Raw genomic sequence first — 71,333 nt, 5'->3', positions numbered from 1 at the left:
CTTCTGAGCCTTTCTGATGAGCTCTATGACCACGTCTTTCATCCCACAGGCTCTGCTGTCAGACTGGAAATAAATTTTGAACTGACCGGGGCCTCGACTAGTCTTTGCCGCACCTGACAAGAGCACAAGCATGAACAGGAATTAAAATGAGGAACTTTAAATTTATTTTTTCCCCCAGATAGTGTCAAAGTCTGCAGGATTTCAGCATGCCAAAAAATAAGGGATCAAAACAGATCAGATTAAAAATGGAGATACGGTTTAGACTTCATTCTATGTACTTTTCAACAGAACTTTTGTTATATCAGCCTTTACTTGCACTGGTTTTTATCCTTTTCCTAAAGCTTTTTCCCCAGAATATTTTAAATAAATGAATGAAAAATAATAATGAAAAAGAGCTCAAACACTGACAAACTGAAGTACAAGTCTTTCCCTCCTCCTGTGTTACCTTTTTGCTTGCTGGGGTACATGTCTGCCACAGTCAGATCACTGTTTGTGGACACTGTAGGGCACTGTGAGCTGGACTTGCTGCCAGATGAATCCTCAGACTCTCTGTCTGCAGATGCATCAAGATCAGCTGCGTACAGCATGAAATTATAAAAAACATAAAAATTACACAACGAGCAATCATTTATTTTTTCTTTAAATGTGCTGTCGAAGATGTCGGTGAAGTATCTACAACCTGTGTTGCTCTCCAGCCCATGCTTCAGGATGTATTTCTTCTCTTGCACTGACAGAAAGTCCACCTCTCCCTCTGCGCTCAGCACCTCCTTGTAGCCCTCCAAACCTCGGCTGAGCAGGGAGTCCATGGCCAGCCGAGCCGCCTCGTTGTGGCTCAGGTCCACCCTGACGGAGCTGGCTGCAGAGACCTTGTGGCGAAGGTCCTGCACCCTGCGCCTCACCTTCCCTAAAGGCTTTGACTTCTTGTACAGCAGCACCGATACGCTGCCGCCATCCGTGGGGGAGAGATCCATGACTTGCTCGGTCCTTACTTTGCGGGAGACTGATACCTGAATGTCTCCAGCTGTACAATAAAAGTACAATTTGTTCGAACAGAGAGCGAAAAAAAAAAAACTTAAGACCCGCCCCCCGCTGGAGGCAAGGTGGATTAACAGGTGATGATGGGTGGCATGCGAGCTCTGAGAACAAAAGCAAACTTGTGTGTGTAGTGCCCCTCCATAAACCAACGCTGGGTACAGACTGAAATCACACGGTGTACAATATTTAGACAGACACTGAATGATGTGCAGCTGCCTGCTCTGTGAGAGCGGCTTTACTGAAGCTTCAGTACTCCTTTAGGCTACTTCTGTTCTGTGAGGGATCATAAGAGTCTGTCTGGCTTTTAGTTAAATAAATAAATAAATAAATAAATAAATAAAGGAAAAGTTTTGATGTTTTTTTCAGAGGGTAATTCTGAGCAGGTAAACTCACCCACTGAAAGACAACAGTGGGTGGAGGGAAAGAGGCGAATGAGTGAGAGGAATGAGAATGACTGTCATTTTGGCTCATGTCAACTACAGAAGCAAACACAAAGAGAAGGAAAGAGAAAGAGATATCAAGACACACCCAGCCTGAGCATAGAGGGGCACGCACATGTTCACGTGTTGTGCAGCTTTACAGCTTTTTTTGATATGATGAAATCAAGTCTAACCCGTCTTTCCTCGTTATTCTCCCAACAGAAGCGAGTGAAGAGACCACAGATCAACAAAACAACAAAACAACATGATCTCTCTTCTCTGGATCATATTCATGGGTTGGTTATTATTGCTGTAATGGAAACCCTGAGAAAATGTTTCTTTTTGTACCGCAGTACCAATTCAATGACTTATGCATACAGGAAACAGCTGTCAAAGCTCATCTCCAGCATAGGAATATGTAAATCCTAGTTTTTCCATCTATTTATTCTTCAAGTTTATTAAAATGAGAATTAAAAGAGTTGGAAGAGCTGCTTTAAAACTAAAAGATGTAGTGCAAGTCAACCGCCAATGAAAGAAAACGACTGAATCAGGGTTTCAATGAACTGTTCATTCAAAAACAGTACTTAAAAAATTCATCAGATAAATTCAGATACATTCATTAAAACTACAAAAATCAGACTAGAGCTCATATTGAAAAAAAGACAAAAAATAAATAGTGCACAATTGAACATGAACTAAAAAGGGATTTGATGACTCAATCAGAAGTGTAACAGGACATCACGGTACATGGACTAAGACAAGCTAACAGATGTTTCTTTTCTTTTATCACACACACAGCAGTTGGACACAGGACCTACTTTAATATCTGAGTGTTTGCAGCCACGGGTGGAGCTGGCTCAATTAAATAAAACTGTTGTAGTGACTTGGAGAATCCTTTGATTGTAAACCCCCAAAACAAGCAGGACAGTCATGTGCTCATCACAGTAAAGACACAGCTAAGACCATAAGGATGAATCTGAGTGCACCAATCAGAGTCGCAGAACCTTTTTTTACAAAACCAGATAATTTGTCTTTGGTTGCATAAATAATCTGTCTTTACTGATGGAGGAACGGACGTATTTCAGCATTCAGGATCAGTCTGATTCAATGTTTTTGTTGTCGTAGCTCGCTTGAGATGAGAAGATGTTCGCATGACTCTGAGGGGACACAGATCAGTGTGTGGTCACTGGGAGATGGAGGACAGAGTCTGGACAGACTGTGAGGAGGCAGAGCTGCTCTCTCTGGCTCTGGCTGCAAGTTTCTGTCTCAGCTCTCTGATTTCTTTCAGCAGTTGCCTCTCGCTGCTGTCCAGCTGGGCCCGGCTGCGGTCCAGAGAAACTGACAGAAGAAAAAAAATGAACAGTTTATACTTAGCAAAACAAAAATGAAGAAAATAAAGGTGTTATCAAGATGGAGCAAGTGGAAACAGATTGTTAAGTATGTTTTTGTTTTAATTTAGTCATGTCATTAATATTTTTAATTTATTATTACTGTTGTCGATTTTTATTCATTTATTTATTTATTTGGTCATTATTTTCTCCCTGTCTCTATATATTTATTACTGTCTTATTTTACTATTTTGTTATATAGTACAGTAATACATTATTGCTATTGCTGGCGTCTATGTTATTTGTATGTTTTTTCCATTACATGTTAAAATTTAATAAAGTGTTGTTGTTGTTGTTGTTTTTTTTAAATGCAAGAAGTGAAATGGTTGACAGATTTTGCTTTAAGGTGATCACTCACAGACAGTGGATGTGCTCTCTGAAGGTGACTGGCTGTTTAGACACATCATGTTAGTTCCTGCCTGCTTCGGGGAGGTGAAGTTCAGTGTGACTGCTGGACCTGTAGCGTTGGTTCCTGCACACACAGCAGCACTGGGTTTCTGAGGCCCTGCTGGTCTCTGTCCATCTGATTTAGAGCAAAGTAGTGAAGCATTATATATGAACCGATAATGAATGTGTGGTTAGGATAGTGTCTAAGAGTACCTGTGTGTGCTGAAGTCAGGGGCTGTTGCTGCTCCTGCAGCTGGGCTCTGGTTCTCATCACATCCTCCCACTAAAAAGCAAACACTTGGTTTTTAAATTAACTACAAATTTTCTCAAATCTCACCATTTGTCTTCAGCAACATTTCATTTTTAAGATAGACAGTGAGATTTAAATGAAAGAAAACAGAAACCCACTTACTTTCTCCTGTTTTAAAACCTTTATGAGCACATATCTCGTGAATCAACTCAGTTATGTAAACAAATGTGTTTACAAAAACACTCATTGCTCTCACCTTCCTTCCTGCCACATCTCTCATGGTGTCAGCCAGTCTCTCCTCCTCTGCCAGAGTTTGTCTGTGAAGCTCTGCCAGTCTCTCCCTCTTCCTCTCCTGATCATCCTCCACCTGCTGCAGCCGCTCTGCCACCTCCCTCTGCCAGTCCGAGTCCAAGCCCAGCTGGCACGCCTCTGCCAGGGACTCCTCCAGGGCCTGTTTGTGTGTCAGAGAGAGGGTTCATAAATACTGGAAGGGAGCGTTTCTGTGCCCAAACCAGAGCCTGGATGACTGCGTGACTGATCGGTTCTGGTTACGTTCATGCATGAGTGAGTCAAGATCCATCACAGCATATGTCAGTGTTTAATAACTTCCACAAACAGTTCATCCTGACCTGTATGTTTGTCTGTGTGTTATGTAGCAGCTCCGTGTAGCTCTCCTCCTTTCTTTCTGACCTCCTCATCCTCATTTCCACCTCCTCCTCAACCCTCCGTCCTATACGCTCCTGCTCCTTCAACAGGTGCTCAAGGGGGCCAGAAAAACAAAGGCATAAATGTCCCAGCAATCAGGAAGTTAATAGTAATGTCAAAGCATCGTAGAAGTTCAAATTCTGTGTTGACTAGTGTTTTTATCTGACTGTAATAAGCATAGATTATAACTTTGCTCTTAAAGAAGGTTCAGGCAGAGCTGGTTGAGTGTTTGTCACCTGTTCAAGTCGTCTCCTCTGAGCCTCGAGTTCCATCTGTCTGACCTCGAGGTCCTGAACTGCTGTAGCTGTTTCTCGCTCCCGTTGATCCATCTGAAGTACAACAAACAGGTCACTCTGGTGAGTGCTCAGAGTCGATGATATTAAGTCTTGTGGTGGAAAAATGTAAATAACCTGCTGGGACTACTCTAAAAAGTCAAAATAGTACAACTGCGAATGAATTAAGAGAATGGAAAAACATTATAATTCTAAAGTCCAGGAGTGTAAAGTGATGAAACCACTGAAAAACGTAAGTATTAGGGCTCATTAGATTAATCAACTGCACTGCTAATTAATGCGTTATAAAAATTAACGCAAGATTAACTCGTTTGTTGCCAGCCATTTTCAGAGCATCTTGAGTGATCTTTTAAGTCCCAAATAATATTGTTTTCTATGACCGTGTAAACATCAAAACTGCCTAAAAGGAGTGGAAACTTTTCTACTGTGTCTCTCTTCCTGTTTTTGATCCAAAAAACAGGCAGAATGTCCTTTTTTTGATCGCGTTCAACTTCAACTCCATCCTTTGAACCTTTCCATGATCTCCATCGTCTTTTCTCAAGATCGCGCTGCTCTTTCTCTCTGAACTACCCCAACACATCCTCAGTTGGAGCGTGAGCTGCCTGAACTTTTCTGACTTGCAGCATCTTGCCATGCCTCTGTCACCTCTCACACAACCTCATATCCATGCTGATCTCTCATCCAAAGAGCACACCGCTCTCACCCACAGTAGTTTATGAGCATGATTTTGATTGACAAGCACCACCAGATGCCGCCTATCCTCCACTGAAAAACACAATTAACTTCTATAGACACAGTAAATGGGGTTGCAATCAAATTGAGGTCTATAGACTTCAATGGCAGCAAACACAGACATTTTAATGTTGGCCAGTTGAAAAAATGTGGATCTACAAATCTTCTCTTCTTCGTATACTCATTTGATTAGTCATGTTCTCCAATGGGACCTTAAGCAGATATGAGATAAAAATGTGATTAATTAGATTTATTAATTATAAATCCTATAATTAATTGGATTATTTTTTTTATTTGCCCGACAGCACTACTTTGTAATAGAAAACTTCAGAGACATGGTCCACTGGCTGATGTGGATCTAACATCTAACTTAGTTTTACCTTTCTGCTGATCTCCTGCTCTAAACTCTGGACCTGTGAGGCTCTCAGGTCCTGCTGGTGTTTGAGGAAGCGTCTTCTGGTGGCATCAAGCAGCTGCAACTCCTTCACCTTCAGTTCTCTCTTCATGGCTGCCAACCTGCAGTAGATAGAAGAGAGTCAGCTCACAGTGCAGTAAGGTAAGGTTTTATTTCTCTGACAGGTTTAAAGTGTTGTGATATTACTTTGCCCTCTGCTGTGTAATTTTTTCTTCCTCTTGGGCAAGAAGAGCTCTGCGCTGTTCCTCTGCTTTCTGCAGCAGTTCCTGAGACCAAATGCATTTTTAGCACTTCAATATGTAAAGATAATCAATAAATGTAAGACAAAGCTTTGCGTTTTAAACACCTGTTGTGCATAATAGGCTTCTTCTTCCGCTTGTCGACGCACAAAATCTGCACGTAGAGCTGACACCTCCTGCCTGGTCAGATAAGAACACAGCATTCATCCGTTCAGACTCTGAAACATTTACTAAACATCTTTTTGTCTAAATGAATAATTAGCAACTGTCTCAATTCACCTCTCTTGTAGATATTCTAGCTCCTGCAGTCGAATCTTTTCCCTTTCCCGGCTTTGGTATTCTACTATGAATTCTGGGTAGTGGTTGAACACAGGGTACTGTCCTTTGGTCAGGAGGGTAAAGTCAGAGAGCAAAGTCTTGGGATGGATGTCAGCTGGGGTGCTGCCCATGAGTCGGTATGCCTCCTTTATCATGGCTCCCACATCCAGGTTGTTACGATGGTGAAAAAAATACTAATGCAGAAGAGATTAGACAGGATTTTATAAAATGCTGACTTTTATTTTGAGAGCAGAGCAGAAGCTATTTACCTCGAAGTCCTGTTTCTGTGAGCAGAGCAGCAGAGGCTCACGACAGCAGATGATGTAAGCCACGCAGGCCATGAGCAGGAATGACGGGTGGTTGGAGAAGACGTTGTCAAAGAGCTTGAGCCACTCTTCCCGAGTTAGAACCTCTGAAAACAATGTTTCCAGCAGCGGCCACACATACAGCTGTGACAGATACAGAAATGCACAACCAGATGTTTTAGCAGGACACAGATGTTGTAAAGAAGTGTGAGCCTTCTCCTCCTGCTATGTTCATCTGAATGTTTCTGTTACCTGTGAGGTGACGCCACAGTCCACCAAGTGCTGCAGCAGCTCTTTGTCATGATGAGCCAGGACATTCTCCATCATGCTCAGGATGTTCAGAGGAGGGTTGGGGAAGTATTCAAACCAGTGCTGACACCAATTTACTGCAATAAACAAAATGAAAAAGACACACGCACAAGTGATATTTAGGCATAAAAGTGTCTTCAAAACTCTGCAGCTCTGTGTGGTTCCCTCAGCTTTTGCATTTATTGCTTCTGAGGTGAGCTGTTGGCATTTTTATGCTCTTCTCCATATGGCTGCTGCTGTGTACTCTCATATTGATTTCTCTAAATGATGTCCACAGATATGATAGGCTGCATGAGGGAATACTTCTTTCCAGTTTATTGTTGAGCTGATTTATAAAAGATGTGATCCACATTCATTGGAGTGACTTAAAAAAGAGCAGCAACTTCAGATGGGGAACAACACACAACAACAACATGAGGCCAAAGTGGCACCTGTCATAAGATAAATAACACCAGGCTGTTTAGTCCTCATAAAATAATAAGGCATATAACCTGAACTATGAGAGCAGAAGGAATTTACTGTTTTAATTTCTCCTCCATCCCAAATCATGAATGAGAAAACTCTAACAAAACAATGGACAGCAGCTTTCCTGTTTAACAATGACTGTTTTTAACACTGATTGTTGGTCACTGCAGCTCCGCCCCGGTCCCCTCATGTAGCCAGTTCTGTGTTGGTGGAAAATCAAAGAACCAGAGTTTAGCCAGGCACTGGCCTGGCACCAGCCCCAGCACCAGTTATGTGGAAAAGGGGTAACTGCTGTGTGTGATGGTTTGTCCATCAGATGCGGGGGTTGAGTACCTATGACAGTGGCCACCACCTCAAAGCAGAGCATCGGGTTGTTCTGGAAGAGCTTCACAAAGGGGAAGGCCACCAGGGGAAGATACTCCACCTCCCCAAAGATGGCCGCCCAATGAGCCAGGGCAGACAAAACCCTGTGAAGAAAAGAGAACAACATAACAAAATGTCTCCAAATATCTGCAAAATCCTCCAAGTTTAAATCTCTAAAACTTAAATGTTTGTGCGTGTTTGAAATAAAGGAGCTACCTCTGCAGCCCTCTCTGGAGCTTGTGACTCTTGATGGGGTATTTATCCTGCAGAGTGAGGTAGGATGAATGCAGACCTTTATCAGTCAGACTGCTGTACGCTGCATGGTTCTCCGGGAGACACAGCAAAGACCGCCACACGAACATCCTGCAACAGAGGCACAGGAATAAATCTGGTGAACTATTTCAGACTGATAAATGGTGAAAGTTGAAGTCTCTGTGAATGAATCTGCTTCTTTAGAGTGCTACCTGTATTTGGCAGGATACTCTCCAAATGCCTTGAGCATAGCAACAAGTCTCTTTTTATTCAAACCAGCAGGCAGTTCATTCTATTGGTGGATTAAAAAAAACATAAAAAATCTTTCAAACTTTAGTTTTTAAAGAAAATACAGAGAGAATAAAACACATAGTCCTCCATTAGTCTGTGTGGTTCTCACCTCTTTGTCCTCAGCTGCAGACCCAGCAGGAGGTCTGAGTATTTTCACTTGTGTTCGTCTTCCAGAGGTCTTTGCTGGTCTCTGAACAGCGTCTGGCTTGATGTTGACCTTTAGGTTTGAATATTCCTGATTGGCTTCACCTGAGACAACGGTCACCTGAGAGGTTGGAGGCTGTAGGATGGAGACACAGAAACAAGCACACTTTAGATACAAAACACTGTTCGATCACGCTCATTGTTGTTTATTATCTCAGTTCACAGTTACCTGGTTTAGTTCTTGAGTGAGACTCTGAACACTGAACACACTGATGCTGCCATTATCCATGATGGCTACAATGTGGCGGCCGTTAGGACCGACTGCTACTGAGGTGATGGCGTCATCATGGGAGCCAATTTGGAAAAGCAGCTTGCAGGTGTGAATGTTGATGAAACGCATTACGCCATCCTGACTCAGTACACCAAGTGTCTATAGAGATTAAAAAAAAAAAAATTTTAGCCACACAAAAGGGGGCATTTACAGACAGAGTTGTGTAAAGGTCTTTGCATACTGGGTCCATTTTTTTCGGATGCGATTTTTGGATCCGTAATCTAAAAAAAACAAAACAAAAAAAAAAACCTCACACAGACACCTTGCACACTAAATCCAATGCATAAACAAGTACGACTGTACGCAGTACGAGAAAAATGGAATCATCAAGCAGTGATAAAGCAATTGATCCTGAGCAGCGGCTGTCAGTGTGATTGAGGTATGCACGTGGGGGCACACACACAAACACACTGTCAACACACACACACACACACACACACACACACACAAACACACACACACACACACACACACACACACACACACACACACACACACACACACACACACACACACACACACACACACACACACACACACACACAACATATACACACAAGTCTTCATTTTTCATCTAAACATCGCCCAAAATGTGTAGAGAAAATATGTCAGAAAATGTGAAAATGTGATGTTGCAAGTAGTCTACAGTGTCTCTGAATGGTCAAACTACCCAAAAATTGAGCTGGGCCAATGCGAAAAAACGCAAAAAAATCTAACCTTTTCCAAAAAAAAAATAATGACAGACGAAAGTTTTGGAGCAAGTGCAAACACAACTAACATAACATGGGGTCGAATATGTTTTTCAACGTGTGGCACAGAAAAAAAAAAACTCAGTGTGCAAAGTCCTTAACAGAGATACTAATGCCCCTTTCTCACATGAACTCCTAACATTTGATGAATGCTGTGACGTTGAGGCCTTGATGTTTTAAGGAACTGCCCCTCAAGTACCTACCTCACAGTAAGATATTTCCTCCTGCTCTCACAAATTCAATGACACTTTTTCATTATTGGGCTGGCAGTGAACAGCAGTTACACATAACCCCATCTGGACAATGTCAGAGACTTATCATGGACACATTGCATGTGTAAAAAGGTTTTTTAAGGCAAAAGACAAAAGATATATTTTCAGTGCAGGTTTCCTGTTTACCTGGCTAGCACCTCCATCGAAGCTGTCAGGCAGGAATTCCAGTTGTCGGACTGTTCGTACTTGCGTGGGCATCTGAATCACTTTGACCAGCTGCTGGCTGTCCAAACACCACAGGTGCAGCAAGTTGGAGCGTCCACCAGCAGCAAGGCTCTTACCGTCACTGTCCACATGAGTCAGGGGCATCAGGTTTGATGAAGCCGCTCGACAGACACATCAGAGTTTTCACATATCAAGTGTTGCAATGAAAAGCATGGTGACAGAGACCTACCGAGTGATTGAGAAGGCTTTATAAGAGATTTTGGGTCCACTGTCAGGTACAGGGAGCTGATATTTACAGAAGAGCGTGTCGCTCTCCCATGCAAAGATTGAGTCGTCACTAAAACAGCTGAGGATTGTGTTGCTGAGAGGCAGGAAAAACACCTGTAACAAACATATCCATGGCTATGACAACAGGGAAAACAAAGAGCTCTTTGTACGACAAACTTCATGAAGTGATCCATGTGCTTTTTAGTCATGGTTTCTATGGAGGTGTTTGTGTGTTTACCCTCTGAATGCCAACAGACTGTCTGATGTTAAGCTTCCTCTTCCTCTGAAAAGTGTCTAGGTCCCAGAGTTGAGCCGTGTCGGAGGATGTGCTGATGGCGTAGCGACCTGAGCTGTGAACAGAGATAGACGAGATTGCTCCCTCGTGGCCACGCATCCAACTGACCAGCTGCTTTGTGTCTGCGAAGAGCAACAGAATATAAAATGAGGATATGTTGGTTTACGCCTGATTTTAAATCAGCTTCAGTAACAAAAGATAAGCAAACACAAACAAGCTAAACCAATAAAACCTGCATGTGATTGAGCCATGAGAACTCAAAGCAATCCTGTAATTGTGACCAGGGCAATGAAGACATGTTTCCATCCTACCTTTGTCAAAGCATTTGATGGTGTAGTCAGCCAAGGCCACAAGGAACTCTGTGGTACGGCGAAGGCTGAAAGCCAGAGCAGTGCAGGCCTGTCCCGTCTTCTGCACCAAACGAAACCTGCACAGAGAAAAATGAAACATGATCAGAGTAATGTGAGAGAATGATGAGTTTGAGGGCAACAGCTGGTCACCTCTTAGGCAACAGAAGAAGACTGTTTTATAGTAAAAACAGTTGAATCTTTATAGCTTAATATTTACAACAATTATATTTATGAGGATCTATTAATTCTAAATCATTTAACCCATATGCATCCATGAAACAAGTTAAAAACAACAGTTTGTATCACCTGTTTCTACTGATATCAAACACATAGATGTTGCCATGGTGATCTCCAGCCAGGAAGGAGTCTCCTGTGGTGTCAAATGCCAGTTGGAGGAAACGCACGGTCTTTGCCTGCTGAGCCGTGCGGACGATTGTCACCAACACACTGAGGAGGACAAACAACACATTCCCACTCAGAAAGTTTTTCAGGTGAACAGAAACACATTAAATTGAAACTTGGCTGCTCTCTAGTGGTCATGATACACCCTGAAAATATGGAGTATTTCCTGCAGCAGTTTCTCCTGTGAATCAAATACATTCTCAGATTTGCGGCTTCAGAGGAAGGGTTTAATGAAATATTTCAAGTTAGTTATACTAAAAGTTACCCCTTGACTAATCAGAATTTTAATGCTCCAAAACTGACTGATAAACAAATAACTAAAACCTGTCCAAGCTCTTTATTACCTGTCTGATTGTTTTCTCTACATGCTATTCTTCCTGTTGTCTCTTCCTTCTCTTCTTTGATGGGACAGAACATGCAGCCTAACCTAGACAAGATGAGTTTTAGACCACAAATGCTTCTTTTCATGCTTCTTACAGACATTTTTAGGGATGATCTGCCAATGGATATGATGGACAGTGGAAGCTGGCATGTAGGGGGGTTGCTTTTGGACACCAAGGCTAACTGTTGAGCCTGTTTGAAGTGTTGTAGGCTTAACTTGATGAAGGAGGTGCCCACTTGATCACCCCAATGATATTCTGGCCCTTGCTGCTCATTTGTCTCAGGCCTTGGGTTTTTGAAGAGCTATGTAGTAGGCTACTAAATTTATAAGTGCGAACAAGCTTATTGCATAGTTGGTCATGCAGGGTATTCATTATGAGTCTAAGTGAGCCTTTTGTTTATGCTTTGTATTTCTGTGTGTTATTTACTGTCATACAGCACTTAGTGACTCCAGCCTGTGAAAATGTAATTTCATTTCATTGCTCCCTGTTTCAACTTACTTTTCTTTTGCTCTGCTTTAATAAAATATTACGAACCATCAGATCATTACATATTACTGAAGACTGACGGTTGAACTAAAGTGCAAACAAGTTTTATAGGACATCCATACGTCCATGTATAAATATGGTATAAAAACATCTTCATAGGCTGATTAAAAAAATGGGAATAAGACTTTTTTTTTTTTTGTACAAATCCAATAATAGTAACATCTTTCCTATCACTTCTTTAGAAAAAGTGTATGTTGTAGTTTCTTATAAGTGTACAGTATTCCATAATAAATCAGTGTGATTGCTATTTACGTATTTACATGAGGTTGCATGATGAGTGCAACAAGTGTCTCTGAACCTCTGACCGTGCAATGCATGCTGCTATACCCTTGGCAACATTGGGTAGGCTCCAACAAAGAAAGTTTAACATATACATTTTACATCATCAACCAAATAAAGAGATCTTCAGCATCAGCAATGAGTCCAAAATATCAACACACATGAAGCTCATGAACACACCTTTTGCCTGCCGCTGGCTTTCGATGCCAGACTTTCCCCTCTTCTTTGTTTCCAATGTCTGTCACCTCCATTTTAAAGACGCTATCAACATAAGTGTGAACAAACAGAAGAAGCCTTCTTATTTTACTAAACTCAACCGACTCAGTGCCATGGCTTGTTATACTGCTAGCAGGCTAATCCGTTTAGAGGCGGAGCAAACAGCGCGAAATTTAAAAGAGTTCCGTTCAGCGTAATTTTCTTAAAGTTATATATTCAGAAGCCGTGAAACTATGTGAAGTTAACCCCTCATAAGAGTCTGAGATTAATCTTGACAAGAAAATCTAGTCCTTGACCCAATTACACTTCAGTTTCGGATTTTTTTTTAAATATTTATTAGACGGTTATTTTGTCGCGAACTGTTGACGTACAGGTAAATAGAGGGGTGCATTATGGGGGTTGCAGTTCTGAAAGATTCAGAGCCTCGCTGAGAAGTTTATTCATAGATGGCCATATTTTCTCAAAATGTAAAATTCCGACATTGTATCTTTTTCTGGGAGAAGCTGAATGATGAAGAGGTAACAAAAAAACAACCTAAATTTACAAAAAAAAAAAAAAAAAAAAAAAAAAAAAGCGATCTAACAAAATAAATAAGCAGATCAACGCTCAAAATCAAAACCTAGATACAGCCCATAAAACTGTTAAGTATCTGTGAAGTTTTCTCTCTCTTGGGCTAACATCAAGATTTAAGCTTAATGAAGAAGATCATTGACGTGATGGTGACGAAGACAAATATTATTTTCGTTTTAGTTGTTGTGACCAAACAATTGTAATTTCTTATTATCCGATGCCAAGAGCTCATAAAGTAAGTTGAAAACAGTAGGTTACCCACATCCAATCATTTTTTTTTATTTTTTATTTTTGTATTTTGAGAGGGCAGCTGACAACAGAACACTGGTTTGCCATTGAAAAATGTTAAACCTTTCCCAAGTTTACAAAGCTGAAATGTGTTTAAGTGATCATAAAAACACTTATCACTGATATGTTGTGTGTAATATTGTTTGCACTCACATCACTGTATTTACTGAAACTCTTTTGAGTTGCGTTCTTGCCTTTTCTTGGAATTACTAAATAAGTTTAGTATTATTGTGAATGTCTTTATTTCCTAATATGTGCTCTCACATTCGTAATTGTAAAATGTGGTGTATCGTGTAAAATTAAGTTTCTTTTTCAAAATTTTGGTAATTTGCATTCTCAACATCTTCAGTTTCAGCCAACAGTTCCCCAGTGGCATGTGCAGAAGTGCAATCACTGCTCCAGCTTGCATTTGAACTTTCACGCCGTATCCTCGGGTGGCTACTGTAGGAAAGGTAGATTGATGTTTGACACACCTCTTCATGCAGCTGGCTGTCTCTGAATGGTTAAGTGAGTGCTTTGTCAAACAACACAGGAAGTAAAAGAATGATGCAAATGATAAAAAATAAAAAATAAATACATTTGCGTGGGACAGTAAAAGTATATCCTGTTTTAGCATTTCCTTCAAAGTAAGAGCATGATGAAAACATGTTGGCAGATGACACACTAAAATGAAAAAGAAATAAAAGGATAAATTAGACAGATGACCTCAGGAACAAGCAAACGACATCAAAAAGAATACAAAGACAATGTATCTGTATTTCTTTTTTTTCTTCATCAAAACTATTTTATGTTAATAAATCTTTTTTTTTTTTTTTTTTTTTTTTTTTTTTTTTAGAAAAAAAAAGGAAAACAATAAAACAATGCTTTTAGGCAGATGTTTGCCCACTTATTTATTCAAAATATCCATTACAAAACCCCTGGTTTTCCATTGTTCAATATTTCTAACGTGTACGCCAGCTAACCCCATCTTTAACAAACAAAGTAAAAAGCACAAAACACCCATATCAATATCAATGTCTGGAAATAGCAGCATAGCATGTCTAGATCTGGCCTATCGGTGACCATTCTGTCAATTCATTTCAGAGGATTTTGCTCAAACTTTAAGCTTTTCTATTTTCTTTTCATGGCACTTTGATTGCATATTTCTCAGTATAGACACTTTAACAAGCCAACAAGACAAGACAAAATGCATATTAAAGTATCCCTGGCTTTTCAATAAACAAATCTTTTAAAGCTACAAACTTCGAAAGTGTAAGTGTAAAAAAAGGTCATTTACTATCTTGAGTTAGGTATTATTATTATTATGAAATTTAAAAAGGAAAAAAAAAGAAAAAAAAACAGAAAACAAAAAATGCTTCTTCTTAAGGTGAAATAAAATGGTCAAGATCCAGTGAAACAACAAGAATGTACGTATCATCATGGGGGACCGATGAGGTTGATGAGATCAATGAGATCGAATAGATAAATTATATATCATATTCAAGTTTTTTTTTATTTTATTTTATTTTTTTAATGTGGCCTATTGGAGTGGCGTTCATTTGGTTTTACTTTTAAAAGTCAAACCGGATGTGTGGGTGGATTTGGGTAACTTGGACAGCTAGCGCTCTCTGATTAGCCACGTCATGTAAACTTAGCAGAGCAGCAGTTGTGACAGAAACGTAGCCAGGAATCTTAACTGTGTACTGGTAGTTGTTCCTTTTTTAAAGAAGAGTCTTTGTTTCGGGATTAATACTTGGCAGATATCGCATGGAAAAATGTCAGATATCGGGGACTGGTTCAGAAGCATCCCGTTCATTACCCGGAGCTGGTTCGCCGCCTCCATTGCAGTCCCTTTTATTGGAAAACTGGGATTGATAGAGATCAGGAACCTCATTCTGATACCAGAGCTGGTCTTAAGCAGATTTCATGTAAGTTTGACTCTCATTGTTCGCCCCTGTTTGTCTGAGGATTTTATACAGGCAGTTATTGTTGGCTTTGGTGCTTGTACAGTTAGTTAGCTGGTGGCTAGCAGGCCGGAGCTGCCCAACAGCCAATCAGAGACTGAAACGTAGAACACGACAACTTCCGGGAGCTGTCAAAAGTGACTTAACTGAAATTATACATTTCATATTTACATACATTTACAAAACACATGGCATTTATACATGCTGCAAGATCTAAGATGAAAAAATAACAACCTGTAATGATGTCAAGAAACTAAGTTCATGTAGTACTTAAAGATATTTTTATTGACACGAGGTGCGGATTGATAGGAGTTGCAAGGACCCCCTTCAGATTGTCCACGCTAGGTGTAAACCCCGAATATCCTGAACCACGATTAGCAAATACTTTGACAACAAATAGGCTTCTTTTGGCTGTTCACGTTTTTTGCATCTTAATAGAGCACATTTTCTTTTGTCAACACTTGAAATTTGTTTTTACTCTTTATGTACAACATGTGGTGTATTTTGTGACACGTAGCAGAGCATACTTTTAATATTAATTTTTTGTTAATTATAATGAAACTTTATGTCTACTAAGGGGGTGATCTTCCTCGGAGGCGGTCATCTTGCACAACATTGTTTCTACGGGGAAAAAGAGAGTCTGAACTTTTTGTGCACTGAAAGCAGCGATTGAAAGATTATGCATAGGAATATAGTGGTTGTTGTGCACAGAATAATTTTGCAATGAAAGATTTTTCTGGTGGTTAAAAAAAAAAAAAATCAAGAAATAGGGTGTTTTTGTTGTTAATATGCATCAGGAGATTCTTGTCGTGGAAGGCCACCATCACGTTACTGACATGAGGGGTGAGAAAGGTGGTGTTTCAGTCCATAATCCGTAGGATTTGTCAAATACTCCCAGCTACCCCCTACTCTGTAATTTGACAGAATCAAACTTAGAATATTTTATTTTATTTATTTATTTTTTGTTGATGAAAAAAGTGATTGAAACAGTAAATAGAAGCTGTTTGTGAATTCATTTCCAGTCAGAAGAGTCTAAATTTGTAAAGTTGCTTAGCAACCAAAGTAGAAATTAAAGTGTAACCTTGTGACTGAATATTGGCCTTTAGGGGCTTTATGGATGAACTCCGTGATGAATTTAATTATCTTTTCATGGCAGAGCAGTTCCTACAGCATTATGAGTTACAAAATAATTTATGTAGTCTCTTTTCCTGTTTGACTTTTATTATTCTGTGAAACCTATTTTCACTAAACTGATTAGTTTCTAGGTATAGATGGAATTAAATGAAAAATTTTACAAAGCGTTGTAAGATTTCTAGTCATAACCTAGATGCCTGCAGAAGTTCTTTCACTTCAGTGCGTTTGACAATTTTACTTTGTCATTTCCCTCCTGGATGAAGAGTAATTTCATACAGGAAACAGAAACTCAGCCTGAGCTCAACTCTTAGATATTGTACTGATCTGGTAAGATAAGAAACTCCTTGATCTGTCCCTCAATGGGGACATTTACAGAGATACAGTAGCAAACAAGAAAGTGTATTTTGAAAAACATTTCATTATATGTTATTCATTCGTTCCTTCCTTAGTTCGTTCTTTTCTTCCACCCTTCCTTTGTTTGTTGGTTTGTTTGTTAGTCTGTTCGTTTTCCAAACCACTTATCCTGTGCAGGGTCGCGGGTTGTACCATAACCCACGAATAACCCAAAAAATAGTATTGGTTATATTAACTACAATAATGCAGTAATTGTAGCCTCAAAATATGTACAGATTAAGCGTAACATCAAGGTTAAAAAAAAATCTCTTGAAGTGGATGACGTTTCTAGTTATCTGATTTGGATGTCCTCTAAAAACAACAACAACAAAAACAACCTGATCTGATTGTTCATGATGTGCTTGAGTTTAATTCACTGTCCACATAAGATCTCCTGTGTGTTGCGAGCAGAGCTTTAACATCCACATCCTCACACAAACTTAACTCTGCTGATGTCTGCACACATTTTTAGATTTTTGATGTTTGTTGTTTGTTTATTGCAGCTCTGGAGACCAGTCACATCCACCCTGTATTTTCCCATAACACCAAACACTGGCTTTCTGTTTATGATCAACCTGTATTTCCTCTACCACTACTCCACACGGCTAGAGACAGGTGAGAGTGACCCACACACAGCTCATATTTATATGCAGACATGAAACTTTTTGTGTTGCTATCCTTGCTTTTGTTTGTCCCTCAGGAGCGTTTGATGGCAAACCTGCAGACTATATTTTCATGCTTCTCTTCAACTGGATCTGCATTGTTGTATCCTTTTACCAGTGCACAAAAAAACAGAAACACCTCTAAAGGTGTCCTACCCCACCTTCAGTTGTAGCTCCAAGCTGCTGTGTTCACCCTTCTGCATTACTCTTTCTTTTCTCCCCCTCTCCCTCTCACTGCAGCAGCACTGTGCCATGTCAGGGTGGCTCTGTGCCAGTGGCCCAGTGTCAGTCTACCCCTGCAGAGCAGAGAAACCTAATCTAGGTCACAAACAGCACCAGCAGTGCAGCCTGGGCCACATCTCCACACCCTTCTGTCAGGAGTTCAGCTCTGACTTTCTCTCCACACTTTCAGACTTCTGTGAGATTATTAGACAAGTTTGGGCAGATTTTTATCTTCAGCCTGTGTCCGTTATCACCGACAAATTTTGGGAATGGGTATGAGGGGTTTGACGCCTGAGTGGAGGAGAGTAAAGTGGTGGATTACAGTCGGTCTGTGTGGGGATTTGATCTGGCAACCTCCCAGTAGCCCACAGTGTTAATCTTGAGTTTCCAGCTGTGATTGTATTGAGCCGTGAGGTTGCTGTCCTTGACTCTAGCTGCAGATAGTCGGGATGATGATGAACATGCAGGTGAGGCCCTTCTACCTCTCTCCATCTCTGTCTTATCCCTTTTCCACCTGGCCAGTTTTCTCTCTCTCATGGCAAGTGTGTGTGCCAAGCTTCGATAAGACCAGTTATTGACAATCATCCCATGAGATATTTGTTGGAGGGTTTCCCTGCAGACACTGTAAAACAGGAATACCAACAGTCAGGTTTGACATTTTGGTCTCAAACTGCATTTATTTTGATTTTGATTTTGTTTATTTTGAACACTGGCAAATGAGAAAGAGAGAAAAAAAAGTAAACAATATGTTGCCGAATCAGCAACGATGATAAAGTAATCTGACTCTTATAACAATAAAAGCAACAACCAAAAAATAAACCATCTAATTTTGAGAGGGGACAGGAGGAAGCCAAAAGTTTATATGAACCTGCCCCTACGTATTAAATCACATCTAGGTATATTTCAGCGTTATATATTGCATAATGTTAAATAATTACACGTCCTCTAAAAAATTTGAGAAAAAAAGAACAAAAACACATTTACCTATTCACATTGATACTGCTCTTAAAGCTTGTACTGCTCAATAAAAATCTGTTTATAACAGGACTTGAAGTGTTTTATGGTGCTGCACATTTTAAGCTTGATATCAAGACTGTTCCAAAGTGAAACCCCACAAACTGAGATGCACATGCTTTTCAGAGCAGTTTGAACTGCAATTTTTTTTTAAAATTCAATTTGCCCTTTAATTTATACTCACCTCACCTGTTAAATCATACAAATGTCGAAGCAACCACCAGCATCCCTACACCTCACTGATTTACACACTGTTCTACATTTTTTAGAGAGCTGTTTCCTGGGTACTCTACAAAACCTCCTTTTCCCGGTCACGTACTTGTCCCATTTTTGATTAGTCTGTAGAACTTATACAGGAAGTGCTATCGTCTGAGCTCATTGGTGGAGCCTGTTAATTTGGTTAGCTCTATGTAAAACTAATGCAGCTCCTATTAGTATTACATCTGTCTATTCTGAACATGTGTGGTATAAATATTGGGACTCAGTGATAAATATTAGTCTAAAAATAAAATAAATTAGTCTAAAGAAAAAAAAACAACTTAAGTCTGTACGTCTGGTGTAACATTCTCAGATCAGTTGTTCTTTTGTTCTTTACAGTCAGAAGACAGCTCACTACATGTGTGAGACTTGAATTAACCCAAATTTCAAATATCTTCTCTGGAAAAATTTCACCACATCTTTTGTTTCAATTGTACACGTTGTCTGACTGCACTGAAACTGTTTGTACTGTTGTTTTCAGCTGCTGATGATCCCTCTGATCATGTCGGTGCTCTACGTGTGGGCGCAGTTCAACAAAGACACCATCGTGTCCTTCTGGTTTGGAACGAGATTCAAGGTATTCAGTCAAAAAAACAGAAGCATGGGCTGCTGGGAAGTGAAATTTGTGGATGAAATTGCCTCTCTGATGCCTTTCAGAGTGTTGAATCAGGTTTCAGACTACCTTAAAAGATCTGTGGCTCTCAGAGGGTCTTTAAATTGAAGCTTTAATTTTTCATGGTCACAGATTTATAATTAATGAAAGTGGATGAGTACAAGCCCTAAAAAATAAAAAACTTTATATCCAAAGGCCTTCTGAGGGCTTCAAGTCAGGTGAAAGGTCTTTTGAACAAGATTCAGTGCACCTTTAAATTTAATTTCCTTCCTTGTTATATCACATCTAACAGAATCTGATCAGTAAAGGTGTTTTATACTTTAGAGTCCCGTCAAAAGGCCTGTTCTCCTTAAAACACTGACTGTCACTGTGTGATCTCAAGAGCAGATGAACTCTTCTTACCACCCAACATGGGAATAAGTCAAACAGTCAAATTAATGACTCCCTTCATTCTTTGCTCTGTCTCAGGCACACTATCTGCCTTGGGTCATCCTGGCCTTCAACTTCATCATCGGAGGCTCGTAAGTAATCAGCGTTTGTTCTACTTGGAGAAACAGTTTTGTAGCTAAGTTGTATTTTAGATTTAAAATCACTATTTTGGTCATAGCTGTATTAACTGTCTCGTCCGATGCTTTGAAACAAACATGATTGTAAATGTACAGGGATATTATTTCTCAGGTGTTGACTTAAATCTGTTTTCTGTGATGTTTTACAGGTTTGTAAATGAGCTGACGGGGAACCTGGTGGGTCATCTCTACTTCTTTCTCATGTTCAAATATCCCATGGACCTGGGTGGACGCTCTTTTCTCTCCACACCAGAGTTCTTGTAAGTTTTTTTTCCAACATGTGCTTTTCTTTTACAACTAACTACTACTAAGTGTTACATCCAGATTAAAGAAGAAAAAAATATCGTGATCTTCGTAGTATTAATGTTGAAGATCTGTGATGTTGATGGTAAGCAGAATGCTGCAGCAGTCAAATTAATAACTCATACTACATGGCATGTAATGTTTCTTTTGACCTTTAACCCTCTGTTAACCAAAGACAGGAAATGTTTTGCTGATGCGTTCTCAGACTTTCAAGTCAGTGATGAGTTTGCTCACCTCTCCCCTCTGATCCTCTCCTCCTCTCTGCAGGTATCGGTTCTTCCCCAACAGGAGGGGTGGGGTGTCAGGCTTTGGAGTCCCGCCCAGCAGACCAGCAGCTTATCAGGGAGGAGGAGGAGGAGGTGGTGGAAGACACAACTGGGGCCAAGGCAACCGCCTGGGGGATTGAATGAGAGGAGACAAAAGGAGAGAGCTACACCCTCTAACTTCACCACAAAGTGGCTGTGCAGGGATTGTTTCAAGTTAAAAGTTTTGCTTTTCACATTATAATTTAAAAATATGTCTTACACTTTTTGTTTTGAAGATACAATAGTTTGTTATTTAGAGGAAGCAGACATTTTAAATGAGACAGCTCTGCACAGCAGGACTCTTGACTGTGGCTTCAGCTTCACTTACTGAGTAAAGCCAGCTTCACTTTAACAAACACTGCACCGTTCATGTGAAGCAGGTTGAAACAAATAAATAAACTGACCTTTTTTATGCAGTTACACTCTCTCCTTCCCTTTTCTTCCCTCCCTGTCCTCTTCTGTTCGCCCCGCCTGCTGTGTCTCCTCCCTCTCCCTTCAGACTGTCACAACCAGAGATGGCTGCAGCTGCACCAGCACGCTGTACATTTAGTTTTTTTTGTTCCTGTCTTCTCTCTGTGATGCCATATCAGATAACTTTGTAATTACAAAGGCACCTGCAGTGGGCCCTCAACAGTTCCTGCACACAACACGGCAGAGCTGTGTTAGAGCAGCTTCCAAGTCTGAACAAACACGGGTGTAAGTTGTTTTTTAAGCCACTGTGGCACAGACCAGATCCACCTCTGTCTTAAGATTTCATCTCAACCAAAATCAGGTCATGCCGGGACTCTGCTCTTTTTTTGTAAATACAATTGTTTATTGAAAGACTGAGTCTGACTGTGTCCTTACTGTCTGCCGTTTCTCGTAAATGCGCCAATCATTTTTCAGTACAGGCTTAATTTAGAGCAGGTTCTCACTATGATTCTAATCTTCAAGTTTAACTTTAATTACCCTGGTAGAAATGTCGGAAAATACCGAAACAGCTCTGCTTATATGGCCTGAAAATGACCCAAAAGTAAAAAAAAAAATTAAAAAGATGAATGAAAAAATAGCTGGGACACCTCAGTTTAAGTTTATGGTATGATTTAATTTAAGTCATGGGCTTGATAGTTTTTGATCTCAGCTTTTTGAACCACATTTTTAAATTTATTCACTTTATAAAGTTTGGTTTCAGAGAGATGCAACTGTGCCAGTGTAATCCTAATCCAGGTTTTACTAATTTGTTTGTTTAATTTCAGGTTATTTATAGCTTTTATGCCTTTTTTTCAGAGAGGACAGGACGGTGGATAGAGCAGAGAACAGGGTTAGGAGTGACCTGAGCAAGCCGCCATAAGTTGAATTCAAACCTGGGCCCACCACTAGGGGTGTAACTTCACAGTATGTGTGACCCAACTGCTAGGCTACACTGACACTTATGATTTAATTCAACATAAACAATGAACTTAAATCTGAAATGTGTTTCTTAAAACTTCAAGTCCTTGAAGTCCTCTGCCAACCCACTCATGGAAAGCTGTCATGGATCTGCAGGCTGTAAGACAAAATTTTATATGCACTCGTAAAAATCTTCAGATATGAGTGAGCTTCATTTGCCCCTGTGCAGCCTGTAGTTGTTGTTTGTTGCTCAAAGAGAAGGTGGATAAAAGATGAGTTAGGGCTTGAAAGTTGTTGAAAATTCTGTTTTCTCTGGCTGAAAATTTTCAGACAAGCAAAAACAGAAACTATTGTGTACCTGCATACATAGGTTTTCATTTCATATGTGATTTTGGACTTGGGTTTTAAAATTATGTCAAAAACTTGAAAGGGATCAGTTCTATCCTTGTAACAAAGTGTAAAACCAGTCTACAATAGTAAATTCACTGGGCTGAGATTGTTACAGTGTCAGCTCTGGATTTAAAGTTTGACCTCCTTCGGTTCAGTCACATCAGGAGCTGTTTCATTACAATCCTGGAGATGTTCCAGCATGCTTCGAACAAAAACTGCCTGAACAGATAAATCATGTCAGTGATGTCATATGATATCCAATCAACCAGACACAGATAAAGTGTTTCAGTGCTGCCAAAAGAGGGCAATAGGCCTCACCGCCTCTAAAACTTTTTTTAGCACAAAAATTCCACTGAAAGACATCTTTTTTTCTTACAGTTGGTTGTGTATTTATTGAGTTACAGCAGACTTAAAGTAGAAAATGAAAATGCAAGCAGTTTTTCAAACTAGCCAACAGAGTGTACAGTATCCCAGATACTTGTCTGAACCGAAACTAAAGCAGCAGCAGCAGCAACATTCAGCCAGCAGACAGCAGTACACCTGCTGCTGAAAACAGGAATCACTGACAGCTCAACTCAACTTAGTAAGGCTCGCTGAAACGTCGCAAGCTCTCTCAGTTTGAACCAGAAAAAACACAGATTTCCCTTTTCAGTCAAATTTGGAAATGAGTCGTTTAAAACGAAAGCTGTTGAAGCACATGCAAGCTTTTCACCAGACTCCAAATGCTTCAGCTGTTTTTTAGGCAGTCAGCAGAATGGGCCACGTTTCTGTTCAGCTGCAAGATTCATGATTGATTTCAGGTGTTCTGAACTGACTGTACAGAAATCAAAGAAAGTGAATCCATCTTTGACTGGGAGAACTTCAGAGAGGTGTGTTCACAGATCACAGCTGAGCGCAAAATGTGAAGCAGCTGAAAATAAAGGAGTTATTTTATCATGCGTAAGAAACTTTTACCGTAATGTTCTGGCAAATTACAGTCAAGAATATTTCAAGATTTGAACAGAAAGTAAGTGATGAACTGAAACCTTCGTGGTGAGTCTGAGTCAGTTCTGAGACAGAAAATATTGGAGCTGAAAAGGCAGCACGGTGCGATCAAAGCGACACTTCACTCTCCTCTTTATGTGATCCATCCTTTCTATATAATTAAAAACACCCTTAACACTTTGAGCCTTGGGTACTGATTGAAACCCTGCTGACTACACAACATACTCGAAGTCAGGACATGTAGTGCATTCATTCATTCATTCATTCGTCTCGCTCCGTCTCTGTGGCTCTGAAAAGTAAAAGCAGGGCTGTGTTCAAATCGACCAACACCTCGTCACTCTGAAGGACGCTCCGGTATGTTAAAGTGATTTCCTCCCTCTGAGGGATTTCACACGGTGAGTCAAAGTGCCGCTGCAGCAGAGACAAAGACTTACTGTTTCCTAACAGTTTGAGATGAAGTGACCTAGCGTGTAGATACCTATCGCTACCATGGAAATATATGCAAGTGCCATCAAACACTACTCATACAGAGTACTGTGTGTTATGTTTTTCAAAAAAATAGGACTGATTTTCAGCAAATAACAAACTATCATACACTTTGATCTTAGAACAACAACGGAAAAAACATTCCAAGTTTTCGGGGCACTGTTCAGACTTTTTCTTTAAAAATGTAACAAAACTCGCCCTCCAAGTAAAACTGTACAAAGCTTTTTTTGTAATACAGAAAAATATTTACAAGGGTGCTTCTCTCAAAAAACAAACAAACAAACAAATGTGTAGCAGTAGTCAAGTCCAGCTTTGGCACTCCTCTTGATGTCAGCGTCTGCACCACTAATCAGTGCCTCACTGCACGACTCCACAGTCCCCGGCTCTTTGTGATGACATCACAGGCAGACAGTTTTAACACTGGTTTCACTTTTGGTCATCTTGAGGTGTGACTCCATGTAAGGTGACTCAGCACTTTATGATTGACTTGACCTGGAGACAGAGAGAGAGGGGAAAAACTGGCTGAAAGATGTTTTTACACTTGTGAAACAAAACAGAAACAGGAAAAATAAGAGAACTATAAAAAAAAGTAGATATATAAATACACCTGCACCCTTTCTCCAGCCTCCCTGTGACAGTTGCAATGTATGTGTGCGTGATTTAGTGTGTCTGTCTCCATCTTTGATGCTAATGATGGTGTAGGTCCAAGTATCATCCTGCCATCCCAGCATGCCACCCTCTTGACGGACTAATCAGAGGTAATTAACTCTCTAATAACTTCCTGGGTAGCAGGAGGCTGCAGCTGTGGCATCTTAAAAAGAAACAGTTCACCATTTATCTTCCATTTATTCAAGCCAAGTCACACAGTGAGGCGTCTCAAAGCTCCAGCCAGTCATTTGCTACAGCCAGCTTTCCCTGATGAGGATCATACATGGAGGGCTGGAGCGTATCCCAGCATCCATTGAAAACAAGGACACACCAGAGCCTTCACGACAGCAGCCATGTCCTGTTTGAGCTTTGGTTTTCAGCTTTAATTAAATCCCTTTATGGCTGTTTTTAATGGAGTCGGATCTTTGACAGACCTGAAAATAGGACTGATCCATACTCAGTAGGTCACATGACACACGTGTGTGAGGAAAGAGTAACTTAGATAAGAAAAAAAATCAGACTGCTGAGTTCAAAGTGTTTCAGAGTCTTTCAGCTCATTGTTTTGTTTTAAGGATCCACAGCTTTACTGTTAGCGTCTCTTTTGGTTATTCAGCCTCAACAGGAAGCTGTGTAACATAAGAAAAAAAGGCAAACTGATAGAGAGGAAAGACAGAGTTAGCAAATACTCAGCAACTACTGCAAAGCAGGATGCAAATATTTTTTATATGGAAATTCAACTGTCCTCAAAAACTTAGCTGAGATGCTTCAGTGAGGAGATTTTGAGTGGTTATGAAACACACTGAGGTGTACAGGAATGACTCTTTCTGACTAATAAAAGCAAACTAGACCTAAACTAGACCTTGGAAAAAACTTATACTGTCATTACAAATGCTTCTAACTGAAAGAAGAACCCATTTTTTTCACTTTCTGCACTGCTAATATTCACGAGGGACACGTTTATCTGATCACAGGATGTGGGATGACTTTTTTTTGTCAGAAAACACAATTTACTCATGTACAGGACTGAATAAGCAGAGATATTAGAAGCAAAACTTTGTCCCTGGGGAGTGCCAGAGCTGAAACAAAGAGTCCCTCAGAGGAGTTTTGTAGATCATGTTGCACCTGCTCTGCTGAATGTGCAAGCAGGTAATAAATACAGACGCTCTATAAGCCGTGAAGGAACAAATTCTAGATATGTGATAAAAAATAGAAATAAGCAAATACATTTTTGGTTGATGTTTAAACTGGGTGTCTAATTTCTCAACCTGAATCTTATCAATTTTGATTATACTCAGGTTCAGTTAACGAAAGCTGAAGTAGATGATGAGGGAGATGAACAGCTCGAGTGCTGATCCCTGATCAGTTAAAGAAATGCTCAGTTCAGCACAGATCTGACTGCTAACATCAAACCATCCCTGAAAAAATGTAGCTAAACGTACCATCAACCTGTGACCCTCTCAGGTTGCTCCAAACTCAAAACATCAGTGTCTGTCGCCAGTTTCTTTTTCTCCACTCCTTCGTCACTCTCCTCTCCCACTGCCACAGTCACCTTCACCCACCTGACAAGGACACAGATACATTTAACCATTAATACAAACTGGACCGATTTCAGATAAGTATGAAAACCATGATGAATAAGAAAGAATTAAATTGAAGAGTTGTATGAGAAATGCATGACGGTATAGCTGATGCAACAAATAGAAAGTTTATTTAGAGAGAGAGCATCCATAACCTGTTGTGCCCATACAGTTCTTTATTTTTAGACTGTTTACAGAAATATCTTCAAATAACTCCTCAGATATGCCTCGAAAAACTCTAATATTGGCAGGACGCTGATCTTTTTTTGTCTTCATAAACATGCATCTCCCACTAGAAAATAAATATAGGATAAAAGAGACCTGTTTCCTTTCTACACCCACCTTCCTTTGTCAGCAGCAGCAGCAGAGCTGTTCTGGTCAGGTCCAGCCCGGCTCAGATCTGTCGCATTGTGGGTTAACCTGTCTGTCAGCCACTGGACTTTGTCTTTGTCGGACAGCTTGGGGCCCTCTGTAGTCGCTGCTGTGTTTTCAGCAGCCTCCTCCACTGCAGAAATATGGCACAGATAACACAAAGTCAAGCAAGAGTATGGAACACTTTGCAAAACGATATAAATAGAGAAAACAAGCAGTCCACTCCAAACTCACTTTTCACAGCCTTGACTTCCAAGGAAACAGTCTGTTTTTTCTCAGAGCTCTGGCCGTTCTGTTCCTGGCTGCTTTTCTGCGGCTCGGCGAGGTTTGGATTTTGGAAACTTTCCATCCACTCCAGAGTTTCACCGTTTTTCAAAGCGGAGCGATGGTCCTTGAACCAACGGACAATGTCAGTGCGTCCAAGGCTGGTTTGGACCTCCAGCTGGCTGTATTCCTCAGGTGACGGCCACTGAGTCTGGCAAAATGTCTGTGAAGACAGATTATGGCATCAGACACAAACATTAAAGGTATCAACAACAATAGGAACTCTTTCAACTGTTACACAGCAGATCACCCGTGCACAAAGGACTTTGCTTTTCCTGCAATCTCATGGTTAAATAAGAGACATACTACCGGTAATGTTTCATCTACAACATGAAACATCAGTTGGTCATAAATTGAATATTTTGAGTGTTTTACCCTTTCTCATTCTACTCAAACCTCTACAACAGTATTTCCCAACCCTCTTTTAGCTGTGACCTAGGCCTGGTTGATAAAATGATATGGACGTTCATCTCCTGCGATCTCCAGAGAGCGCAGGAGATGAACCTCTTCCTTCATTCTCTAGAGGCTCAGTTGAAGGACCACTGCTGCTGAATGACCTACGGACTGTTGGGGGGGCATTTACGATCAATGTCAGCCCAGATACAGCACCGACCAGCTGCTTTGTGTGCGCAACGATAGCCTGAGTTTCACAGCGGAGCACCACGTTGGACACAGCTCTCACCTTCTGTGACCGTCTGATTTCTCCAACTCCATGGCTTCAAACTTCATTTTTTGTTTATGGCCACTCTGCTATCCCAAACTCCCTGTGGTGACAGCAGGTAGTGCACGCTAAATCCTGAGTTAAAAAGGGCGGTTTGCACCTGTTATCAATTGCGCACGCGCATCATCTGCAACATACCCACTTAACAAAAGTGAAGTAGATGTATGTGTTTTATTTAATTGAAGTAGTTATATAATTTAGAGTCCGATTATTTGGGCAGATTGTGCCTGTCACCGATTAATCAACATCAGCCAAAATGTAGCCGATTATAAAAAATTTTGCTCCGCGGAGATTCTGTCACTCCTGTTCCTGTGTGTCTGTGTGTTGGGCTGCACACTGCTCGAGTGCCCGCCCCCCCCGTCCACCATTATGTAATGTAAGACTATAAAACGGCGTTTTAACTCCGTGTTAGTTACTTTTTTGAGAGATAAACAGAGATAAATGCTACTGTTATTTCACACATCCACCATTATCTAATGTAAGACTATAATACAGCGTTTTAACGTCGTGTAAGTTGCTCATTGTGTGTTTACAGTTGGACTTTTTTTCTACTTACTGTGTTTAAAGTTTGACTTGTGATTGACTGATTTTTTTATTATTGTGTTTGCAGCTTGTTCTTATTTATCATTGGTTAACACTACGGTTCTTATGTTGACAGTTTTATAATTTAAGTTCCTTGTTTTAATTTAATAGTGTTCTGTCTCTGTCTCGAATCATATGGGTATTATAATAATTTGTGTTCATATACAGTATATTTCCTGTGTATATCAATGAATCTATAATATATATCAGCGGATATATTGGATAGCGGTCGATATATCAGCTTTTTTTGCCCTCAGTATCAGTATCGGCATCGGCCCCAAAAATCCCATATCGGTCGGGCTCTAATATAATGTTCTTCAGTGCATCTGTCACATTCAACCTCTGACAAAAAACACAAATTAGGTCAGAAATAATCCTTCTTGCATCTTCACAACTCACTTATAAGTAACAGAGCATTCAAGCTTGACAAAATCTTTATTTGATTAAAATGAAAAAAAAAAAAAAAATCATTGTGATAGGATTGCCCGACCTTACTGTGACCACATTTTTACATCACAAATTTCTCAGGCAACCCCAGAGATATTTTTTTCCTTTAGAATTAGTTTTTGATCATGTTTGTTATGCTGTGTTGCAAATACAGAGTAGCCAGGATTAGTACACTGAGTGATTTTTTTCTCAGATCAGGCTTTATTTAAAAGGCTGAAAACTAGTACTATACCACTAATCTTTCATATAATGAATTACGAAATTAAAGTACTCTGTACGTCAACTCCAACCTGTATAAGCACATATTTGCAGCCACAAGTTGTGCTTATACAGGTTGAAGCACGGGAACTCAAGTAGTGGTAACTGTGTAGTCACATAATCAGGGCAGTCAATCAAGATGCTGCATTTTATTTGAACCAGGTTTACGTGTATGTGTGTATCTGTAAGAAAGTGAAAGTATATGATACAGTTGTTAAGGATTATGTGTGATGTTTTAATTTCAAATAATAATAATATCTGGTTAAAAAAAATAATTAAGTAATATTTTCATCGAGTACTTGACATTTCAGGCGACCCCATGGTTATAAAAACCATGCTCCACCACAAATTAACTCAGAGGGATTATGAGACTGTTTCTTTTCAGAGAAAATGTGACAACAGCTGAATAATGCCATTATTCTATGTATACATCTTATATTTCATATTTGCAAAAAATGTTACAGGGACAACACAACACTGACACAGTTTAGTAATGCTTGCTGGAAGAATATCTCTCAACTCGATCGGTTTATTTGCAGTGTGTTAGTAAAATGAACAGGTGACCACGTGACCTGGTCTCAAAAGTGAAGCTTAGGAGAGTTTTACCACTAGTCTTTGAGAGCAAATTGTTCAGTGATTTCAGAATAATTGTCTTAAGCGTAACATTGTTAAGAATTTGTCGAGTTTGTCATCTGCAGTAAAAATGAAATTAAAAGACTCTGAGAATCTGGAGAAATCTCAAGGACAAGTATCAAATGTGCCCTATGGAGTGCATTAAAAAAGACTGTAGTGGAAACCAATGCATGGGCTCAAAATTTAGAGACCAGTCTCCATGAACACAGTTTGTTGCAACAGCCACAAATGACTGTTAAAATTTTGGACTCCAAAGAGGAAATCATAAACAAAATTAGCCCAGAAATACCAGCAGCTTATCCAAGCACATCTGAGATTAACTGAAGTAAATGTCCCCTGCCTCAAACAGGAGAGAGCCAGTCTGATTGTTATCAAAGCAAAAATATGACAAACAGCACCTGAAACCCTAGAGTAGCTAAAACACTATATGCAGCAAGACTAGGAGAACATTTCAGTTTCAGAACTCCAGAAATGTGTCTCCTCTGTTTGTAAATATTTAGAAAAGGAGCAAACGCAATGTTAGACATGCCCCTGTTCCTACATATCTGAAAAGTATTGCCGCCTGAAAGTTTAAAACGAAAAAATATTTTTAACTATACAAGCTAATTTTTCAGCTTTAACATTTGACAGTTACAACTATTTTCAATTAAACATAGGTTTTGAATCATTGCAAACCATTCAATAATATTTCTCGTTTAAACAGCACCTCAGATGCGTTGGAGTTGTGCCAAAGTGCACAGAAAGCGGTGAAATTAGCTCACTTTCCTCTGATTACAACAGCCAGATGCTTTAGCTTCATTAATCCAACAGTAACCACGGCTCAATAACACGTAGCAGCTCGACACCTCCAAGAGTGATTCTTCAAAATTATCATTTCTTTTACACCGATACTGAACTCATATTTTTGCAAGTATGTTTTTTGCAGCAGCACGGCTTCATAGAGAATGTTGTGAGTGTGTTAGATTGCTGTGATTAGCATTTCACTGCTCTACACTGCTATCCATAAATACAGCCTTACAGAGCTGTTAGCAGGGCTAAGGCTTGGTACCTGCACTCAAACGTGCCATAAAACAACTCTTCTCTCCTTCTGTAGAATACATCTGATCGACAAAATGTTGTAATTTCAGCATCGATGGATACACACATGACAGAATCAGCTGGTCTGCTTTGATTTTCACTTTTAATCGATGACTTTATGAAGCTGACTTGGTTTAAAGTAATGCGAGTATCCTTCATGTGTGCCTTCATGTATGATGCTGGTTTATACAACAGTATAAAATGACTGCAGGCTTAACACACAGCCAGCAGTAGTTGAAACATATGGTTAATCCTTCACTGACAGGCTGAGTCCGTACAATCTGTTACAGAGCAAACATCAAGAGATCTCTCCTGGATATATGTTCCATTTATAGTCCATGTGGTCCTATGGGAAGCTGCTGTTTTTCAGACACCACTGACTTCTCTTTACATCCACAGATCTGACCTCAAAGTTACCTGATTTTGTTTCTCACTTCTAATATTAGAGTGTCAGCAAATTTCATCATGTACTGTCAGTCACACAGTCTCTCCTCAAGTACAGTACAACACCTTCAAGATGAATTAATTCAACATAACGTCTCACTTCAGATTTATTAAAAAGGTGCCATCAAGTAATCTCTTTAAAGTCACAACTCATTAATGTCTCTCTGCCTTTTGCAGCCTATCAGCAGTTTCAGCAGTAATCATCTTTTTGTCGCTGTAGCTCGCACTAAAGTTCTTACAAGTGTCATTATTATCTAATCAGAGTTGATGTGACGTGTTTCTGCAGCTTGTCGTACCTCTCTGAGCAGGGCCAGGGAGCGGCTGCTGATGGGAGCTGGGCTGGTAGAGGCTGACAGGATGGGAGGATGAGGAGAAGAGGAGGAGGAGGATGAAGTGAGGATGGGAGGTGATGCTGAGGAGGAGAGGGTTGGAGGATGAGGGGAGGAGGCTGCCAGGACAGGAGGGGAGGATAGAGAGGAGGAAGAAGAGAGGAGAGGGGGATTAGGAGAGGTGTGCAGAGGTTTCCCATCCTGCTCCCGGTGAGAGGATCCGTTCAGCAGCACTCCCGGTCGCTCCACTCTGTCCTCGCTCGTCTTTGAAGCCATCGTGAGTAAAGCCCTCTCCATGTTGTCCCTGAGCGCCCGCCGCTCTAAAAACCAGCAGTCCACCTCCGTCTTAGAGAGCCGGGTCTCCTGGGCCAGCTGGTCTGCAGCAGATCAGAGTTCAGAGGATCAGACGAGCTGAGTTACCTTGAAGTAGGAGGTTATTTTGGAGTCTAGGCTCTCCAGGGGACTCAAAATGGGCTCATTAAAAATATTTCTGCTATTCCTGTCCTGCAGGGACCCACCAGAGACCAGTCTGTAGCATTCAGAGGTGAGAAAAAACTAAATCACATGCTGTCAACAAGTATAAATGGAAGAAAACAAAGACTTTTTAAGTTATGAATTGAAGACATTAATGTTAAGAACAACAACACAAAAAAGTTTAGAGAAGTTATTTTTCAGAAGGCCCAGAACATAAACTCGCACTAAAAATAGTTGTTGGCTGATCGGCTTCTTCTGTGCTGTATTAGCTACAAATCTGCTGGAGAGCTATGCAGTGAGTCTGTGGGCTGGTTTAATGTACCAACATCTACAGTCTGGATTCAGACCCAGGGACTGAAGACACGATGGAAGAGTGAAGCTACATTGAATGTTGAGTTGAGTTTTACCTCATGGATTTTTTTTTTCAAACCTTAACTAATAAACATCCCTCAAAGAACTGTGTACACAACCGCACCTTCAAAAGTCATCTTGTGAGAAAGTGCGTTCTTTAGTGTAAGGTGATATAATCAGCATGTTTAAAGCTGCTATGAGGAGGATCTGTTTTAATTGTATTCCCTCACCACCTTGTGGCCCGGAGTCTTCGCACACTGTTGTAAATTACTCTAAGCGAGGTGTGTGTTTGTTTTGGAATTAAATGGAGATCGGATCAAATAAAGTTTTCTTTTTGAAGACAACTTTTTACTGGATTCAACATGCCAATTTAAGGTATTTATCAGTACAGTTACCTAGCGCTACAGTTTGAAACTTGTCATCAAGCAAACGTTGTAGCAGTCGATTATATGTAGTGACATCAGCAGCCTGGAGTTCTCTTTTTTTTGAAGCTAATTAAACCTAAAAAATTTCTGTAAGCTAACTTGACAACAAGCAAACACGGTCAGTCAGTAAGTAGTTCAGTAGCCGTTTATATTCAGCACAGCTGGCAGCTCAGTGCTCTGAGACCTGCCTGCAATATGTAACATCAGTAAATCCTAGTTATATCCTGCCAGTCATCTACCAAGCAGAGCTAACGTAACCTCACTCTTCATTTTATTGATAGACTCTCAAGTTTGAACAGACCACTGCAGAATAACTGCTGACTGTGGGTTGGAATGAATATTATCACTAACAGTTTAACCCCTGTGTTATAGAGTGATACAGCCTGAGCTAAAGGCTAATTAGGCTTTAGCTCGGCTGTTTAGCTTTCTTCTCCTCTTCTGTCTTTTTTCTGTCTGACAGTTAAGCTCCTGTGTCCATCATCACTACACAATTAGTCACAGAAATTGTTTTTAACAGAAAAATCACAGATCTCTGTGTTTTATCTCTTCTCACTACTAAACTTTGTCATAGAGACCTAGACGTGCTGTAAGTCAACCCGGTCCTGTTTGACTTGACCTGGAAGCTAACAAAATTGGCGCTGATAATCTAATGTTAAAGTGTGAATTACAATCAGGTATATATCTAGAAGGGAGACTTTTTCAAGATCACTTTTAAACTCCTCACAGCCCCTTTGAAAGCAAAACCTTTAAAACTAACAGTAATACTCACACGTATTTTGCTTATGTATGTGATGTAATTTTACTCTTGTCAGAAAAAAAAAGAATGTGACAGAAATTTATGGTATGCACTGTTCAGTACTGATGTGTCTAAAATTTTGCTTTCCAGATAGTAACTCTGCTTCGAGGGACTTTATGTGTTATAGAACAGATACCATTAAAAAAATGTCAATGCTAATGTGATAGAAACTAAACTTATATTATCTCTTGATCTTCTTACTATTTCTTTTAAATTTACTAAGTTGGTATCGTGACTTCAGAGCAACATCTCTTTTATCAAAGAGGAGTCCACCCTTCCTCTTCTATCACTCAAGTATTAATCAACTTTTGAAGTTCCCAAAGTAGCTCTTTTGTTGATCTTTCTTTAAAACATCTGAAGAAAGTCAGGTTTTGAGATGAAGTCATTTCCAAGTACACAGGCCTTCAGATGCTAATTTGTTAGGTCTCTTTGATTCCATCCCCATCTTTCATGTTGAGTGTGTGTTGTTTTCAGAGGATCAGCGTGGATGTTTTTCTTTCTGAATAAACCTGTTCCTGTTAAGTGCAGACTCTATTCCAGAGAACTTTCCTACAGCTCACTGTGATCGTTGGTCATTGGAGCCTGACAAGATGGATCTGCAGGATTTCAGAAACTGAATCAGGCAGGTCCGTCTGCTCTGCAAGGTTAGAACTTTGATGCCCGAACAAGGGGCTGTATGGAGTTTCTAAGTCTCACTTCTAGACATATGCTGCACTTTAAAATGAGATAATCAGTGCCAATATATATCTTATTTCTAAATTTATCAATTGGCTCACTCAGATTAATTTACAGCACATTGAAGTCCCCATGCCAACACCATGCTGGCTGAAAAAGTTCAGTAGTGAGAAGAGAGATATGTGCTGAAAAGAATTTCTTGGATTAATTCTGTAGGTAGTACACTAGAGCTGGACTGACAAAAAGAAAGAGGACTGAAGAGCAGAAAAAAGCTGGGTGGAAGAGTAATAGAGCTCAAGCTCAAGGCTAACACATGAGCTAAGCTGTTAGTGATAATGTTTATTCCAATCCACATGCAGCATTTATTCTGCAGTGGTCTGTAACTTTTGATACATACATTAACTTGTCACATTGTATCTGGTATTAAGTTGTGTTGAACAAAGAAAAGTAGTGTTAAAAACAGAATCTGATCTTCATTCCTTTTTTCAAAACAAACACATGCCTTGTTCAGAGTCATGTCATAACGAAAGTGTGAGTGTGATACCGGCCAAAGGTGTTGCTGCAGTCCCCTTCAAATAGATAGTCCTTGCAGCATCTTTAAGAATAACCGCACTCTGACACTAGCTACGCTCAGGTAGGTCAGTAAAAAGCTGTACCTAGATCTGCCTCTGTCGGAGAGCTGCTTCTCTGGAAACTCTCCTCCAGCGCCTTCAGCTGCTCGGATGATTTGCCCTTTACCCTCTCCAGCAGGGGGAAGTGGCTGGGCACTGCTTTCTTTACAGGAGCCTCTTTGGGTGCTGGATTCACCTCAGCTTTCACCAGCACTGGAGGAGGAGGAGGAACGCCTGCAAACCAAAAACATGAAGAGGCCTAGGGATCAAAAGATGGCTTGGCTAAATGACTCAGAACCAAAAACGGAAGAGTGTGATTTCATGAAATTTTTCATCACTACATGAAATACTATTTCTGTATGTGTTCAGCTATCAAAACCCCTTATAAAAACAAACACTCGCTTGTTTACACACCAAAGAGAGATTTTTAGGATTATTCACAGTCAGGGTGTTTTATCATTTGAAGTGGCTGATCACATCACATACCTTTGAGATTAAGGAGTCTCTGTTCACTGAACCACTTCTTTATCTCTCCTCTGGACAGCCCGGTGGTCTCAATCAGTCTGTAGATCTATCACATGACACGATACAACACGGCATGAAGCAACAAGCTTGGTGTTTATCAGTGACACTGGAGTGTTGGGGAGGCAGTCCCAGGATCTACTTTCTGACTCGCTCTTAAAATGTCACTTCACTCACTTATTCTTACCTCATCTTCCTCAGGGAAAGGACACTGTGTGTAGCTGGACCTCAGCACCGAGAGCTGCTCTGATGTTTTGTTGTGGTCGACTGTAAAACTGAGAACTTTAGGGGATGCCAGTTTGGATGCTGCCAATGGCGCTGAGATGGTCTGAATGATGGAGGGTCTTTTACTCTCCGAGGTGATCACAGGAGAGGCCAGCGGGCGTTTGAGCGACTGTGCAACCTGTGGAGAGACGTGGTGAAAGTAGAGGTATTCATACTGAGTGACAAACAAACTCTGGTATAAACACAAATATTTATTTGACTGCTTTAGTTAGGTAGAAGCTCGAAAATATACAGTGTATAAGTGAAAAGGGAACCCCTAAAAAGACTTCTCTTGTGTTTAAAGCTTTTTAAAGCTCAAAGTAAGGTGAATGCTTTATGCTTTATGTGAAAAATAGTAACCCAAACAATCACATTTAAAAACTGTTGTTACACTGGTTCCTTTTAAAAACCCACCTATTCGATGAAAAAAATATGACATTCCCCTAAAGTTTGCTGAGAGGTAAAAACAAAATCTTCAAAGAGCAAACAGATTTCCCTTATTTTGCTCTTTTTTAGTCAATTAATAATGTTTAGATACATTATTTAAACAAGCTTATGTCATTATTTTAGTCAGCATGTTTGGTCTAAAGTTTAAAATATTTCGTTTCAAGGTGAAACTCGACCCTCAGGTCAAAAAAACAAACATGCACCAGAGTACTCAAAAGAAAAAAAAATCGTCATAAAACCAAATTAAAAAATTGGATAAATTTTCCATAAAACTGCATTGGGTCTTAGTTCTTTGGACTTGATCTTTAAGGTTTGAAATTCAAGTATTTTATGTTTCTCTACCTGGTGTTTGCCTTATCTGATGATAGTATTCTCTCAATTAGTCAGATCAGATGAATATACAATATAAAATATAGTTGTTTGTGTTTCTCCTACAGCAGCACTGCCTCCATCTCAGAACTGAGACTGACTCACATTGGATTCATTTGTTAGGACTTTGGCGTGTGGTTCAGCCTTGAAGTCTCATGCTAGCTGCCAAAGCTTGTGAAGAGTTATGGGGTAGGACTTCATATTCCAAATAACATGGTATTAATCAATTAAAGAACACACAAAAGACAAATTCAACAGTTCAAGGAGAGACGAATGACATCAAACAACTGGAGTAAAATCTTGAGAAAATCTGTCTGTGTGTGTGTGTATCCACTCCTACCATCTGTTCTTCTGCTAATGTCACAGAAGTTTAAGACTTTAAATAAAGTGCGTTTCACTTTCCATAGAACTTTCTACCAAACCTCTCTCACAAGCTGTGAGTGTATGTGTAAATTTATACCCTGATAATTTGTACCTGGTTTGCGACAGTGAGTGCCAGTGGAGCGCATGTAACTGTGGATCCGTTGGCTACAGGAGTCAGCACCAGGCTGGTCTGTCCCAGGAGGTGACAGGGGAGTGACTGCAGGACAGAGGCGGCCTGCTGTAAGGGTTTGGAGGCTGCCGAGGAGGCGGATTGGGAGTTGAGCTGAGGAGCGACCACAGCGAAGGTCTGAGGCACAGAGGAGATGGTGCCGTTGAACATTTTCTTTCTGGCTTCTTCCACCTATGACAGAAGAACAGCAGATGATAATAAACCATTATTTACTGTAACAAAATGAATTCACTCCTCTTACACTTAAAGATTTGACTATTTTGACATATCATTGCTTGATATTTCCTCTAATATCGAATGAATATCAGTTTTACATGTCTATAAAAGAGCTAGCTGTTTGTTGCTTGATTCCAAATGAAAAATTAGAGATAATTATGCAGCACTTAGCAACAAAGATCTGCAATCTAAAAAAACCTGATCAGCGTTAATCAAAGGAGAAAATTAGCGTACTCGTACTTAAAGCTATAATTTGCTTTGCATGATACAACATGGACTGACACTATATGCAGCCCAGAGTAATTATTCTCATGGTCTAAACCTGAATGCAAGTTAATTAAGGAGCTTTTCTAACATTAAGGTGATACAAACACATTTTTAATCAGCGTTTATAATTTTAATCTCCAGGAACCCTGCTGATGCTTTATTTGTGCTCCTTAGTTCAGAGAAGGGAATACATTAACCACACTCGAGGGATTTAAAAGAGTGCTTAAAATGTTATTTTGACTTTAATTCCTACCTCCTCAGGAGACCAGCTAATGCCCTGCTTGAGCCTCTGTGTGGTGAACCAGACTTTGATTTGCTCCTCTGGATGTTTGGATGCTGCGGTGAGCCAGGAGAGCTCCGCCTGCGTTGGGTAGGGGAACTTGTTAAAGGAGGAGATGAGCGTCAGGTTGTCGTCGAGCGAGGGATTGTATTTGGTTGTGTTGAGGGGCACTGCGATCTTCGGCACCTGGAATGATAGAGTTATCAGAGACTTTATGGCCTTTTTTCTCCTCAGAACAAATTACAGGATTTTTATCGTGAAAAAAAAATACTGCAGTAGAAACAAAAAGCTTGAATACGTCCAAAATGAAAGAGAAAAAACATGTCACACCTCTAACAGTTTATCTTCACTTTTATTTTGGAAGAAAGGAGAATCAAGGGTTAGACTCTCACAGGATTTTTTTTCTTTCTTTTTTTGTTTTTAATAAAACAGAGGAAGAAAAGTCCATGTAAGGTTTCCTCCTGTGCATGAAGTCTATTCTCAGCTTGCTTATCATGAAAAATTTAACACAACAACCTGTTGAAACATGATTCAAACATGTTAATGAGAGAGCTTTAAAGAGGCTCATAAGGAAACTTTGATTAAAATGGCTTTCTGACATCAGTTTTACATCTACTGGACAGAGTAGTGGGACCATTTTGATTCACAGACACTTAATGTAATTCTCTGAATAACAGAACAGAACTGAATATTAGCACCACCTCCTCTCTGTGTCTCACCTGGGTGTAGTTTAGAGGCCGCTGTAAGGAAGGCATGATGTGAGAAAGGCCATCTGCTTTGAGCAGCGTGGATTCAGGGATGATGACTGTCCCATTCACGTTGACAGCTGTGATTGGTTTCTTGGACAGATCTGGAGTCAGTTTGCCCAGCTGAGAGTCTGTTCGTTTGTTATCAGAGGACATTGTTTTTGGTTTTCCAGTCTTGACTGTGGTGGGTTTGCTGAGGAGCGGAGCGCTGAGTTCGTCTCCTTTGCCAACACTGGAAGAATTGTAAATGACTGCGTTGTTGCTGCAGCCTTCTATCGTCTGTTCTAAGATTGTCTGATTGTTCAGTTTGATCCGTTTGAACTTAAAGTTGCTCTCCCCTGGGTGACTCCTCTCGTTGTGTTCTGTCAGGGTGTCAAACTTCTTTGTGTTAAAGTTACAGACTGCGCATAGGTACAGAGGGTTGAGGATGACGTTGGGGTGGTTGGCGTCCACATGTTCTTTGAACGTGTTGAGGTTCTGGGTGGAGAACGGGCAGTATTTACACTCATAACCCCCCTGTTGCCTGCGCTGGGGCTTGGAGAGGTCTGGAGGCTCGGCAGCTGGTTTGTCTGGAGCCGTGGGAGGGTCTGAGGCTTTGCCAGTCAGGTCTAACTCCACAGCAGACTCTGCCTCTGATGATGTTTCCATGGGCCCCTCCTCGGTGTGGTTCTCCATTGTTTGCTGGACATTTTTCCAACAAAGAGAAAGAGTTGGTAAAATAAACAGAAACAAAACTAGCAGTTGCTTACTCCACATAAGAGCATGTTTTCTCTGGTTCTGTAGATTTTCAAGTGGTCTGTTCACTATGGGAGTATTCTTCATAATTTTTTCAAAAAAGCTAAAAAAACTGAAAGTGTACCTGCATGTCATGTGATTCCTCCTCATCGTCATCCAGCTCCACCATGGTCTGCTCTGGGCGGATCATGCAGGGAGTGGAGGCCTTCCTTCTGCTGGACATGATGATTGGAGACCCTCAGTCTGTTGGTGAGGACAGCTGCCCTGACTCTGTGCCTGCGCTTGGCCAGCTGATGGTGCCCAGGATGCCGGGCCACTGTCACAGACTCGCGGGTGGATGGACAGCTGAAGGTGCTGAAGAACAGCCAGGTGGACTGGCTTGTATGAGGATCCAGACACAGACCTTGGTTGTTTCAGTGGAGGCAGCAAGCATAGGACTGTTTCTGGGATGGAAGCGAGCAGCCAAGGAGTTTTAGGATCAGTCGTCCCCTGGGGTAAGATTAAAGGCTGGGGAGAGTGGAGGGCAGTGGGAGGTGAAGGTCTGGAGGAAATTGGACTGCTGTAGTGTGGTGTTGGCTGGGCTCGCTGACAGTGTCAGCTCCAGTGATGGACGACCTCCTGGAACTGCATGTCAAAGAGCGTCCTGCATGAAAAACAAGAGGAGACACAGATTAGAAACATGCATTCAAAACATTACTTAGACATTTTTGTTTGCCTGCTTTATTTAAAAGAGAAAAACCCTTTTGGATCTCCTTGTCTTCTGCTATTCATCCTTTACATGCACTAGACCCGTTTAAACAGGGAGGAGACTTCACTTAGACTGAGGTGGTCAGTCATGTTACAGAAATAGACAGCAGTTTACATTAGGGTACATGACTGCCCCAAAATAGACTGAAAAACATCAATAACACACATTCAGGGGTATAAACTGGTTAGAAACTACATGACGACAGGCGTTTGACTACAAATGAGGGAGTGAGCTGAAATAAAACAGAAAGAAAACCCACAGACACCCCTTTCATGTGCCCTTTCAAGGCCACCGAACAGGCTGGTTTGAGCGTGTTGAGAAATGCCAACATGCTGGGTTATTTAAACTCAGCAGGGTTTCATGTGGATCTGGAAGAAGCCACCACCCAAAAGAGGAAGAGTCAACAGTCAGCCGGTCGGCATGAAGGGCTCAAAGAGAAGAGGAAAAAAAAGGGCTGAAGATGACAAACAAACAGAGCAGCAGAGCAGACGCCCACAGGGGGTCAACTACCAGATAAGTGTGCCACTTGTGCTCAGGAGAAAATGAAAGTGTTTTGTAGCAACTTGGCAATGCCCTGAAGAAGAACTCACGACTAATTGCTGCAGGCGGAGGAGCAAAATTCACCGGACACTGGAGGGCTGAAAAAGTGTCGCCTTGCTTAATGAGTGTTTGTTTCGTGCTGATGGAGGGGAAGAACAGCGTGTGGAGGGAGACAGAGCACCTGCATCTTTTGCTTGGACAATCAGAAAGTAACAGTACTGAGTCAGTAATTTAAACGGGTCTAAAAGTATCTGTAAATGAAGATTTCTCATATCATCATTCTATCAAAATGATTGCCTATGTAATTTTTTGATGAAAATGAGTTTTTGGCTAAAATCATGTCTTGATCAAGCTGGCCATCTCTGGTTAAATCACTTAAATCTTTAGCTAAAAGGATCATGCTCTTTATGCCCTATAGGACAATGGTATATGTCAAGGGTGACTTGGGCCATTTTGTTACTAGCCCAAGTCAAAATTTTGGATTATTTAGGATACAATGTATGACTTGGGCAAATCGACAAGCTTTCATGATGGTGGCTGCTTCAAGAAGAAAGAGGCTCTTTAGTGCAGAAGAAGCTGCAAACATGATTCTTGAATCAGTTTCAACTGGTGAGTCATTAGGTTCACTATCATAAAGGCTAGGGTAAAATGCTGTGCAGTTATTCAGTCTAAATTTCACAAGTTAAAGTTTACTACAAATTTAGCTACTTCTAGCTAGCTACCTATTCCTGGCTAGCCCAATAATACCCTTCAAAGTTTTAAAATTAAAGAAATGTTTTTGCTTTTTGGTTGGAGATGTATGAGTTTGCGTATGATCGACCTGACATTTGTTCAATTTAGGTTGGAGTTATTTACGTTTTGAGTTTGCTTTATGATTGACACACACAATGTTCTATGCATGTCAACAGTCATCCACTGTGAAGACCTTTTTGATTAAATAATATCATATGGGCTATATTTGGTAACGTTTTTTGTGTTTTTCCAAAATCTTGAAAAATGACCTAAGTTGTTTAGATAGGGTGTCAATATGTTTACGACACATCAATATGTCAATGTAACACCAACTTGTGCAACTCCTTTAATGTGATGGCTGATCATACACTGGGCAAAAAGCTGACAAAAAACTGTTGACAAAATCCAGAATTGCATTATGGGTGATGTGTTCCTCCTCTTTTGCCCTTCACATGGACCATTCCCATGTACGCAGCCAAAGTCAGCTTCAACACCTGAGAGCGATGCTAGTCAAACACTCAAACCACAGCACTTAAAAAACAAGAACTGCTTATAGAAGTGGAGCTAAAACAGGTCTTAAGCTTTTAGTCAAACAGTCACTTCACACCCTCCTGTCAATCAAATCAGCCCGCATATGTTAGGCATTCAGGCTGAAACATTTGTACATCAGGGTGTGAATGAGTTTCATTTTCTGTAAGAATGGGAACCTTGATGTGGGTGTTGATAAGGATTCCTGGGCTAATGGAACCGGCTTCTAGTGGATACTCAAGGGAATTCATTCTTCAACGCCCTTGCTGCATGATGTCATGTTATTTAAGTATCTCTGAGGGATTTTCCAAAGCAAATTAAAATATTTATTTATTTTTTCTGTTCAGTAGTTTGAAAAGAAGGGGGCATATTTGATTTTGTAAAACAAACAGGGGCCATCAGCTCTTGCTGACATATTTATTAAATCTGAAAGTAAAATATGAATGCTCTCTTTGTTAACTGTTTAGTGATTTCAGGAGAAAATCTGTCACTAAGTGTGGTCAAACATAGTCATGCTATCATTACAGACGTATGAAATAAAACCTCAATTGTCCCCTCAATTATTTCTTGATACCAGATGATGAGGGGTCAGTTTTCTGCAGTGTTACATAGGACTGTGAAAAAACATTGACACAACGATATATTGCAATATTCTGACCCGGGATACATCAATATTTCAACTCTTATTATTGACATTTTTGTCAAAATAAAAATTCATATTTTAGGCGAGTTAGAAGTACAATACATCTTCCACACATCCACTGTGGTAGACGGCGTTGAAGAGTTACTCCACTGCATGTTGCCCATTAACTGTATAATAAATATAATCTCAAAGAATATTCAAAATATTTTATTCCTAAACTTGATGATGTGGGTTTTGATGCTGTGAACATCAATGTTTTCTCTCTATTCTTGGGACAGTTAGTTTAAAATGAATTTAAGTTTTATTTTTTCAGTGTAGTAGTCTGATAAAATCAAAATCACAGTCATGTTTTGTGCAACATGAGATTTTTATGAGTAACATTGGTTACATCAAGTGTAAATCACAATATTGTGATATTGTGATATTCTTGTATCGTGACCAAAGTATTGTGAGGTCCTTGCCAATACTCAGCCTTTAAGTTATGTGCTGCGTAATAGGGCTGAACAATTTATTGTTTTCAGATCGAAATCGCAATTTTGGACAATGCAATTTTGAGATCACCAAAGCAGCAATTTTTGGCAGCACTCCTGACTGACTCAGGATCTGTTGTGTCAAGTATTATACACATTCTGTTTTACAAATTTGTAGACAATCTATATGTTAAAAGTGCTGGTAAGCAGGTCAACAACACAAAGCCTCTGTTTAGGAGTAGAAGTTGATGAAAACAGATCATTTATCATCACTATTGATGATTAAAAAATCGTGAATTGCAATATCTGCCAGAAAAGTTAGATCTTTTCCTAAAATCATTCAGCCCTACATGTGAATATCCCAAAGCTTGATTTGAAAAATAATCGTGAATCGAATTGAAATCACAATATCTGCCAGAAAAATCGCAATTCAATCTTTTCTTAAAACCGTTCAGCCCTACTGCGTAACAATCAGCACACTTTGCTTCTTCTCATACAGGGAAAATATGCCAGGGTTTATTTATATTAAGATCAGGATCTGGACTTTATCATGGTTGATTTTCATTATGCTTTTAAGACTATTTTGACCTCAAACAACATTTACAGTCCCAATCATTTCTTATCCTGTATTCTAAATTATTATTCTGCATCGATTTTTGGGCATGGCTTCAGACATGCAGGCACAAAACCTCCCAAAGACCACTCAAAATTGTGCACAATTGATAATATATATATAGCCAAGACACAGGTACTCAAAAGCTGAAAGTGAATGTCAAATGTTTTGTAGACTGTGGCTAATGCTAGCAGAGCTAGCGACCCCAGACTTTGATCTCTGGTACATAAAACAACAACAGGCCTATTCAAAAGTGACACATTGCCCCAAAGTGTGGTCAAAAGCCAGTTTAATTTGACACTTATATTCAACTTTATCTGCATAGATCAAAATATTACAAGAAAGTGCTGTGATACAAGATTCCATCTACCTTAAGTGGTTCTTTACATCCTAGTATAGCTTTAATGCAACTTGGTAGAAGCTCTGGATAGTGACACGTTTAAGCTGCAGCTCCAACACAACATACGACTGGCCAGTGGTGATATAAATATAAATTACTCTTTTAATCAAATAGAAACCTTAGAACTGACTAGTTTTAGATATCTGCTAATCTTGTGGTGAAGAGAAACTGCAGATATTTTAGTTGAGTGAGGTCTGTCTGTTTACTGATCCGTAAGTCGCTGAAATAAAGTCTCGCACAATGTCTGCTCAAAATATTTTCCCTGAAGAACGAGCGGGTTCACAGTCAGAGCAACAAGGTGAGCAAGCAGATACACTTAACATTTGAGCTTTGCCCTCTTCCAGCAGATCCACACACACACACACACACACACACACACACACACACACACACACACACACACACACACACACACACACACACACACACACACACACACACACACACACACACACACACCTTGAATAACAACTGTGTGTTGGTCGCACTCGGCTGACACAAGAGGTCATGTGCAGCTTTACCCTAAGTAAAAACCAAACAACTTGCGACAAACGATTTTGTGAGATAAATTGCACAGAAGACTCTTGCACAATATATTCATCGCAAAACTTTGATCATCGCAGTTTGATGGCAGTGGTCTGATAACAGAGCTGTTATGCAAATCTATGCAGCTGACAGGTCCTCCTGGATGACAGCGAGACAGGTTATCCTGTGAAATATTGACAAATGATAAATCAGATCATGTGGTGGAGTGTGAACAGAGTGAGAAACCTGAGAAAAAGCTGCTTCAGACAGATCCAAAAAAGCCAGGAGCAGCTTTATTTGGGTAGTTTGGGAAATGACAAATCCATCGAGAAAAACAGAAGTTAGGAAGAGCCGAGGGAGACACAGAGGAAAACTTTCTGAGGCTGATATTATAATGAGGAGGGAGAGAGTCTTATCTGTTTGACAACTCGATTGATATTCTAGAGGCCTCATTTCCAAGCTTCATATTCACATGAGTAAAAATCAAATGAGTTGATGCAGCAGCGGTGCTCCTCTATCAGGACATAATGAGGCTTCGTCAGCTCAGAGGATGAGGGAAAGTCCTCTTTCAAATTAAAAGCTCATTCTCAAACATGTAACGCCAACGAGCAAATATTGACAGAGGGATTGGGGCTGAATCAAACCAAACACAGATCCTGTTTAACAGTGTGGTCACATTAAAGCCTGTTATATAGCCGAGGGTGGGGCCACAGTGTGAACATGTGATCACTCAAACTTGAGGCTCATATATTGACTCTGAGCTCCTCCCACCGCTCTGCATTAATCACATGACACCGCACCCGTCAGGCCTCGAAGGCTGTCATTCTCTGGCCGACTCATTGTCCCGAGATATCTCAACTCCTCAAACAACCCACCGAGGCATCATTAGGATGCAGGCTCATTACCATGGTGTCACCATGGCAACCGCACACATAGGGCTTTAGTCAAGTAGCAGCTACAACCGTGACGCTGACAGAGACTGTATAAACAGGGAAGACCCGACTGCATGTGGGACTGTGTTTGGTGTTATTAGAGGGAAAGAGGGGGTAGAAAACCTGCTGAAATAACTGACAGGTGTGTGTGTCTGTGTGTGTATATGTATGTGTGTGTGCGTGTGTGTGTGTGTCTGTGTGTGTGCATATTTTCTAAGCCTGGAAGATCCCACTCCTGCAAGATGCACAGTGCTGTGGTGCATTTAGGGGTCTTTTTTAGCTTCACTCACTCAGAGTTAAAGGGGAAGGTTGAAACATAGTCTCAGAAAAAATTTAAAACACATCGTCCCAGAAGAGATTTACTTAAAACAGACTTTAAACAGCTTTGAAGTGACGGACAGAGATGTTCCTAAAATATTTTTTTTTTACCATCGTATTACAGATTCTGACACCTGAATGTAGCAAACTGGCAAATACAGACTAAAGCTCTGGAGTTAGCTGAAAAATACTGCTGTCTTCTACTCACTTTGTTTGAAAACGGCAAGAAAATCATTCTTGAGGCACACAGACAGAAACGTACAGAATAATTATCCCGCATCAAATTTAGTCTGCGTAAATCAGAAATGAAAAAGCAAATAAAATACTCCAAAAGTGAATTATAACACTTTTAACTATACCTTTGATAACATTCCTTTTGAACCTGCCAAGGGACACTGATTTCTGATGTTGCTTTATTTGGCGTTTCATAAGCTGATGAGAAAGGAGACTTTGGAAATGGCTGCTCCAGGCAAAAATTGATCAACAATAAACACTGAAGGATTCCTCACCTTAAAATCAGGTAAATCAAATGTGTCAGCTCAGCTTTTAGCCTTTTGTCCACTGAAAAGCACGGCAGGAAAAGACATTTTCAACTCTGAAGGTCTTTTCTCTTGAAGCTCTGACATTTTCTGCTACACCTGCATTTCTGTGGCTGTTGTAGTCACATGAGAAATGACCTGTAAATAACTTGTCTTTGGCATTCTTACACATCTGCTTAATGATAACCATGTGGTAGCTCATTAAAACTGGATGTTTCTGTTTCAGAGAAGCTGTTTTCTGCTCATTTCTCTGGGTTAAGTGAGATATTTGGGTGACTGGAGAACTTCCTGGTAACTGACATTTGAGGCTGTATTATGGTATTTGCGATACTTTCATCTTTATGAAACAAGAAAAGTCACATGTTTTCTAACACTTGAGTCTCTGTTTTGGATGCCGTCTGGGTCAAGATATTTTCAGAGCATACAGAATAAACACTCTCTCTAAAAAGAAGCTGTCCTCTGCATCTTCAGAGTCATTTCCACCTTGTCTTTAGAAGTTCTGCAGCAAACACTGCTTGAATGAAGCCATGGCTGGAAGGGGATCTGACTGTGAACAAAGCGGGAACTGAAGCTGGAGCTGGATGGTGTTACCTCCTACTGGTGTGTTGAACCCACACAAGAAGAGGGAGAGAGAACAAGCAGTTCCATTTATGCAACGGCTTTATCAGTAATATCAGCACAGATTCATGAAATCAGTGTCTTTGATTCTGAGCTTATAAAAGCTGCCTGCGGCTCATGTCACAGGATGACATCAGATGCTGGTCTGCATATCGAAAAAAGAAATTATAAAAAAAAAACGTCTCTTGAGCCATTTGCAGACAAAAAGTGTTCGCAGCACGACAGATATTGAGTGGAGGCTGACTCAGAAAAAAAAAAAAAGAGTATTATCTTACGCAGAGCAAACACAAACAGCTCTGCAGTTTGAGAAGTTGCAGGTGAGTTAAAGTTGTGTGCTTTGACGGTCTCAAACAAAGAGAGAAGCCTGAGTAAAGAGTGATGAATACTGAGGAGACACTGCCGCCAAAATCCTCTTCCTCCTTTTCCTCAGTCCATCATTTTCAGGAGGGGGGGGCTTCTCCCACTGCCTTCAGCAGCTTCTTAGGAGCACTGAAGCCATCATAGAAAAGATAATTGGCACAGTGTGTGATTAATAACCCCAGTGATGATAACTCCATTAAAGTGGCCATGAAACAAGTAATGATATAAACTTATATAATACCTGTATATGTTGTTGGTAATAATCTCCAAATAAGTTCATTATCTAAACTACAGCATTTGACAACCAGAAAGTCTTCAGAGCTTCCCAGATAATTATTTTCACTTTATTTCCCTCTCAAAAACAAATTAACTCTCTATTTGTAGACTCATCTTGGCTGCTTAGTAACCCGAGTCAAACAGTCTCCCACCTTCTGTCAGTGCGTCTCACCAAGTCAGCCAGTGGGCTCGTGTGTGCAGAGTCAGAGTGAGCCCGGTGCAGGAGCCACAAACTCCCTGCTGTCTGAATGCTCATTAAACTTGTATGAATACTCAGCCTGGTAGTCCCTCGCCTGCCCGGCTGTCTGTCTGCACTTGCCTGTTGTCTGGCTGTGTGTCTGTCTGTCTGACTGGTGCATTATATTAGTAGAGCCATCTTTCAGAAGCAGTTAGCTTTAATGCTGCCAGGCAGCAGATGCATTTATCAGTCCTGGCAGCAATCAAGTTTAGGCCACACACTGGCATACATACTGGAGAGAACGCCGAGGAAATCAATACAAATGCTCTGTACCACTGAGCCTGTCTACCTAATGCATGAGGACAGACAGATGATCTAATACAGGAGAAACATAGCGCTGCTATAGGAGGATATCTATCCAAACAGCAGTGGGAAGAGAGTGACACTGAACAGATGAGTCACAGCAGCACACTCAGCTCATATTTCTCTCTATCATTACTGTAATCTCAGAGTGTAGTATATGGCGCAGAATGTACTCTTACAAAACAGGGTTTGGAAAAAACATGTTGGCCTTTTGTTGCAGATATCTTCAAAAAAAGGAGTCTCTCAGATATGGGATTTTCTAGCTGGTTTGTGTTGCCAATTTCAGAGTGGAAAAAAAATGCTGTTTGCTGATACTGTGTCTGATACAGTGAAACAATTAGCTAGTGTAAATGTTGGCCTTTTCAGCTCTGATTTTGCACCAGTTTGACTATGTACAGGTGCTCAGAGGACAACTTTCCTAACCATCAAGTCTCAACAGTGACGTCATACTGATGTGCATTGTCAGCACATTCTCCTGCATGAAACTTTGTGATAAAAAGGTAAAGAATCAATGACACAATAACACAGAAAAACCTGTCAAAACATTGTTAGAATTGATTCACATTTGTCAAATATACTAGGGCTGGGATAATTTGCTATTCTCGCAATTTGATTCTATTACGATTTTTGGGGTGCCCATTCGATTTAAACTGTGATTCGTCAATATTTACGATTTTTGGTTTGCTTTTTAACACCAGATCATGTGAAAAAGTTAAATGATGATGATGATATTGTCTAAGGACTATATCAGGAGCCACATTTTCCCATAACGTGCGAATCATGTGAGTCAGAAAGAAACATACTCATACCTCTACTGGAGAAAAGCGGTAACATTTTTTTTCCAATCTAGTTTATAAACAAAGACTGAAATGAAGAATTTGAATTTGAAAAAAAAGAGAGAGATTTTTTTGACAAAGAATTCCTATTTTGATATTGTCAAACAACAAACCCGATATATCTTATTTTAATTTTTTTTCCCACTCCCAAAATACACTATACAGCCCTGCCTCAACATGCCGAGATAGACTGAATTTAACTGTCCTCTTCTGAATCACTATGGAAACTGCTGGAGCTGAAATGTAAAGATAACAGCTGCATTTTCTAAGAGACAGTAAAGTAAAGCATATAAGAGGTCAAAGGCCTCTCTGCACTTCAAAAAGAAATCTAAAGCAATGCTGCTGGTGCAACACACAGTAAATAAACTTTATACAATGCTGCCAGACTGATCAGGTGCTCACGAGTCTACTGCAAGGCCGTGTGCTGGCAGAGATGTAAAACAGTTCATGCTGAGCCAAGATGATTTCTCCAGGATGAATCCAGCTGAAGATGTGAAGCTGCTTGTTTTTGTGTCCAAAGAAAGAAGACTGCTGGAGAGATAAATGCAGAGACAGCCAGCAGAGTGTGAGAGTTTTCTGGCATGCAGTCAGCAATAACGCAAAGGTATATGAACAGCAACCTCTGCAGCTTGAAGCCATGCATGAAGTTCAAAGCAAACAGTTTCACTGGGACTGTAGAATAAGGGCAAGACAATAAAGCATTAAAAAAAAACCTCAGTGTAACCAACAAGACTTTGCTGATACATTCACTAAAACTTTGGAGCCCTGTCGCACCTTTTTTATCACACACCACAAAAGCAGATTGCCCAGGGAGGGAAAGTGCAGACGCTGCTTTGTATGTGCTGCTGTATAGGACGTGTTTTCCCTCCTGACTGCTTGTTCCACAAGTCATCCACTGCAGAGAGGAGGACAATAAGTGTGTCTGAGTTGTGTGGGTGAGGAGAAGCACCACCATCATTAATACAACGAGTCCCAGCAGGGGTGGAAGAGGCAGAATTTCGGACCGTCGCAGAATTAATTTAAATCTCATCACGCGGCTCCTCTAGAGCAAAGCAGAGCTGCACTGTGTTCGAGTGCTTGGTATGTTCTGCGTAGCAACAGAGAGGCACACTTCCTGTGGACTAGGGTGAACACTGAACGTGAACGTGGAGAAATGTTTAAAGTGTTTTTGTCAAAATTTGGATCTTTTTTTTCAAAGAACTGATTTAGGATTCTGGTTTTAGGTCTGATGTTTGGAGAAGAAACCTGATCAGCTTTTACCTGAGAGAAATCAGACTCTCCTTATGCAGAAATTAGCTGACCTGACCTTATCTTCAGACTAATTCTGATCAATTTAATAAACAAGTTACATATCCAGTAGGGATCTCCTAACTGGTTTATGACACAGTTGAGGAATGGGCCTCAAACACCAAGGTCTACTCACAGGGTTTGAGGGGGGGATTTTTGGAGCGGTAAGACTTAAAGAAACAGCAGTGAAAAAAAAAAGTGCTTTAGACAACAACAACAAAAAAAAATGAAATAAGGGTTTTGGAATCACCAGTGTAAGAAAATAAAGATTCTTTTTTAACTGTAAATCTTGTTAAGTATAGCATATAGTAGGACTGGAGGGGACAGTATAGAGCCTTAAAAAGCCCAATACCCCACCTTTAAAGTCTGCAGGATTTTCCTAAAAAATACAATGTGAGCTTTTACAGGAGTAATCTTGCTCAATTGTTACTTCTGGGCCTCTATACAGAACATGTGTGTCAGAGTCTGTGTTTGCCTCAAACCCTCTTCTCTGCCTGTGTGTTGATGTTTGGGTTGGAGAGTAAGTGTTGTTACATCAGTCAATCACAGCACGCCTAGGTTGAAGTGACTTTGCGTATTGATGATAGTAAGTGGAAGAAGTTATCCCAAGTGGCTATGACAGAGGGCGTAGCAGGAAAAGAAAAACACAACCAAAGTGAAACAAAACACCAAACAAAAAAAATGTCTTTCCTACGAGGGTGAAGTGCGGCTCGACTTTCACTCATTTTTCGGGCACTTGGAGAGCAGCTTAGGACGAAGAACGACGCAAGCTGGTTTTCTGCTGAGCAGGTATGTGTCAAATAACCCAGATATTGGCCTGTGCTAACATGTCAAGTCTGGTGCATGGCTCTCGAGTCTCTCCCACGCGAAACGCGATGCTGCAGGTGGTTGCTAGGCTAGTGAATGCGTTCATGTAATTATGGTTGGAGGCTGTGGGTGTGCACTGCTGCTTGCAATGAGCCAAAGAGGAGGATCCCATTTTGAATTTGTGTTGTACTAACTTACTTGTGAGGAAAATTCCTGCAGACCCTAACTTTAAGGTATTATAAAACAGAAACCTTGCTAATTGGATGGTATTGGACTTATTCAGGTTGCATCACTGAAAAAACAGATATTTTTAACTGCTTTAAATTTAGAAAAAAATTACGGTAGATGAGCAGTTTTGACAGTTTTGAGCAGCTGCAAGTATGCAGCCCATGTTCAACCTTTTTAACTCACAGTGTTTGAACTGAGGTTTCATGGACGTCCTTTGCAACATCCAACACACTGCAGCTTTGTACCAAGTTGCCTCACATGGAAGCTATAGAAAGCTAGCATGGTCATCATCACTGCAGTGACCTTATTCAATCTGCCAGCAAAGAAAGAGGCACAGTGGCCTATATAGAGTGCACAGTATTATGAAGGTACTGTCCAGCAGGCCCCTCTGCATGTGATGAAGACTCTCGTCCTCATCACATGACACTGACCATGGACACCTCTCTCACCTGACTCCTAACTGAACACACTGAACAGGCACACCGTCACACATAAAGACAAAGGCCAAGCTATAAAAATACCCAAGTGTCACCCACTCTGCAGCTGACGGTTGTGTTACTATGGCAACAATGTAACACAGATAAGCGTGCGTGAGTGTGTGCTTGCATCCAGGAGCAGCAACCCTGCAGAGGTCAATCTGACACGACAGCGGTGATGTTAAAAATCAAACTCCAATACATTTCTTTTCTGCACGACAACAAGGTTTGCATCATATAACTAACTCTGTTCATGTTGTTGTCAATACAGTAAACGTCTGATGACAACTTGAGATGTATAAAACCTTCTGTCAGCCGTTGCAGCCAAAGACAATGGGGACTTGAGCACATTTGACAATCAAAAAGTTACCCATCATGCATCTCTCAGAACACATCAGTTTCTGAGTGTCTGACGTGTCCTCTGCCGTGGAACATCGAAGGCAACCTCGATTCAGTTTGCTGCTGCAGCTCCATCTAAACTCACACAAAGTGACCTCGATAACGGGCCGACACGTCAGCAGGCATTCACTTTATCCACCGGCTCAGAGTGGAAATGAAAGCAGATAGGTTGCAGGGCAGGGTTTGGTAACATCAGACAGAAGAATACAATGGTTAACTCTCCCACTTGAACATTTCCATTTCACTTTCAGGATAATAGCAACCTTTGGCGTAATTTCACTGTCCTATTTGCCCTTCCTCTGTCCAGCTCAGTGCTCCTCTTTATCCATCTCCCTCATGGCCTTGGTGCACAGACAGACAGCCAGCCAGTCACACTGATAACTGCATTTCTCTCCCACAGAAACATCCTACTCCACAATGTCAACTCTGAAGAGCTTAATCCAGAGCTTTTAATGCTCTTGGTTTCCTCGGTGAGGTAAAATGTGCTGTAAGTTACATTAAGTGCATTGTGGAGCACCAGTGAATTAGGGCAAGGGTCCTCCTGCACCAAACAGGCAAACGGGAAATTAGGTCAACAATGACAGGAGACATGGGAGGGGTTCTTCAAAACTTCTCTGCTGTGTTCAACACTTTGCCACCAGAGCTAAATAAATCCTCATTTTAATGCACTGTGTTATGTGTTTTGGTTAATGTTTATTTATAGAGTACAGTGTTTCCTGTTTGTGTTTTTGCGTGCATGAGAGTGAGAGCATGATTACTTGGGAGGTCTAGTTAAGAGAGCTTGGAGACTTAAGCTCTTTTTATGTTGTGTTTTTTGAGTCTCAGACATTTCATACAGCCAGACTTCCAACCTGTCAATCTGTGCCTTCCCTGCAGTGGGTGTGACTTGTGAATCCTCTTTACACTCTCCTCATTGGTCTCACGCTGGCAGGAGGGGTGTGGCTGTGCTCTGCCAGCCGCTGACGTGGTGCAGTGCAGAAGGCCTTTCAGTGAGCCCTCTGTCTCTGCCACCCCCCTTCTCTCCTTTTTTTTTTCCCAAACTTGAATTTGGAGGACACAGTGGGCTGTGGAAAACGGGGAGATACTCTACACACGGGGTCACACACAATGGCTTAAATGCCTCACATGAAGTACAGACACTGATTGTGTGTGAGAGAATGAGAATAACTTTCCAACAGTTTGCATGTGTTGGTTGGGCTCTGAATTTCAGCAGAGGACTGCAGAAGTAGTTTTAAGTTCAGAGAGACTGCAGTGACAGAAATGCTCCCCCCAACTGGAGGATGGTGGTTTAATAAATGCTTAGCTATGCAGAAGCACACTGCTGTCCAAACTGCTATGCACCCCCAGACTTTTAATAATCAATGCAGCAATGAAGCAGCATATGAAGTGACTCAGTGCACATACTAATGGGTGGGGTGTCTGAATTACCCACTCTTTCTCCCCAACACACCTCTCAGACAGTCTAACACTTCTGGCTGTATCTTGTCACTCATTCACACTGCTTAGACATCCTGTCCTCGCACTTTTTTCTTTGTGACTCTATCTTTCTTAATGCTGTAAGGGTATTTCATAAAATCACAACTTCTATTGCAAAATCTACATTTCGAGAACCACAAGTATTTTTTTTCCACTGGGACTTACAAGGACATACAGTCGACGGCACCATCTCCAAAAGAACACAGTGGTTCCACTTTGAAGCCTTTTTATAGCATCCCCTGGACCCTGTAAAGTACTTTTGGTAGAAAGAAAAATCCTAGAGAGATTTGCACTTCAGCGCTGTATCATCGACTTCTTAGACAACTTGTATCAGAAAATAACTGCAGGAGATTTGCTGGCATTGTGCAGTTGTTGGCTAATTTCTCCTTGAAAAGGATGAAACCTTGCAAAAGTTTAAAAGAAGCATGAAAATAAAATTTTGCTGGTGCTGGGAAGATTTTGTGGGCACTTTTGAGGCTTTGTTTTTTTCATGGCATCTCAAAACTGCATTAAGAACAGGACGACTTAGAATAACTGGTTTATCAAACATGCATAATTCTTTTACTTAAATTTTGATAAAAATGATTAAAGATTCAGAAAAAGTTAAATTACTAAACTGAGCCTTTTTAGATCCAACCTTTTAATCCCTTATGCCGTTTTTTGCATTGACTGATACTGAGTCTGATACCAATCCTATACCACTATTCATTTTATAATCTCTTTTCCTTTCCATAAAGACGAAACAGAGGGTGATGTTTGGGCAACTCTAGGATTTTCTAACTTGACTTCAATATTTGAGCCCTATGGTTTCTCCCAATTGATTGATACATTACCACAAATCTGATTTAGCTTTTTAACTCTCTATTGAAACTGATACCAGAATCAGATCAGTGCATCTCTAGCTGCAGAATCTTTCCTCAGGGATAATAAAGTAGTACCGGTACATTCTAAATTTCCTGCATTTTAAAAAATAGGCACTTCAGGAGTTAAAGCCCAAAGTATTTTCCAGGAGACCCAGACGCAAGAAGTTGCTGTCAATTTCAGCACGCTACCTAGGGATGGGTACCAAATTAGGTACTTTTACAGGTACCAACCAAATTCTGTCTGTAGTACCAAGTACCGTGCAAAGTCAAAAGGTACCATGTATAGGTACCTAAACGCATCCTCGTAGCTTTGAGAGTGGAAGAGTAGGTGATTTTTCATACTGGACATGAACACAGCATTGCAAGGTTATACATTGAAAGAAATGTGTAAAATTGAAAAACTTTGAAATTTTACTATTTAAAAAAAATGATTACCACATAAACACATAAAAGTACCAAAAAATTGTACCGTAGAATACCATTATCAATTTCATTGCCAGGTACCGGCCATTGGTACCGTATTGATTCAAATGTGAAAGGTACTTATCCCTAATGCTACCCTAGTCAGTTTAATCAAGTTGCTGAGAATATTGGCAACAACAGGAGAGCATTTGATTCCCCAAAAACAGGGTAAAAAAGTCTGTTACTTTGGGTAGAAACACATTTAAAGATAGCTGTAACCTTTTGTGTGCTTAAACAAGAAACTTTCCTCTGAGGCTCACGACTTCAAGGAAACATGAGAAATCAACACGGTGCACACTGCAGCCTGTATAAAGAATCTATACATAGCATTAACATATAAAAACACGTTTCAACTTGAGGTGCACGTATCCATCTGCTTCAAAGTTCCCTCTTCTTTTATATTACTCTCACACAGTATCCCTTCAGTTGTCCCATCTCTTGTACCACTCTATTCCTTTCGGACACCACACATATCTTCTCATATATCGCTGATTTCATGCTCACTCTCCTCCTGTCCCTGTGTAACTCTGCAGCTCTGCCTCTCTAATTGCACCCCCCTCATCACGCTCTCCCTCTCAGCCCCACCTACAGGTGATGAGCTCATCTCTGTGGTTGCCTTAGTCACCTAACAACGCGTCTGAGACGCCAGAGGAGGCACAGCAGAGGGAGCACCGGAACCAAAGGCAGTGGAACAAAGCACAGCGTACACGTTGGTGATGTCATTACAGAGCCAAGCTGAGCACGACAGGCCAAGATGACTACAACCTCCATCCTCCAACCCATGATGACTCATTGCTGTTTCTCTCTGAGAGAAAAGACGTCATTATACAACCCAGGATTGGACGTGGAAAGGTGATTTGCAATCAAGAAATGCTGGACTTCCCCGGTGAAAAACAAAAACTTGTTAAGCCACTTCAGTTGAGCTAACAAGTCTAAAAAATACTGGACACATGTTGTGCAAACAGCTTTGAGCTCACTGCAAACTCACAAAGATTCATGAGTGATGCTTCGTCTTTATTAGACAACAGTTTTGTCAATACAGCAAAACCGAGAAATGAAAGCAAATAAGCACAGTCTCAGTGTGCTCCTTTATTCACTCATACATTTTTTTTGTTTACAAAAAGCCTATTTAAACCAGCTACAGTTTGAACGAGATCTTGACATCCAATAGATTCTCACAGCAGCAAATCTCCTTTGACACCTTCAAAGCTAAAATAAAATTATTATTAATATATATTAGAATTTTTTTGAAATGTAATGCAGGGTCAGTGTGTACATTAAAAATTGCCTTAAGAAGGCCATTAAATTCTACCAGGACTACTGTTAACCCATTGCACTCAAGAATATATAAAAATGTCCAAGAGGCAAAATTTAGGATTAACGCTACTCTCACCATGAGGAAGGTCAAACTGATGTGATCCATCCCTGTAAGTTATCAAAGTGTTTCTTTCTAACATTCATCACTTCTCTGCTGTTTTTTAAAGAAAAGTAATTAAAGAGGCCAGTCATTTACTGTAAGAAGAAATTCACAGGTCTGTGTTGTAACATACAAAAATGTTAGAATTAGCCATATCAAAAAAAAGTTAGCTGTATCTGCAAAAAAGCATGAGCTCATTACAACTGTTCAGCAAACAGGCTAGTTTCGGCTGCTTGAATTCATTATGTTCCACCTGTATGGCTGTTAGTCAATACTGGACAGCTAAATGGAGCAGCAGTTAGATCACTCTGTGGTGTATCACATTAATTTTTGTGTATCATAGCATGTTCGGGGACGAGCAGCTAACTTTAGCTAATGTTACATTAGCAACCAAAGGTGGAGGTTGAAATCCATCTACTAGGGATACACCGATCCAACTATTCTGGTTCCATTACCAATACCTGGGCTTTGGGTATTGACCGATACCGATACCAATCTGACACCGGTGTTTAATAATAACCTGCATGCTCTACTGTAGGATTAGTTTCGTAAGGTTTTACATAAAAGGCAAAAAAATACTGTATGGAGTTACGGAAGTTAATATTTATTCAAACTATAAAATATTAAAATTTTTACCATCAGTTTGGTAAAAACCTCACTTCAGAATGTGCAGAAATTATTATTCAATTGTAATATTTTTTACCCTGTAGACTGATAATTCAGCAACAAAACAGAACAAAGAAAGTGCATCACAGATAACGTTTTAAATCAAGTATGCAAGGGCCCCTGGGAAAAAGAAAAAAGGCACAGAGCTTTGAGGGGCACAGATACCTGATACCAGGATCGGTATTGGTGTATCCCTACTTTTCAGGTTTTCTCGTGTGATCGTGGTGATAAATTGCCTGTAAGTCATGGCTAACAAAAAAACCCCTCTGTTCTAGGGCTGCACAATATTTGAAAAAACTGACATTGCTATTTTTGGGGGGCTGTGATATATTGCGATATATATTGCTATATATATATATATATATATATATATATATATATATATATATATATATAAAAATCACCAGATGACTTTAATAGCACTGTATGGGAAGAATTTGGTTGACTCACAATGACACCATTGTATTCCTATAATACCGTTAAATCCAGGCTAAAGGGGTTTATCTGTGAATGATGAAGATTGCTGTACATGAAAGGGATCCAGGAGGCCTTGTCTCTGTACAAAATAGAATAGGTTTAAATTTCAGTTGCTTTTTTCCATTTCTCCAATAAATGGGGGAAATGCGAGAGTCACATCACATGTGCAATGTGACTATGCGCATATTGCGATGTTCAAACGATATATTGTGCAGGCCTACTCTGTTCTAAATTGATCCAGTAGATAGTATGGATGCACCAATACCGATCCTTGTATTGGTGAATTGGTGTATCGGTGCCCCTCAGAGCTGGATCAGTATCAGTGGGAGGGAGCCGATCCATGGTGCTGAATCAGGCAACCAGCTCCATACCTTTTTTACTGGCCTTTTTTGTTACTTGATTTTGAAAAATTACCTCTGATGCATTTTCTTTGTTTTTCGCTGCATTACCAGTCTATTGGGTACAATTGTTTAAAATTGAATATGATTTTTGTACATTATGAAGCATTGTTTTGCCAGTAAACATTTCAATATTTTATGATTTGAATAAAAATTTACTTTAGTTATCCCATGTAATATTATTTTTTGCCTTTTACCCCTAAAATTACCAGTCTTATCCCACAGTACGGCATGCAGGTTATTATTTAATACCCAAAGCCCAGGTATAAAAGCTTGGGTAAGGCACTCCAAAGTACAGAGGAAAGAAAGAGACACTGTGATACTTACCCACATAATCAAAGAACCACCCCTATAATGTCAAACATCTAATTCTGTAAAATGTGTTTTCCATCATGCTAATAGCAAAGGGTGTACAGTTTTTACATTACTGGTATAAAGGAAAAGGTGTAGTCAATCTAAACCTACCTCTTAGCCAATCCTTGCTCTATGTAAAGCTATAACACTGGAATCACAAACGTCACATACTTTCTGCCATTGCATGAAAACGGGACTATCTGCCTCATGCCCACTTCAATTTATCGACAAGGCACACAGTTTTCTTTGCGTTCTGCTCTTTACCTTCCAGTCAGACATTTTCAGTAACACTTACTTGCATGACTGACACATCCAACATCTGGCTGCACGATGACTGTCAACAATAGGATCTCTCACGTCATTCTTACACTTAATAGTCAGCTACACCTCACCTCCTAACTGTCAGACCACACCAATGGTTTCTATTCAAATCTGATAGACTTGGAGCTGTTTATTTTCCAGCATTTGACTACAGCAAATGAATAAAACGCCTGGAGGAACAAATAGCGCAGATCATCTCACAGCAGGATGTTTTGGCTGTGACATTCTGAGAGGTCACAGTACATCAAGAAACATGGCTCTGTTGGGAAAAGCTGGAGAATTTGGCAATTCAATGAGACTGGATTTGTTTTTTTATGCTGCTTCATCAGACAGCTTTTTACTGAAAGTAAACCAAATGATTTTAGGTTTTACATAGGATTCCTCTTTACTTGCGTGTTCTCTGACTCTGCTGCAGTAACCATGTAGAAATGAGACAGCAGCTAATGTTATGGAAACAGCAAGGTAGAGCGGTAACATCTGTGCATTGCCCTAATCCCTTCAGCAATTCTGAGAATAACAAGTCTACAAAATATATTTTAAAACAGCGTTAATCTTACATAAGTAAAATCAGTCCAATAAAGCTGTTCTGTATGTCCAACTCTGGACCACAGGAGGGTTTTTAAATAGCCATCCTCAATGCTTTCCTCATATTTTTGGTTCATTGACTTGGCAAAAGTATATTCGTTTGGGCAAGGAAAAAAAGTCATAATCCAAAACATTTTAAATATAGTTAGGTGGGTTAAATGCGTACTAATTGCTAACACATTAAAACACCTATTTTTGGCAGGATTTCCCCAGCCTGGCTACACAACACGCGAGACAAATGTGTGATTTCAAATGAGCACATTTACTTTTATCAACAGGAACCCTTTGATTGTTCAGTCACCAATAAAAACGAGCCAGTTGTCATCCCAAATTATATAACATTATCTGTGATTTGGCAGATCACAAGTGGAAACGGGGAGAAGAACAAACAGGAGCCACATTTTTATTCACATGGAAAGAGCAAGAGTGCGTGGCTTCACGAGCGAAGCCAAGTTAATACCCAGAGGAGTTGCTGGTAGCGGGTATGACGGGGGGGTTAACTGCGCTGTGATCACACTCACTTACATCTTTTTCGGATTGAGCTTCACTGTTGTTCAAGGATTTTTTTTTTTAGAGATACAACATAACAGGTCATCCCAGAATGATGTGTTTAAATGAACAGGATATTTCATCAGACACCCTGTAAGAACATGAAGACAGCCTGTGTCTGGGTGACAGCTTCAAAGGCAGGAGAATAGACTGTGTTGTTAGATAATTGGCCTTGCTTTAGGGACACGGTGAAGACCTATTAGAGGCCTGACACAGGTATATGATATTACAGTGCAGTAAATCTGTGCCAGAGACTGTTATTACAAGCTGCATCACAGATATGAAATGGTACTTTAATCTCTCCTACATGCTGTCAGAGTCGGTGTCTGATTGTGACGGCTGATAGGAGTCAGCTGTTGTGGCTGTGTCTGAGTGTTTCTGTTTTTGGACATATTTTGTCATGAGTCACTTGGGGTCTGTACACTAACATCAAACACAAAACAGATTGTAGTGTTGTCAAAAGGATAAAACTGGGTCCCCTGTTTCACTGAACTCTGCTATCATTTTAATGCGAGGCTAACTGAGGTCAGGGATAGCTGTAGTAGTAAAAATGGGTTAGCAGTCCTCGAAAAGAGAAATTCCAACATTGATTCTTATTACCAAATTAAAACTGTTCAATAATGGTTGAAAGTAAATACGCTTTAGTCGTCTATTTTAGCAGTTAAACCAAGGTAATACATAAGGTTTTGTTTTAGTATGTAGAGCTGCTGTAGCTGTATGATCAGCCAGAATTAGGTCAAATACCCCTAAAAGCACAAAGACAATTTACACAGGGCTTGTACACAATTAATTCAGCAATGTCAGCTAACTGAAAAGTTGCCATGTCTGTGGTGATGTTAAAGACATCTCACGATGTGGTGGTATGTAAAACTTTAAGTGTTCAATGTGTGGAAACTTACAAAGCGTTCCACCACCGAGGAACTCGATGGCTTGACGGAAGAAAACCCACACTTAACATTTCCAAATGCATGTAAACGTGAAACTGGGGAGGTATTACTTGTTCTTGTTACATGCAGCAAGCTCCAAACGGAACTTTTCAGGGCACTATGTTTTTTCTGTTTGGAAATATTATTTAAAACCAGATTTAACAATAAAACATTTTTATATTCAGAAATATGACATCTTTGTTCATATCAAATATTGTTAGCAAACACGATGATTTACATCAGACTGACAAATACTTAAAGACTAAATGGATGTCGGTTGTTTTTACTATGGCACCATGGGGTTATTAGACTGTGCATCAAGCCGTGTTTGACCTTCATGCTGTACTTATCTATGGAAAAACATCCACTCAGTTACTTAAGTTATGCAGTCTCATGAAGAATACAACACCATAGCATAACCAGAAAACTCCTCAGTCTTCAGTGGGTTTCTCTGGGTGTTGTGAGGACACTGTGCTGACTTCACACAGCCTGTCCCCAGTCCGGGGCACTGGGATCATAATCGAAGTTAATATTGTGAATAAAAACAACCACGCCTGACTTTAACAGATGTGCCAGGCCTGCTGCAAGCGACGGGTCTAAGTGAGCTGCTTTAGCAGTGTGTCTTTCCGTATGCAGTAGAAGCAGTGGTCTCGGAGGGGAGGAGGCATCACCAGGGGTAACGTTACGCCTACATCACAGAGTCACACAAATCAAAGTGTATAAACAACGTTGGACTCGAAAAGTTGCACTCAGACCTCCGCGGAGCTCACAGTGAGCGGGTATCCCGGCGGCAGTTGGGAGTTAAGCGGTCGTTTCCACCGGCCAACCCGAGATGTGACAGAGGGGCGCAGGAAAACACTCTCCCCAAATGTTCCCCCTCTCGCCATCGACGTAACAACATGTCGGCAAAGGACGGCCATGTTTTGCTGGTTATGTCGACACGGGGAGGAGGAAAAGTAGACACGATCTTTCTCCTCTCTGTCTGCTCCTACAAACGGTCACAACGTACCGAAGTGAAACTTAAACACAGGGGAGAAAACGTCCAATTAACAACTTGGCGGACACATTTTCTCACAGCAGGCAGGTGTAAACGGCAAGGCCAGGCAAAGTTCATGCGGCTAGACAAGTTAAAATATTTATACAGAGGCGTGTGGGTGTTTAGGAGCCACGCAGAGGAAAGACACACCGAAAGAGAGGCTAAAAAACAACTACATGCAGTTTAACTTAGGGGACTTTGGAGGTGGAGGACAGCCGTTAGAAAAGCAGAGGAAGAGTTTATCTGTTTCTTACCTGCCCACCGTTTTGGCGCGATGCTCAGGTAGTGCGGTACAATTCCAAAGAGGCTGCTCAACCAAGAAATAACACAAATCTGCTTTAAACACTCTCACGGCGGTCCAATAACCGAGCAGACAACAGGCGACAGGAAAGAAAAAACTGGCGATCACAAGGAGGATCTACGCCAAAAGCCACATGATCGCCGACGTCAGAGTACGTATTTGCATGCCGTACCGGAGCGCCGGTGTCCGTCCATAGCGGGTCCATGGTGGTATAGCGGGGAAAAGTTCAGAAACAGACCGAGAAAAGTGAAACAACTCCGTGTCCAGGTGGTGGGTGGAGTGTTTGTGGCTCCATGAAGCATGCCTGCTGCTGTAAAAATGAATGAACTGAGCCTAGTTGTCGTCAACTTGCTCCTGTGCTGATGCCTGCCAGCTTCTGGGTTGAAGCTGATTGAATATTAAAGTACCAGAGGGGGCGTTTGTTACCCCTTAAAGCCCCACCCCACCCTGGTACACCCCGCCCACCCCTCTTCCTCTCCTCTCTCCCCTGGCTTCTCACTGTGTGCATGTGCATGCGAAGTGCACTGCAGTGCTTTCCAGCGCTCTGCAGAGGGAACATACTCACATATCTGTCCTTTATCACACACACACACACACACACACACACACACACACACACACACACACACACACACACACACACACACACACACACACACACACACACACACAGGATCCAGAAAGGTAGTTCTGAGGTCAACAACAGTTTTTTATTAAACCTGTCCTGAAGTGACACAGATGTTTAGATTGAGCTCACACACAACAGTGACCTCCACTGGATCCACCCAGGAATTGTTTCTGACCTTGGCCTAAGCATTCACCACAGCCCTCTTTGGTGTAGCTGCGCAAAAAACATGTACCAAACTTGTACTGCACTCGTGCTTTAGTTGTCTCAAAGATCATGTGTAAAATGAAATGATTCTTTGGATTTTCCTTTTCTATTTTTTTTCATCAGGACTACAGTGTGTGTTTTTTATCTGCAAGTTCAACACAGGTAGGCTGTAGTACAGATCCAATCACAACAGAATAAGATGTAATAAGAAAATGCAGGTGTTGCTCAATGAGAGTACCTGCAAGAAGAAAAGAAATGATGACAACTTGAGATACAAAATTCAAAGCAGCCCTTCAACTACCTTCAGTTTGAATACCAAAATGAGTTATCAATGGGCATATATCTGAGTGCCACAGTGATAAGCTGCCAGCCTATGCAGCCTTTGTAGGTCATTCTAATCTCTTAGGTGTGTCTATATGTAATGATCAGGTTGTAAAAGCAAATTTGATGAGCAGGAAAACAATGCCAAGCAGAGGCTCATATTTTCTTATTTCACCCTGGACGTTAGACACATATCCCACATATCATATGACTAATTACTCATCAAATCAATCATTTTACACCAAATACTAATCTATATTTTTTATTAGACCAATGCCATCATATCTTTTATTGTTGCAATCACAGCCATCTCTGTTGCTTTTTCAAAATCACATAACTTGTCTGTTATTGGTCTTAGCATACTGAAAATTTCCCCTATCAGCAGTGAGTAGGTCTGCATGAATAAATGCAACACCTAGCTGAGTTTTTCAGCCACATCATGTTTTCAACTAGCAACTTAAACATAACCTAAATTAGGCATAAAGTGATGACTTACTTAAAGCAAGTCAGAAGAGTGCTTTAACTAATAAAATAGAACTTTTCAGTTGTTTTATCACGAAGACAGATGTTTTTTTAACCTTCAGAAAAAAAATAAATCATAATAATAGTTTAAGTCGCTTCCAAAGCTGATACACTCTGACTTAAATCCTCACCAAACATTTCCATGAGGCAGATAAGGATCGTTCACAGCTTATTTGAGCCCAGGTCTTTCAAACGTGGATCATTCAAAGAGACCAGTTTGTCCTTAAAGCTAGCTGTCAGTTCACTGGCTAGCTTTAGTCCTCACTGTTGTCCAGAGGAGTCTTTATACCTTATCTCAGATTTCTTCGATGATCACAAAGCTAAACACGGTTTAAGAGTGGCTCATGTCAGGTGTTAAGAACTGTCCTTTCCATGCAGTAAAGTATTAGCCTCTGAACTGGAGTCAATCAATATCAAAAGAGGATATGATCCAAACAGTTTTTATTTAATTTACACGTCAAGAAGCTGAATTTATTAGAAAATAGTGACATCTGAAACGGTTTCTCTGACTCTCAGGGATTTGCATTGAAACTATAGTGCATTGGCTGCATCTGTGTCACCATCAGTATTTCTACTTGTCTTTTTATGTCAGAATTGAATATGTTGTGCAAAGCTTAAATGTACCTAAAAACACCAGACTTTAGGTCCATGCAAACAAGACAAAGAAAAAAAAGGGTTTAACAAGTCTACATAAGGTGATGAGACTATATCAAGTATGAGGGAAATTTATATCAATGTAAGAACACTATTCCTCATAAATACACTCCTAATTTATCAGGTGGAGCTTATTCAGTATCTCATCAGCCATATGTGGTGCATTATTAATACTCTGCTGCTGTATCTACATCCAGTTAACTTGTTTTCAGATGGGAGCACTGAAAATGCTACATGAAAAAATATCTTTCAAGTACAGTGACCTGAAGGAAAAATGTAGAAAGAGACCACAGTTACAGTCAAGTGCACTCCAGGTGATTTAAAGAAATATTTCACCTTGAGGATGAATAACTGTATTTTTAATTCATGCTGTCATTTCCCCTCTGGTCTCATTTCTGAAAGCTCAAATTAAAGTTGAATGACTCTTTTGTGGTCACTGGTGCAGATCTGAGTATAACTTGTTCATGAAAGAATTGTGTTTCTTGTGAAGTTGTCCTTCATTCTGCTCTGATCCACGTCCACATTATTCCTTTATAAGATCCGTGGCTTACACAAAGAGACCAGTTTGTCTTTTAAAGCTAGCTGTCGGTTCACTGTCTCAGTCCGTCAATCCTGGCAGTGGGCCAGAGGAGTCTTGATACTTCATCTCAGATTTCTTTGATGATCACATTGCCAGTGATCAATAAAACACAGTTCATTAAATGTGAATTGATATTTTTCTCCTGCTAAGCCTTAAGCTGCTACTGTTTAACTTTTGTCGAGGGGAGACAGGTAGTCTGTTTTTCTGTACGATTCTATTTCACAGCATGGAAATGGATGGATATGAAATTCTCCATGTCTAAATAATGAAGTGATGTTTAAAAACATCCCTCATATGAGATATTTAAGTCTTTGTAGGTCAAATCGCAAGGAGGGATTTTTAACAATGAGTCCTGACATGCATTTTTGTATGGATTATGATCAGGCTTTCAATGTATTTTTAGAGCACCCTCAATGATGAGCCAAGGTAACGTTGGCATCTGAGACATGAGAATACATTCAGTAGCATAAAGCAGATCATACTCAGACTCATTTGATTTTAACTCACCTCAGAATTATGTTCATTTGTGTTTATTTTATATGGTGATGGCGCTTCATTAGGATCAAGCAAGCTTTTAATATACATCTCGGAGAAACTTCCATGAATTGAAGGTAATGGTGAAAAAAACACTGGAGTATTCATGAAATTATCCAGCAGGCCTTTATCTTAAAAGTGGGGACCTTTATTTGCTGTAATAAGGCCAAAATACATGTTTTTATTTATATATATTATGTGGTTGACCAACAAAGAATGATTTACAACTTTTCTGTAAAACATAGCAGCTTGATTAAAAACAATCGTAAATACTTGAACAGATAATCAAACTGTTAAACATGTTTGTTTATGTGCAGTATACTGACTATAGAAAATGAAGTGCCTCTTATTGCTTTATCTACGGCCATTTCTTTCCACATCATACAGTGAAAATAAATCAATTTGACCTATTTTGTCAACCTTTCACTCTGCTCCTCAAGAGTCTGACCTGTACTGAGTAGAAATGTGATTTCAACAAATAGTCACAAGATGGTGCCAAACAGCTGTTAAATCACTCATGTTCAAATCCTAGACCCATATGGGACTAAACAGTTGGAGTACTGGTCTTACAAATGCATGGTTCAAGTGCTATAGAAATGACATATTTGTCAACCAGTACTTTTTTTATTGCAACAGAATGATCACAGTGTGATACTTTGAGTCAATTTTTTCAGACTTTTTGCCTTTTAAAAGAGCAGAAGATGGTCAGGAGGAGTAGAGAGTAGGATGTGGCATGCAGAAAATGGAATGGAGTAATGGAAATCAAATGAAAGATTAAATTGTAAACAAACAGTGTATAAGGGGGTAAAATGTCAAAATGGGAGGTTGTCTATTCCTACTATGGACAAACCTAAAAGACACAGTTTGGACATATCTTCCTTTCTGCCTCTCCATCCCCAAAGAGATGTCCTCAGTAGCTAGGAGGGTCCCTGTTTCTATTTCTTTGCTGAATTATTTTCTAATCATGGGAATTTTTAAACACGGCTGATTACCAACTCACTTTAAGCTTACCCTCTGGGAACAGTGGTGTGAACTGTAACATGTCCAGCTGGATCAAATATGCTGTTAATTTCATGACAAGCAGAGCAAAGGGCACAAAGAGTGGTATCCACGACAGAAAACTCTGCTTTCACAAAATTTACTGCAAACCTTAACACGATTCTCATAACCACTTGTTTACAGCAGCATTTACATGGAGAGGTTTGCACCATGGACCCCTGGTGGGATGTGAAGGTACTGCAGGTAGAGGTCATTGACAGGCCCCAAATAGAAACCAACCTTAAAATCTGATTGTTATTCATGTAGTTTGAGATTTGCAGTTTTTATTACTTTTGTTGCTTTATAAGTTGTAACCTGTTTGTGAATTTATTATTAACTAGCACTGAGTCAGCCCAAGCTGTTAAGTTGAGCAAATTCTTGAAGCAAAAATGTTATAATAATACTTTGTATTTGAACAACCCAATTTTGGACCTCTCGGTTACCTTCTATTAGATTAAAAAAAAAGAAAAGAAAACACACACACACACAACAAAAAAACAACAACAACAAAAAAACCCAACCAAACAAAGAAATAAACAAAAAAGTAGAGAGCATAGATCTACTGATATTTGTGTGCCACTTATAAGAGTACCCTGTAACTGCACCCACTGGGGCTTGGTACAGAGGTCGTTTTACTAAAATAACTTTGGACTACAATATCAAAACCAATCTTGAAATAGATTACCAATGCACAGTTTTAGTCAAGCTAAACATTGTAAGCAATACGTGTTTATTGACATTAATGAGCTTCTGAAACTATCCCATGCTTAATTAATATTTTTTCATTACAAATCTGTTTTATCACAACTTACTTTTCATGTCACAAGTCAGGATCAGGATTACTTAATCCTAACACTGAGCCAGGGCAACACATTTTTCAACCCCAAAAAATGTTAAAGGTAGAAGAAGACTTGATTTCATGTCTTAACAAGAGCTGAACAGCTGGCTGAATTTACCTTTTCTTACTGCAATCTATTTGGAAAAAAAGCATGTCAGGTTTCTCTTAATTTCCACCTGCATTTCAAAGACACTTTTAACCACCGGTCGGTTCATTGAACGCTGAAGCAAAATATTTTTTCTGATCCTTTCCCTCATGCCAAGTAAGTCTTTTGGTTTTGGATCAAAGCCAAAAAATATTAAGTCAATGAAAACGCTGGAAAATTTTGAAAACTAAGAATAATAACTTAGGTCATGTACATCTGCTTGGTACATCTGTTAAAAAATGTTCTGTTCATTATTTTTTTAAATGATAGTTTGGTGTCTGACTTAAATCAAAGTATTGCTGTTTTAAAGTGACCAAGATTTAGAGAATACAAATCTCCCACAGACGTCACAAGTTTTTACTGTGCTGCACTCACAATTATTAAAAGGAATCTAGCCGTACACATAATTTGACTGATTAGTTTAAAAATGATAAAAAATATATGGCTCAGTATCTGTTACAGTTGGCATGTTGTCATGTTTTTCAGTGGCTCAAACAAATCTTGGAGAGCCAGTGTGTGCATTAATGTAAATGTGTATTTGTGTGTGTGAACTTGCGTGTCTTTTCTTTTTGTCATTCAGACAGCAAACAGTTGGAATGCAGTCTGCCGGCTGTTGGGTTATGACGCATTCACAAACCGCTCATCCAGGGGAGGTTTATAAATCCTCTTATCTTATCCACAACCACTAACCAGCTTCTCTTCCCACGTTCAGGTTCACGTATGACTTGTTGATAAAACAGTGATACAGCAAATAAAAAGGATGAGGGAGGTCACAAACCTTAGGAAGGGAGGGAGAACTCGCCTCCTAAGACGGCTACAGCTGTTCTCCCACAAGCTCTGGCAAAGTATCTCACAGTGGTGTCTGAGAACTACGTCACCAAACAGAACAAAGTGGTGAGAAGACAAGAAGCAGACAGCACCTGTTTACAAAAAGACTGCTCAGTCTCAGGACAGGGGGAAAAGACTGATTCAACATCCAGAATACCCTTTTTTATGTTCAACGGGAGTTTTCAGGAGTTCCAGTTTGATTACTTTTAGCGTCTTACACACCGCACCTCTACACCAGCACTGGAACAGCCGTCACTGTAGCTTTGTACTCAAACATTGCACCCTGAATAGCATATTATTGTTGTCCCACTGGGGAATTACACATCACATTAGAGGGTTGTGCAAGTGAGAGGCACAGCTTGTAAACACACAGCAGGAGTGCTACATGTACACACACACTCAGACATATACACACATCATTGTTCAAGAAGGGAAACAATGGGGGAACCACAGCTGATATTGCAAGTGTTTGCTAACTACTAGCTCTTCTACAGATGGCAAAGAGCTGTTAATTACCATAAAAGTCAGTAACCAATATAAATTGTCAGATAAAACTCAAGAATTGGTTGTGTTTTTCTGGGATGAAGACTCCATTTCCCATGAGCACTATAAACCACTGTCGTAAAACTGTCTTGCCGAGATGTACGTTTGTTTTGAAGAAAATTAATGGAGAGCAGATCTTCTTTTTAACTCTACTTTTCTTTGTTCAAGGCAACTTTTCCCTGGATGCAAAATGACAAGATAATGTACTTATTTATAGTTACGTAGCGCTAGTGTTTGAAACCTCACAGCGATCAAACTTTGTAAATTCAATTTGTAGGGTAGAGTCCAGGAGGTAAGCAGTCTATCTGTTTAGTACACACATCCTAGTGCTCTAATGCTGGGAATCCACCAGATGTGTGTCCATTGAGTGCTGACTGCGCACTCACTAATCTGTCAACTCATACGTCCGATACGAAGCAGGACTGCTAGACAGCAGGAGTCCCAAGACCAAGGAGGTCCTGCACCCCCCACTTCATTGATAAGCCTCTCTTCATTCATTTGGACCTCAAACCTGTCGACTCCTGGCCTGGCTGTGCTCATTTTGTTGATTTGTTGTTATAGTCAACTTAAATAGTATCTTGCATCGAAACCGTTTATTTTTTGAAAGTTGCTGGGTGTTTATAGGTGGTTTCTGTGCACAACTTCCTGTAATGTTTGATCTGCTTTTTGTAAATTAATGCATCATAGCTGCGAGATCCATCAAAACTAGAAGGCTTGTGTATCTGCTGCAACCTGCCGGAGGAGGGGCACAGCCAAATGGCAATGTAGCAGATCCACAGTGAGATGACACATTGAATTGAATAGAAACTAGCTGATTCAGTGCTAGAGCAGAGCCGGACCGGAGACACATCTGGCGTATGTAAGCCATAAGCCCTATCTGGATTAGTGTTGAGTGAATCCTGGTTTTGTCCTACGAGAACTCATCTACCAACTCCAACCTCACCAAGCCGAGCAGATACTGGGTCAGAGCTAACGTAACCTCACTCTTCATTTTATTGATAGACTTTCAAGCTTGAACAGACCACTGCAGTATAGTGTTTTAACCCAAGCTCTATCTCTCTTCTGTTTTGCCTCCTTCTGCTCTTCTGTCCTTTTTCTTTTTAACAGTTCATCTCCGGTGCCTTTAAGTCCCTTGATGCCAGAGTTTATTTCAGTTCACTGCTGGTAAGTCAATTAAACCACCAGAGTTCAGTTTTACTGAAAGTAACAAACCATTCATTGGATTAAGCAGTTTTACAGTGGAGTCGTTTTTTTCAAACAATGCTGAAAACTGTCCCGTTGGTTCAGGTGGGTAGCTTGGATCCAGCTCTCAGTTCTTTGACTCGTCTCATAACTGCTGTGTTCAAAGGAGCTGCAGATCTCAGATGATTTCCTTTAATGTGAGAATATACTAACACACATTACACAGTTTTTGAAGCATCCCTTCTCCTTTCATTGACTTGATGAGGTAAAATTTGATGTTTAGCCCGTAAATGCTTCATGTCATTACACGGAGGAAACAAGATTGCTGTTCCTCTCTTCTCGTACTCCCTCGGCTCTAACTTGTTTGGCTCAGCCTTCTTTGATTTCTAATCTATGTAATCCTTTTGTTTTTCAAGACAAAAACAGTATTCTCTGTAATTGAGCACGGCAGTGGCACTGTACACAGAGCTTGGCAGTATTTTGTTTTCCCAAGGCACACAAAAAGAGGAAGAGAGCCATTTACCAGATAATTCATCACCCAATTTCCATTTCTGTGAAACACTTATCCCTGTGGTTTAGAGTACTGACACTTCACAAACCATGATATGAAAATATTTACCACAATGACATGAATTGGGAGGTTGTTCTTTTAAATTGTTTCCTCTCTCTGGCATGATGCAAGTGTGTATTTGTGTGAACATGTGTGTGTGTGTGTGTGTGTGTGTGTGTGTGTGTGTGTGTGTGTGTGTGTGTGTGTGTGTGTGTGTGTGTGTGTGTGTGTGTGTGTGTGTGTTGGTGTGTGTGTGTCACTGCCCCCTCGGTGTGTTATAGTAATGTTTCTCAGAGTCTGACAGAGCTACCACTGTACTCCACAAACACACACATGGTTACAATTCAACCATATGGCTTTAAGTAACAGAGGGAGAAAGTAAAAGGCAAGCAGCAAGAGATGGCAAAGGGGAAACATATCAAGTGGAGTTAGAGAGGATGGTAAGTATGGTGAGAGGAAAAGAGGTTAACTGGAGGGGGTAAAGATGAAGATATTGCAGCCAACATTTGCCTCCATATGTTAAGTTCTGCATTGTTTCAGCTGTTTGGCATTTTCAGCCTGTTTCTGCAATTTAAATGAGAGCAGGACCAGGTTTTTGTCCACTGCTTTTCTTCTATACTAACAAGCCAACCTGCATATTGACAGCTGTGGTTGTGACACGCAGAGTGTCCGTGAAGATACACAATGTGACAGTTCCCCCAAAGTGAAGCCAAAACAACTGGAGATCCCTTGACTAACTGGCTAGCTGTGGGGAAGGTTGAAAAATGTGACATGGGTCTAACTGTTCAATCAAAACTCCTACCACATACATGTTCCTCTAACACTGTTTTGGTGATTTTAGTTTGTCCAGCCTCAAGCACAGGAGTGATGCATCTCGCCAGAATGGCACTCCCATATGCAGCAACAAGGACT

The 71,333-nt window shown here is 40.3% G+C and overlaps 4 protein-coding genes across 4 annotated transcripts in view; 1 reads left to right on the top strand and 3 right to left on the bottom strand.

The window, feature by feature from the left end:
• Nucleotides 1-1,045, bottom strand: part of LOC141801184 (protein FAM83A-like) — a 4,783-nt gene extending 3,738 nt beyond the window's left edge. The window contains exons 1-3 of the mRNA XM_074684145.1: nt 680-1,045; nt 446-574; nt 1-113 (exon numbers count right to left, since the gene is read on the bottom strand). Of these exons, the coding sequence (XP_074540246.1) occupies nt 1-113; nt 446-574; nt 680-971 (534 nt within the window). The 5' untranslated portion in view covers nt 972-1,045. The remainder of the gene's footprint in view (nt 114-445; nt 575-679) is intronic.
• A 986-nt stretch (nt 1,046-2,031) lies between these two features.
• tbc1d31 (TBC1 domain family, member 31) lies at nt 2,032-12,914 on the bottom strand. Its single transcript, XM_074684180.1, has 23 exons — nt 12,530-12,914; nt 11,046-11,186; nt 10,701-10,816; nt 10,333-10,511; nt 10,057-10,208; nt 9,789-9,948; nt 8,540-8,740; nt 8,276-8,446; nt 8,088-8,167; nt 7,840-7,986; nt 7,594-7,727; nt 6,739-6,872; nt 6,451-6,630; nt 6,143-6,375; nt 5,971-6,043; nt 5,811-5,890; nt 5,590-5,725; nt 4,421-4,513; nt 4,109-4,237; nt 3,736-3,930; nt 3,443-3,512; nt 3,201-3,365; nt 2,032-2,792 (listed from the first exon to the last, which is right to left on the bottom strand). Exons 1-23 carry the CDS (start codon nt 12,598-12,600, stop codon nt 2,638-2,640), a joined length of 3,195 nt encoding a protein of 1,064 aa, XP_074540281.1. The 5' UTR covers nt 12,601-12,914; the 3' UTR covers nt 2,032-2,637.
• Nucleotides 12,915-14,999: 2,085 nt separating this feature from the next.
• Nucleotides 15,000-21,622, top strand: derl1 (derlin 1). Its single transcript, XM_074682592.1, has 8 exons — nt 15,000-15,330; nt 17,397-17,508; nt 17,594-17,658; nt 18,218-18,244; nt 19,531-19,626; nt 20,131-20,183; nt 20,378-20,488; nt 20,799-21,622. Exons 1-8 carry the CDS (start codon nt 15,178-15,180, stop codon nt 20,935-20,937), a joined length of 756 nt encoding a protein of 251 aa, XP_074538693.1. The 5' UTR covers nt 15,000-15,177; the 3' UTR covers nt 20,938-21,622.
• A 1,329-nt stretch (nt 21,623-22,951) lies between these two features.
• zhx2a (zinc fingers and homeoboxes 2a) lies at nt 22,952-62,259 on the bottom strand. Its single transcript, XM_074683475.1, has 13 exons — nt 61,808-62,259; nt 39,332-39,850; nt 38,446-39,153; nt 37,700-37,912; nt 36,886-37,134; nt 35,518-35,733; nt 35,295-35,379; nt 34,854-35,042; nt 31,444-31,853; nt 26,896-27,148; nt 26,632-26,794; nt 26,152-26,271; nt 22,952-24,556 (listed from the first exon to the last, which is right to left on the bottom strand). Exons 2-12 carry the CDS (start codon nt 39,428-39,430, stop codon nt 26,154-26,156), a joined length of 2,703 nt encoding a protein of 900 aa, XP_074539576.1. The 5' UTR covers nt 39,431-39,850; nt 61,808-62,259; the 3' UTR covers nt 22,952-24,556; nt 26,152-26,153.
• Between the last annotated feature and the right edge of the window lie 9,074 nt (nt 62,260-71,333).

Source organism: Halichoeres trimaculatus, unplaced genomic scaffold (genome assembly GCF_033239565.1).
Source record: "Halichoeres trimaculatus isolate MK-OKI-2021-1 unplaced genomic scaffold, fHalTri1.1 fHalTri1_scaffold_12, whole genome shotgun sequence".
In the NCBI taxonomy this organism is placed as follows: domain Eukaryota; kingdom Metazoa; phylum Chordata; class Actinopteri; order Labriformes; family Labridae; genus Halichoeres; species Halichoeres trimaculatus.
The sequence above is the reverse complement of the archived record's forward strand: the minus strand, read 5'-3'. Positions and strand labels throughout refer to the sequence as shown.

Excerpts from the sequence above, each read along its gene's own strand:
- tbc1d31 (XM_074684180.1), bottom strand. The coding sequence starts at position 12,600 with ATGGAGGTGACAGACATTGGAAACAAAGAAGAGGGGAAAGTCTGGCAT. Across the intron at positions 10,209-10,332 it reads AGTCTGTTGGCATTCAGAGG|GTGTTTTTCCTGCCTCTCAG; the intron begins GTAAACACACAA and ends TGTTTGTTACAG. Across the intron at positions 6,376-6,450 it reads CACAGAAACAGGACTTCGAG|TATTTTTTTCACCATCGTAA; the intron begins GTAAATAGCTTC and ends CTTCTGCATTAG.
- zhx2a (XM_074683475.1), bottom strand. The coding sequence starts at position 39,430 with ATGTCCAGCAGAAGGAAGGCCTCCACTCCCTGCATGATCCGCCCAGAG. Across the intron at positions 26,795-26,895 it reads GGAAGTCAAGGCTGTGAAAA|TGGAGGAGGCTGCTGAAAAC; the intron begins GTGAGTTTGGAG and ends ATATTTCTGCAG. Across the intron at positions 26,272-26,631 it reads GCTGCTGCTGACAAAGGAAG|GTGGGTGAAGGTGACTGTGG; the intron begins GTGGGTGTAGAA and ends TGTCCTTGTCAG.
- derl1 (XM_074682592.1), top strand. The coding sequence starts at position 15,178 with ATGTCAGATATCGGGGACTGGTTCAGAAGCATCCCGTTCATTACCCGG. Across the intron at positions 19,627-20,130 it reads GGTTTGGAACGAGATTCAAG|GCACACTATCTGCCTTGGGT; the intron begins GTATTCAGTCAA and ends GCTCTGTCTCAG. Across the intron at positions 20,184-20,377 it reads AACTTCATCATCGGAGGCTC|GTTTGTAAATGAGCTGACGG; the intron begins GTAAGTAATCAG and ends GATGTTTTACAG.